The sequence below is a fragment of the Gobius niger genome (genome assembly GCF_951799975.1).
Source record: "Gobius niger genome assembly, chromosome: 3".
NCBI lineage: Eukaryota > Metazoa > Chordata > Actinopteri > Gobiiformes > Gobiidae > Gobius > Gobius niger.
Window position 1 is genome coordinate 8348873 of NC_136854.1, and position 70132 is coordinate 8419004.

Here is a 70132-nt window from a genome sequence, read left to right on the forward strand (position 1 = left end):
GGAGCTCTGTGGGGTCTGTGGAGTCTATGGAGTCTCAGAGGTATATGGGTCTGTGGAGCTCTGTTGGGTCTGTGGCATCAGTGGAGTCTCAGAGATATGTGGGGTCTGTGGAGCTCTGTTGGGTTTGTGGAGTCTGTGGGGTCTGTGTAGCTCTGTGGGGTCAGTGGGGTCTTTGGAGCTCTGTGGGGTCTGTGTAGTCAGTGAAGTCTATGGGGTCTGTGGGGTCGGTGGAGCTCATTGGTGTCTTTGGGGTCTGTGGATATCTTTGGGGTCTGTGTAGGTCTGTGGGGTCTGTGGGTCTGTGGAGTCTGTGGGGTCTGTGGAGTCTCCGGGGTCTGTGGGGTCTGCGGATATCTTTGGGTTCTGTGGAGTCTGTGGAGTCCATGGGGTCTGTGGGGTCTTTGGAGCTTTGTGAGGTGTATGGGGTCTGTGGGGTCTGTGGAGTCTGTGGGGTCTGTGGATTCTGTTGGGTTTGTGGAGTCTCTGGGGTCTGTGGGGTCTGTGGAGTCTGTGGAGCTCTGTGGGTTCTGTGGAGTCTGTGGGGTCCGTGGAGCTCTGTGGGGTCTATTGAGTCATTGGAGTCTGTGGAGGCTGTGGAGTCTGTGGAGTCTGTGGGGTATGTGGAGCTTTGTGAGGTCTGTGGGGTCAGTGGAGCTCTGTCGGATCTGTGGGGTCTGTTGAGTCAGTGGAGCTCTTTGGGATCTGTGGAGTCAATGGAGCTCTGTGGTGTCTGTGGAGCCTGTGGTGTCTGTGGAGTCTGTGGGGTCTCTGGCCTCTCTGGGCTCAGTGTGGTATGTGGAGCTCTTTGGGGTCTGTGGAGTCTGTGGAGTCCATGGGGTCTGTGGGGTCTTTGGAGCTGTGTGAGGTGTATGGGGTCTGTGAGTTCTGTGGAGTCTGTGGGATCTGTGGATTCTGTTGGGTTTGTGGAGTCTCTGGGGTCCGTGGGGTCTGTGGAGTCTGTGGAGCTCTGTGGGTTCTGTGGAATCCGTGGGGTCCGTGGAGCTCTCTGGGTTCTATTGAGTCTTTGGGGTCTGTGGAGGCTATGGGGTTCGTGGAGCTCTGTGGGGTCTGTGGAGCCTGTGTTGTCTCTGGAATCTGTGGGGTCTGTGGAACTCTGTTGGGTCTGTGGAGCTCTTTGGGGTCTGTAGAGCATGTGGTGTCAGTGGAGTCTGTGGGCTCTGTGGGCTCTGTGGGGTCTGTGGAGCTCTGTGGGATCTGTGGAGTCTGTGGAGTATGTGGGGTCTGTGGAGCTCTTTAGGGTCTTTTGAGTCTGTGGGGTCTTTGGAGTCTCTGGGGTCTGTGGGGTCTGTGGAGTTCTTTGGGGTCTGTGGAGCCTGTGGTGTCTGTGGAGTCTGAGGGGTCTGTGGTGCTCTGTGGGGTCTGTAGAGTCTGTGGACCTCTTTGGGGTCCGTGGAGTCTCTGGGGTCTGTGGAGCTCTGTGTGGTCTGTTGAGTCTGTGATGTCTGTGGAGTCTGTGGGGTCTGAGGAGTCTGAGGGGTCTGTGGAGCTCTGTGGGGTATGTGGAGTCCGTGGGGTCTCTGGAGTCTCAGAGGGCATGTGGATCTCTGTGGGGTCTGTGGAGTCTGTGGGTTTTAGTGGTCTGTGGAGTTTGTGGGGTCTATGGGGTCTGTGGAGCTCTGTGGAGTCTTTGGAGTCTATGGGGTCTGTGGGGTCAGTGGAGCTCTGTGGGCTCTGTGGAGTCTGTGGAGTCTATGGGGTCTGTGGGGTCTGTGGAGTCTTTGGAGTGTGTGGGGTGTGTGTAGTCTATGGAGCTCTGTGGGGTGTGTGGAGTCTGTGGGGTCTGTGGAGTCTGTGGAGCTCTGTGGGGTGTGTGGGGTCTGTGGGGTCTGTTGTGTCTGTTGAACTCTCTGGGGTTTGTGGAGCATGTGGTGTCCGAGGAGTCTGTGGGGTTTGTGGAGTCGGCGGGCACTTCGGGCTCTGTGGGGTCTGTGGATTCTGTGGGGTCTGTGGAGCTCTGTGTGGTCTGTGGGGTTTGTAAAGCTCTTTGGGGTCCTTGGAGTCTCAGAGGTATGTGAAGTCTGTGGGCTATGTGGGCTCTGTTGGTTCGGTGGACTATGTGGGGTCTGTGGAGTCTATGGGGTCTGTGGGGTCAGTGGAGCTCTGTTGGGTCTGTGGGCTCTGTGGGCTTAGTGGGGTCTGTGGAGTCTGTGGAGTCCGTGTGGTCTGTGGAGTCTGTGGAGCTCTGTGGGGTGTGTGGAGTCCGTGGGGTCTGTGGAGCTCTGTGGATTCCGTGGGGTCTGTGGAGTTTGTGGAGCTCTGTGGGGTGTGTGGAGTCCGTGGGGTCTGTGGAGCTCCGTGGGGTCTGTTGAGTCTGTTGAGTATGTGGAGTTTGTGGAATCTATGGGGTCTATGGGATCGGTGGAGCTCTGTGGGGTCTGTGGAGCCTGTGGTGTCCGTGGAGTCTGATGGGTCTGTGGTGCTCTGTGGGGACTGTGGAGTCTGTGGAGCTCTTGGGGTCTGTGGAGTGTGTGGGTCAGTTGAGCTCTTTGTGGTCTGTTGAGTCTGTGGGGTCTGTGGAGTCTATTGAGTCTGTGGTGTCTGTGGAGTCTGTGTGGTCTGTGGAGCTCTGTGTGGTCTGTGGGGTTTGTGGAGCTCTTTGGGGTCTGTGGAGTCTGTGGAGTCTCAGATGTATGTGGGGTCTGTGGAGCTCTGTGGGGTCTGTGGAGCTCTGTGGGGTCTGTGGAGTCTGTGGGGTCTGTGGAGCTCTGTTGGGTTTGTGGAGTCCGTGGGGTCAGTGTAGCTCTGTGGGGTCTGTGGGGTCTGTGGAGCTCTGTGGGGTCTGTGTAGCTTGTGGAGTCTATGGGGTCTGTGGGGTCGGTGGAGCTCTGTTGGGTCTGTGGGCTCTGTGGGGTCTGTGGAGTCTGTGGAGTCTGTGGAGTCTCCGGGGTCTGTGGAGTCTGTGGAGCTCTTTGGTGTCTGTAGGGTCTGTGGATATCTTTGGGGTCTGTGGAGTCTGTGGAGTCCGTGGGGTGTGTGGGGACTTTGGAGCTCTGTGAGGTGTATGGGGTCTGTGGGGTCAGTGGAGTCTGTGGAGCTCTGTGGGTTCTGTGGAGTCTGTGGGGTCTGTGGAGCTCTGTGGGGTCTATTGAGTCATTGGGGTCTGTGGAGGCTGTGGAGTCTGTGGAGTCTGTGGGGTATGTGGAGCTCTGTGGGGTCCATAGAGTCTGTGGGCTCCGTGGGCTCTGTGAGGTCTGTGGGGTCAGTGGAGCTCTGTCGGATCTGTGGGGTCTGTTGAGTCAGTGGAGCTCTTTGGGATCTGTGGAGTCAATGGAGCTCTGTGGTGTCTGTGGAGCCTGTGGTGTCTGTGGAGTCTGTGGGGTATCTGGCCTCTCTGGGCTCAGTGGGGTATGTGGAGCTCTTTGGGATCTGTGGAGTCGGTGGAGTCTATGGGGTCTGTGGAGTCTGTGGAGTCGTTGGGCTGTGTTAGGTCAGTGGGGTCTGTGGGGTCCGTGGAGCTCTGTGGGATCTGTGGAGTCGGTGGAGTCTATGGGGTCTCTGGAGTTTGTGGAGTCTGTGGAGTCTTTGGAGTCTGTGGGCTCAGTGGGCTCTGTTGGGTCGGTGGACTCTGTGTGGTCTGTGTAGTCTGTGGGGTTTGTGGAGCTCTGTGGGGTCTGTTGGGTCTGTGGGGTCTGTGAGGTCTGTCGTGTCTGTGGAACTCTTTGGGGTCTGTTGAACTCTCTGGGGTTTGTGGAGCATGCGGTGTCCGTGGAGTCTGTGGGGTTTGTGGAGTCGGCGGGCTCTTCGCGCTCTGCGGGGTCTGTGGAGTGTGAGGGGTATGTGGTTCTCCGTGGGGTCTGTTGAGTCTGTGGAGTCTTTGGAATCTATGGGGTCTATGGGATCTGTTTAGCTCTGTGGGGTCTGTGGAGTGTGAGGGTCTTTGGAGCTCTGTGGGGTCTGTGGAGTCTATGGAGTCTCAGAGGTATATGGGTCTGTGGAGCTCTGTTGGGTCTGTGGTATCAGTGGAGTCTCAGAGATATGTGGGGTCTGTGGAGCTCTGTTGGGTTTGTGGAGTCTGTGGGGTCTGTGTAGCTCTGTGGGGTCAGTGGGGTCTTTGGAGCTCTGTGGGGTCTGTGTAGTCAGTGAAGTCTATGGGGTCTGTGGGGTCGGTGGAGCTCATTGGTGTCTGTGGGGTCTGTGGATATCTTTGGGGTCTGTGTAGGTCTGTGGGGTCTGTGGGTCTGTGGAGTCTGTGGGGTCTGTGGAGTCTCCGGGGTCTGTGGGGTCTGCGGATATCTTTGGGTTCTGTGGAGTCTGTGGAGTCCATGGGGTCTGTGGGGTCTTTGGAGCTTTGTGAGGTGTATGGGGTCTGTGGGGTCTGTGGAGTCTGTGGGGTCTGTGGATTCTGTTGGGTTTGTGGAGTCTCTGGGGTCTGTGGGGTCTGTGGAGTCTGTGGAGCTCTGTGGGTTCTGTGGAGTCTGTGGGGTCCGTGGAGCTCTGTGGGGTCTATTGAGTCATTGGAGTCTGTGGAGGCTGTGGAGTCTGTGGAGTCTGTGGGGTATGTGGAGCTTTGTGAGGTCTGTGGGGTCAGTGGAGCTCTGTCGGATCTGTGGGGTCTGTTGAGTCAGTGGAGCTCTTTGGGATCTGTGGAGTCAATGGAGCTCTGTGGTGTCTGTGGAGCCTGTGGTGTCTGTGGAGTCTGTGGGGTCTCTGGCCTCTCTGGGCTCAGTGTGGTATGTGGAGCTCTTTGGGGTCTGTGGAGTCTGTGGAGTCCATGGGGTCTGTGGGGTCTTTGGAGCTGTGTGAGGTGTATGGGGTCTGTGAGTTCTGTGGAGTCTGTGGGATCTGTGGATTCTGTTGGGTTTGTGGAGTCTCTGGGGTCCGTGGGGTCTGTGGAGTCTGTGGAGCTCTGTGGGTTCTGTGGAATCCGTGGGGTCCGTGGAGCTCTCTGGGTTCTATTGAGTCTTTGGGGTCTGTGGAGGCTATGGGGTTCGTGGAGCTCTGTGGGGTCTGTGGAGCCTGTGTTGTCTCTGGAATCTGTGGGGTCTGTGGAACTCTGTTGGGTCTGTGGAGCTCTTTGGGGTCTGTAGAGCATGTGGTGTCAGTGGAGTCTGTGGGCTCTGTGGGCTCTGTGGGGTCTGTGGAGCTCTGTGGGATCTGTGGAGTCGGTGGAGTCTGTGGGGTCTGTGGAGTCTTTGGAGTCTGTGGGGTATGTGGAGCTCTGTGGGGTCCGTGGAGTCTGTGGGCTCTCTGGGCTCTGTGAGGTCTGTGTGGTCAGTGGAGCTCTGTCTGATCTGTGGGGTCTGTGGAGCCTGTGGAGCTCTTTGGGATCTGTAGGGTCAATGGAGCTCTATGGGGTCTCTCGAGCCTGTGGTGTCTGTGGAGCTCTTTGGGGTCTTTGCAGTCATAGGGGTCTGTGGAGCTCTGTGGGGTCTGTGGAGCCTGTGGTGTCTGTGGAGTCTGTGGGGTCTCTGGGCTGTGGGGTCTGTGGAGCTCTGTGGGATCTGTGGAGTCGGTGGAGTCTATGTGGTCTGTGGAGTTTGTGGAGTCTGTGGGCTCTGTTGGGTCGGTGGACTCTGTGGGGTCTGTGGAGCTCTGTGTGGTCTGTTGAGTGTGTGGGTTCTGTGGAGTCTTAGGGGTCTGTCGAGTGTCCGGGGTCTGTGGGGTCTGTGGAGTCTGTGTGGTCTGTGGAGTCTCTGTGGTCTGTGAGGTTTGTGGAGTCTGTGGAGCTCTGTGGGGTCTGTGGAGTCCGTAGGGTCCGTGGAGCTCTGTGGGGTCGTTTGAGTCTGTGGGGTCTGTGGAGCTCTTTGGGGTCTGTTGAGTCTGTAGGGTCTGTGGAGTCTGTGGGTTCTGTGGGGTCTGTTTGGTCTGTGGGGTCTGTGAGGTCTGTGGTGTCTGTGGAACTCTTTGGGGTCTGTGGAGTCTGTGGGGTCTGTGGAGCTATGTGGGGTCTGTGGGGTCTGTGGAGCTCTCTGGGATCTGTGGAGTCGGTGGAGTCTATGGGGTCTGTGGTGTCTGTGGAGTCTGCGGGGTCTGTATAGCTCTGTGGGGTATGTGGAGTCTGTGGAGTCTTTGGAGTCTGTGGGCTCTGTGGGCTCTGTTGGGTCGGTGGAACTCTTTGGGGTCTGTTGAACTCTCTGGGGTTTGTGGAGCATGCGGTGTCCGTGGAGTCTGTGGGGTTTGTGGAGTCGGCGGGCTCTTCGCGCTCTGTGGGGTCTGTGGAGTGTGTGGGGTATGTGGTTCTAAGTGGGGTCTGTTGAGTCTGTGGAGTCTGTGGAATCTATGGGGTCTATGGGATTTGTTTAGCTCTGTTGGGTTTGTGGAGTCTGTGGGGCCTGTGTAGCTCTGTGGGGTCAGTGGGGTCTTTGGGGCTCTGTGGGGTCTGTGTAGTCAGTGAAGTCTATGGGGTCTGTGGGATCGGTGGAGCTCATTGGTGTCTCTGGGGTCTGTGGATATCTTTGGGGTTCGTGGGGTCTGTGTAGGTCTGTGGGGTCTATGGGTCTGTGGAGTCTGTTGGGTCTGTGGAGTCTCCAGGGTTTGTGGGGTCTGTGGATATCTTTGGGGTCTGTGGAGTCTGTGGAGTCCATGGGGTCTGTGGGGTCTTTGGAGCTTTGTGAGGTGTATGGGGTCTGTGGGGTCTGTGGAGTCTCTGGGGTCTGTGGATTCTGTTGGGTTTGTGGAGTCTCTGGGGTCTGTGGGGTCTGTGGAGTCCGTGGGGTCCGTGGAGCTCTGTGGGGTCTATTGAGTCTTTGGGGTCTGTGGAGGCTATGGGGTCCATGGAGCTCTGTGGGGTCTGTGGAGCCTGTGGTGTCTGTGGAATCTGTGGGGTCTGTGGAACTCTGTTGGGTCTGTGGAGCTCTTTGGGGTCTGTAGAGCATGTGGTGTCAGTGGAGTCTGTGGGCTCTGTGGGCTCTGTGGGGTTTGAGGAGCTCTGTGGGATCTGTGGAGTCGGTGGAGTCTGTGGGGTCTGTTGAGTCTTTGGAGTCTGTGGGGTATGTGGAGCTCTGTGGGGTCCGTGGAGTCTGTGGGCTGTCTGGGCTCTGTGAGGTCTGGGTGGTCAGTGGAGCTCTGTCGGATCTGTGGGGTCTGTGGAGCCTCTGGAGCTTTTTGGGATCTGTAGGGTCAATGGAGTTCTATGGGGTCTTTCGAGCCTGTGGTGTCTGTGGAGCTCTTTGGGGTCTGTGCAGTCATAGGAGTCTGTGGAGCTCTGTGGGGTCTGTGGAGCCTGTGGTGTCTGTGGAGTCTGTGGGGTCTCTGGGCTGTGGGGTCTGTGGAGCTCTGTGGGATCTGTGGAGTCGGTGGAGTCTATGTGGTCTGTGGAGTTTGTGGAGTCTGTGGGCTCTGTTGGGTCGGTGGACTCTGTGGGGTCTGTGGAGCTCTGTGTGGTCTGTTGAGTCTTTGGAGTCTGTGGAATCTATGGGGTCTATGGGATCGGTGGAGCTCTGTGGGGTCTGTGGAGCCTGTGGTGTCCGTGGAGTCTGAGGGGTCTGTGGTGCTCTGTGGGGTCTATTGAGACTTTGGGGTCTGTGGAGGCTATGGGGTCAGTGGAGCTCTGTGGGGTCTGTGGAGCCTATGGTATCTGTGGAATCTATGGGGTCTGTGGAACTCTGTGGTGTCTGTGGAGCTCTCTGGGGTCTGTGAAGCATGTGGTGTCAGTGGAGTCTGTGGGCTCTTCGGGCTCTGTGGGATCTGTGGAGTCTGTGGAGTCTCTGGGGTCTGTGGGGTGTGTGGAGTCTGTGGGGTCTCAGGAGTCTCTGTGTTCTGTGGGGTCTGAGGAGTCTATGGGGTCTGTGGGGTCTCTGGAGTTAAATGGGGTCTGTGGAGCCTGTTGTGTCTGTGGAATCTGTTTGGTCCATGGAGCTCAGTGGTATCTGTGGAGTCTGTGGAGCTCTTTGGGGTCCTTGGAGTCTGTGGGGTCTGTGGAGCCTGTGATGTCTGTGGAATCTATGGGATCTGTGGAACTCTGTGGGGTCTGTGGAGCTCTCTGGGGTCCGTGGAGCATGTGGTGTCAGTGGAGTCTGTGGGCTCTTCGGGCTCTGTGGGATCTGTGGAGTCGGTTGAGTCTGTGGGGTGTGTGGAGTCTGTGGGGTCTCAGGAGTCTCTGTGTTCTGTGGGGTCTGAGGAGTCTATGGGGTCTGTGGGGTCTGTGGAGTCTTTGGAGTCTGTGGAGTCTGTGGGGTCTATGGGGTCTGTGGGGTCTGTGGAGTCTGTGGAGTCTTTGGAGCCTGTTGGGTCTGTGGAATCTGTTTGGTCCATGGAGCTCAGTGGTGTCTGTGGAGTCTGTGGGGTTTTAGTGGTCTGTGGAGTTTGTGGGGTCTATGGAGTCTGAGGAGCTCTGTGGGCTCTGTGGAGTCCGTGGAGTCTATGGGGTCTGTGGAGATCCGTGGGGTCTGTTGAGTCTGTTGAGTATGTGGAGTCTGTGGAATCTATGGGGTCTATGGGGTCAGTGGAGCTCTGTCGGGTCTGTGGGCTCTGTGGGCTCTGTGGGGTCTGTGGGGTCTGTGGAGTCTCTAGAGTCAGTGGGGTCTGTGGAGTCTGTGGAGCTCTGTGGGATGTGTGGAGTCTGTGGGGTCTGTGGAGTCTGTGGAGCTCTCTGGGGTTTGTGGAGCATGTGGTGTCCGTGGAGCCTGTGGGGTTATTGGAGTCGGCGGGCACTTCGGGCTCTGTGGGGTCTGTGGAGCCTGTGGAGCTCTTTGGGATCTGTAGGGTCAATGGAGCTCTATGGGGTCTCTCGAGCCTGTGGTGTCTGTGGAGCTCTTTGGGGTCTGTGCAGTCATAGGGGTCTGTGGAGCTCTGTGGCATCTGTGGAGTCTGTGGGGACCGTGAAGTTTGTGGAGCTCTGTGGGGTCTGTGGAGTCTCTGGGGTCTGTGGGGTCTGTGGGGTCTGTCGAGTCTGTGGGGTCTGTGGGGTCTGTGAAGTCTGTTGAGTCCATGGGGTCTGTGGGGTCTTTGGAGCTCTGTGAGGTGTATGGGGTCTGTGGGGTCTGTGGAGTCTGTGGGGTCTGTGGAGTCTCTGGGGTTTGTGGGGTCTGTGGAACTCTGTTGGGTCTGTGGAGTCTTTGGAGGTCTGTGGGGTCTGTGCAGTCTGTGGGGTTTGTGGAGTCCTTGGGGTCTTTGGAGCTCTCTGAGGTGTATGGGGTCTGTGGCGTCTGTGGAGTCTGTGCGGTCTGTGAAGTTTGTGGACCACTGTGGGGTCTGTGGGGTCTATGGAGTCTCTGGGGTGAGTGGAGCTCTGTGGGGTCTGTTTAGTCCGTGGGGTCTGTGGAACCTGTGTAGCTCTGTTGGGTCTGTGGAGTCTGTGGGGTCTGTGGAGCTCCGTGGGGTCTTTTGAGTCTGTGGGGTCTGGGGAGTCTCTGGGGTCTGTGGAGTTCTTTGGGGTCTGTGGAGCCTGTGGTGTCTGTGGAGTCTGAGCGGTCTGTGGAATCTGTTCGGTCCGTGGAGCTAAGTAGTGTCCGTGGAGTCTGTGGAGTCTTTGGAGTCTGTGGAGTCTGTGGAGTCTTTGGAGTCTGTGGAGTCTGTGGGGTCTGTGGAGCTCTGTGGGGTCTGTGGAGTCTGTGGGGTCTGTGGTGTCTGTGGGGTCTGTGGAGTCTCTGGGGACTGTGGGGTCTGTGGAGCTCTTTGGGGTCCGTGGAGTCTGTGGGGTCTGTGGAGCTCTCTGTGGTCTGTGGAGTCTTTGGAGGTCTGTGGGGTCTGTGGAGTCTGTGGGGTTTGTGGAGTCCTTGGGGTCTGTGAAGTCTGTGGAGCTCTGTGGGGTCTGTGGGGTGTGTGGAGCTCTGTAGTATATGTGGGCTTTGTGGGCTCTGTGGGGTCTGTGGAGTCTGTGGGGTCTCTGGAGGTTTTTGGAGCTCTGTGGGCTCTTTGGAGTCTTTGGAGTCTATGGGGTCTGTGGGGTGTGTGGAGTCTGTGGGGTCTCAGGAGTCTCTGTGGTCTGTGGAGTCTGTGGAGCTCTTGGGGTCCGTGGAGTCTGTGGAGTCCGTGGGGTCTGTGGGGTCTTTGGAGCTCTCCGAGGTGTATGGGGTCTGTGGCGTCTGTGGAGTCTGTGGGGTCTGTGAAATTTGTGGAGCTCTGTGGGGTCTGTGGGGTCTATGGAGTCTCTGGGGTCTGTGGGGTCTGAGTAGTCTGTTGAGTCTGTGGGGTGCGTGGAGTTTATGGGGTCTTTGGGGTCTGTGGGGTCTGTGGGGTCTGTGGAACTATATGGGGTCTGTGGAGTCCGTGGGGTCTTTGGAGCTCCGTGGGGTCTGTTGAGTCTGTGGGGTCTGTTGAGTTTGTGTAGCTCTGTGGGGTCTGTGGAGTATGTGGGGTCTGTGGAGCTCTTTAGGGTCTTTTGAGTCTGTGGGGTCTTTGGAGTCTCTGGGGTCTGTGGGGTCTGTGGAGTTCTTTGGGGTCTGTGGAGCCTGTGGTGTCTGTGGAGTCTGAGGGGTCTGTGGTGCTCTGTGGGGTCTGTAGAGTCTGTGGACCTTTTGGGGTCCGTGGAGTCTCTGGGGTCTGTGGAGCTCTGTGTGGTCTGTTGAGTCTGTGATGTCTGTGGAGTCTGTGGGGTCTGAGGAGTCTGAGGGGTCTGTGGAGCTCTGTGGGGTATGTGGAGTCCGTGGGGTCTCTGGAGTCTCAGAGGGCATGTGGATCTCTGTGGGGTCTGTGGAGTCTGTGGGTTTTAGTGGTCTGTGGAGTTTGTGGGGTCTATGGGGTCTGTGGAGCTCTGTGGAGTCTGTGGAGTCTATGGGGTCTGTGGGGTCAGTGGAGCTCTGTGGGCTCTGTGGAGTCTGTGGAGTCTATGGGGTCTGTGGGGTCTGTGGAGTCTTTGGAGTGTGTGGGGTGTGTGTAGTCTATGGAGCTCTGTGGGGTGTGTGGAGTCTGTGGGGTCTGTGGAGTCTGTGGAGCTCTGTGGGGTGTGTGGGGTCTGTGGGGTCTGTTGTGTCTGTTGAACTCTCTGGGGTTTGTGGAGCATGTGGTGTCCGAGGAGTCTGTGGGGTTTGTGGAGTCGGCGGGCACTTCGGGCTCTGTGGGGTCTGTGGATTCTGTGGGGTCTGTGGAGCTCTGTGTGGTCTGTGGGGTTTGTAAAGCTCTTTGGGGTCCTTGGAGTCTCAGAGGTATGTGGAGTCTGTGGGCTATGTAGGCTCTGTTGGTTCGGTGGACTATGTGGGGTCTGTGGAGTCTATGGGGTCTGTGGGGTCAGTGGAGCTCTGTTGGGTCTGTGGGCTCTGTGGGCTTAGTGGGGTCTGTGGAGTCTGTGGAGTCCGTGGGGTCTGTGGAGTCTGTGGAGCTCTGTGGGGTGTGTGGAGTCCGTGGGGTCTGTGGAGCTCTGTGGAGTCCGTGGGGTCTGTGGAGTCTGTGGAGCTCTGTGGGGTGTGTGGAGTCCGTGGGGTCTGTGGAGCTCCGTGGGGTCTGTTGAGTCTGTTGAGTATGTGGAGTTTGTGGAATCTATGGGGTCTATGGGATCAGTGGAGCTCTGTGGGGTCTGTGGAGCCTGTGGTGTCCGTGGAGTCTGATGGGTCTGTGGTGCTCTGTGGGGACTGTGGAGTCTGTGGAGCTCTTGGGGTCTGTGGAGTGTGTGGGTCAGTTGAGCTCTTTGTGGTCTGTTGAGTCTGTGGGGTCTGTGGAGTCTATTGAGTCTGTGGTGTCTGTGGAGTCTGTGTGGTCTGTGGAGCTCTGTGTGGTCTGTGGGGTTTGTGGAGTTCTTTGGGGTCTGTGGAGTCTGTGGAGTCTCAGATGTATGTGGGGTCTGTGGAGCTCTGTGGGGTCTGTGGAGCTCTGTGGGGTCTGTGGAGTCTGTGGGGTCTGTGGAGCTCTGTTGGGTTTGTGGAGTCCGTGGGGTCAGTGTAGCTCTGTGGGGTCTGTGGGGTCTGTGGAGCTCTGTGGGGTCTGTGTAGCTTGTGGAGTCTATGGGGTCTGTGGGGTCGGTGGAGCTCTGTTGGGTCTGTGGGCTCTGTGGGGTCTGTGGAGTCTGTGGAGTCTGTGGAGTCTCCGGGGTCTGTGGAGTCTGTGGAGCTCTTTGGTGTCTGTAGGGTCTGTGGATATCTTTGGGGTCTGTGGAGTCTGTGGAGTCCGTGGGGTGTGTGGGGACTTTGGAGCTCTGTGAGGTGTATGGGGTCTGTGGGGTCAGTGGAGTCTGTGGAGCTCTGTGGGTTCCGTGGAGTCTGTGGGGTCTGTGGAGCTCTGTGGGGTCTATTGAGTCATTGGGGTCTGTGGAGGCTGTGGAGTCTGTGGAGTCTGTGGGGTATGTGGAGCTCTGTGGGGTCCATAGAGTCTGTGGGCTCCGTGGGCTCTGTGAGGTCTGTGGGGTCAGTGGAGCTCTGTCGGATCTGTGGGGTCTGTTGAGTCAATGGAGCTCTTTGGGATCTGTGGAGTCAATGGAGCTCTGTGGTGTCTGTGGAGCCTGTGGTGTCTGTGGAGTCTGTGGGGTATCTGGCCTCTCTGGGCTCAGTGGGGTATGTGGAGCTCTTTGGGATCTGTGGAGTCGGTGGAGTCTATGGGGTCTGTGGAGTCTGTGGAGTCGTTGGGCTGTGTTAGGTCAGTGGGGTCTGTGGGGTCCGTGGAGCTCTGTGGGATCTGTGGAGTCGGTGGAGTCTATGGGGTCTCTGGAGTTTGTGGAGTCTGTGGAGTCTTTAGAGTCTGTGGGCTCAGTGGGCTCTGTTGGGTCGGTGGACTCTGTGTGGTCTGTGTAGTCTGTGGGGTTTGTGGAGCTCTGTGGGGTCTGTTGGGTCTGTGGGGTCTGTGAGGTCTGTCGTGTCTGTGGAACTCTTTGGGGTCTGTTGAACTCTCTGGGGTTTGTGGAGCATGCGGTGTCCGTGGAGTCTGTGGGGTTTGTGGAGTCGGCGGGCTCTTCGCGCTCTGCGGGGTCTGTGGAGTGTGAGGGGTATGTGGTTCTCCGTGGGGTCTGTTGAGTCTGTGGAGTCTTTGGAATCTATGGGGTCTATGGGATCTGTTTAGCTCTGTGGGGTCTGTGGAGTGTGAGGGTCTTTGGAGCTCTGTGGGGTCTGTGGAGTCTATGGAGTCTCAGAGGTATATGGGTCTGTGGAGCTCTGTTGGGTCTGTGGTATCAGTGGAGTCTCAGAGATATGTGGGGTCTGTGGAGCTCTGTTGGGTTTGTGGAGTCTGTGGGGTCTGTGTAGCTCTGTGGGGTCAGTGGGGTCTTTGGAGCTCTGTGGGGTCTGTGTAGTCAGTGAAGTCTATGGGGTCTGTGGGGTCGGTGGAGCTCATTGGTGTCTTTGGGGTCTGTGGATATCTTTGGGGTCTGTGTAGGTCTGTGGGGTCTGTGGGTCTGTGGAGTCTGTGGGGTCTGTGGAGTCTCCGGGGTCTGTGGGGTCTGCGGATATCTTTGGGTTCTGTGGAGTCTGTGGAGTCCATGGGGTCTGTGGGGTCTTTGGAGCTTTGTGAGGTGTATGGGGTCTGTGGGGTCTGTGGAGTCTGTGGGGTCTGTGGATTCTGTTGGGTTTGTGGAGTCTCTGGGGTCTGTGGGGTCTGTGGAGTCTGTGGAGCTCTGTGGGTTCTGTGGAGTCTGTGGGGTCCGTGGAGCTCTGTGGGGTCTATTGAGTCATTGGAGTCTGTGGAGGCTGTGGAGTCTGTGGAGTCTGTGGGGTATGTGGAGCTTTGTGAGGTCTGTGGGGTCAGTGGAGCTCTGTCGGATCTGTGGGGTCTGTTGAGTCAGTGGAGCTCTTTGGGATCTGTGGAGTCAATGGAGCTCTGTGGTGTCTGTGGAGCCTGTGGTGTCTGTGGAGTCTGTGGGGTCTCTGGCCTCTCTGGGCTCAGTGTGGTATGTGGAGCTCTTTGGGGTCTGTGGAGTCTGTGGAGTCCATGGGGTCTGTGGGGTCTTTGGAGCTGTGTGAGGTGTATGGGGTCTGTGAGTTCTGTGGAGTCTGTGGGATCTGTGGATTCTGTTGGGTTTGTGGAGTCTCTGGGGTCCGTGGGGTCTGTGGAGTCTGTGGAGCTCTGTGGGTTCTGTGGAATCCGTGGGGTCCGTGGAGCTCTCTGGGTTCTATTGAGTCTTTGGGGTCTGTGGAGGCTATGGGGTTCGTGGAGCTCTGTGGGGTCTGTGGAGCCTGTGTTGTCTCTGGAATCTGTGGGGTCTGTGGAACTCTGTTGGGTCTGTGGAGCTCTTTGGGGTCTGTAGAGCATGTGGTGTCAGTGGAGTCTGTGGGCTCTGTGGGCTCTGTGGGGTCTGTGGAGCTCTGTGGGATCTGTGGAGTCTGTGGAGTATGTGGGGTCTGTGGAGCTCTTTAGGGTCTTTTGAGTCTGTGGGGTCTTTGGAGTCTCTGGGGTCTGTGGGGTCTGTGGAGTTCTTTGGGGTCTGTGGAGCCTGTGGTGTCTGTGGAGTCTGAGGGGTCTGTGGTGCTCTGTGGGGTCTGTAGAGTCTGTGGACCTCTTTGGGGTCCGTGGAGTCTCTGGGGTCTGTGGAGCTCTGTGTGGTCTGTTGAGTCTGTGATGTCTGTGGAGTCTGTGGGGTCTGAGGAGTCTGAGGGGTCTGTGGAGCTCTGTGGGGTATGTGGAGTCCGTGGGGTCTCTGGAGTCTCAGAGGGCATGTGGATCTCTGTGGGGTCTGTGGAGTCTGTGGGTTTTAGTGGTCTGTGGAGTTTGTGGGGTCTATGGGGTCTGTGGAGCTCTGTGGAGTCTTTGGAGTCTATGGGGTCTGTGGGGTCAGTGGAGCTCTGTGGGCTCTGTGGAGTCTGTGGAGTCTATGGGGTCTGTGGGGTCTGTGGAGTCTTTGGAGTGTGTGGGGTGTGTGTAGTCTATGGAGCTCTGTGGGGTGTGTGGAGTCTGTGGGGTCTGTGGAGTCTGTGGAGCTCTGTGGGGTGTGTGGGGTCTGTGGGGTCTGTTGTGTCTGTTGAACTCTCTGGGGTTTGTGGAGCATGTGGTGTCCGAGGAGTCTGTGGGGTTTGTGGAGTCGGCGGGCACTTCGGGCTCTGTGGGGTCTGTGGATTCTGTGGGGTCTGTGGAGCTCTGTGTGGTCTGTGGGGTTTGTAAAGCTCTTTGGGGTCCTTGGAGTCTCAGAGGTATGTGAAGTCTGTGGGCTATGTGGGCTCTGTTGGTTCGGTGGACTATGTGGGGTCTGTGGAGTCTATGGGGTCTGTGGGGTCAGTGGAGCTCTGTTGGGTCTGTGGGCTCTGTGGGCTTAGTGGGGTCTGTGGAGTCTGTGGAGTCCGTGTGGTCTGTGGAGTCTGTGGAGCTCTGTGGGGTGTGTGGAGTCCGTGGGGTCTGTGGAGCTCTGTGGATTCCGTGGGGTCTGTGGAGTTTGTGGAGCTCTGTGGGGTGTGTGGAGTCCGTGGGGTCTGTGGAGCTCCGTGGGGTCTGTTGAGTCTGTTGAGTATGTGGAGTTTGTGGAATCTATGGGGTCTATGGGATCGGTGGAGCTCTGTGGGGTCTGTGGAGCCTGTGGTGTCCGTGGAGTCTGATGGGTCTGTGGTGCTCTGTGGGGACTGTGGAGTCTGTGGAGCTCTTGGGGTCTGTGGAGTGTGTGGGTCAGTTGAGCTCTTTGTGGTCTGTTGAGTCTGTGGGGTCTGTGGAGTCTATTGAGTCTGTGGTGTCTGTGGAGTCTGTGTGGTCTGTGGAGCTCTGTGTGGTCTGTGGGGTTTGTGGAGCTCTTTGGGGTCTGTGGAGTCTGTGGAGTCTCAGATGTATGTGGGGTCTGTGGAGCTCTGTGGGGTCTGTGGAGCTCTGTGGGGTCTGTGGAGTCTGTGGGGTCTGTGGAGCTCTGTTGGGTTTGTGGAGTCCGTGGGGTCAGTGTAGCTCTGTGGGGTCTGTGGGGTCTGTGGAGCTCTGTGGGGTCTGTGTAGCTTGTGGAGTCTATGGGGTCTGTGGGGTCGGTGGAGCTCTGTTGGGTCTGTGGGCTCTGTGGGGTCTGTGGAGTCTGTGGAGTCTGTGGAGTCTCCGGGGTCTGTGGAGTCTGTGGAGCTCTTTGGTGTCTGTAGGGTCTGTGGATATCTTTGGGGTCTGTGGAGTCTGTGGAGTCCGTGGGGTGTGTGGGGACTTTGGAGCTCTGTGAGGTGTATGGGGTCTGTGGGGTCAGTGGAGTCTGTGGAGCTCTGTGGGTTCTGTGGAGTCTGTGGGGTCTGTGGAGCTCTGTGGGGTCTATTGAGTCATTGGGGTCTGTGGAGGCTGTGGAGTCTGTGGAGTCTGTGGGGTATGTGGAGCTCTGTGGGGTCCATAGAGTCTGTGGGCTCCGTGGGCTCTGTGAGGTCTGTGGGGTCAGTGGAGCTCTGTCGGATCTGTGGGGTCTGTTGAGTCAGTGGAGCTCTTTGGGATCTGTGGAGTCAATGGAGCTCTGTGGTGTCTGTGGAGCCTGTGGTGTCTGTGGAGTCTGTGGGGTATCTGGCCTCTCTGGGCTCAGTGGGGTATGTGGAGCTCTTTGGGATCTGTGGAGTCGGTGGAGTCTATGGGGTCTGTGGAGTCTGTGGAGTCGTTGGGCTGTGTTAGGTCAGTGGGGTCTGTGGGGTCCGTGGAGCTCTGTGGGATCTGTGGAGTCGGTGGAGTCTATGGGGTCTCTGGAGTTTGTGGAGTCTGTGGAGTCTTTGGAGTCTGTGGGCTCAGTGGGCTCTTTTGGGTCGGTGGACTCTGTGTGGTCTGTGTAGTCTGTGGGGTTTGTGGAGCTCTGTGGGGTCTGTTGGGTCTGTGGGGTCTGTGAGGTCTGTCGTGTCTGTGGAACTCTTTGGGGTCTGTTGAACTCTCTGGGGTTTGTGGAGCATGCGGTGTCCGTGGAGTCTGTGGGGTTTGTGGAGTCGGCGGGCTCTTCGCGCTCTGCGGGGTCTGTGGAGTGTGAGGGGTATGTGGTTCTCCGTGGGGTCTGTTGAGTCTGTGGAGTCTTTGGAATCTATGGGGTCTATGGGATCTGTTTAGCTCTGTGGGGTCTGTGGAGTGTGAGGGTCTTTGGAGCTCTGTGGGGTCTGTGGAGTCTATGGAGTCTCAGAGGTATATGGGTCTGTGGAGCTCTGTTGGGTCTGTGGCATCAGTGGAGTCTCAGAGATATGTGGGGTCTGTGGAGCTCTGTTGGGTTTGTGGAGTCTGTGGGGTCTGTGTAGCTCTGTGGGGTCAGTGGGGTCTTTGGAGCTCTGTGGGGTCTGTGTAGTCAGTGAAGTCTATGGGGTCTGTGGGGTCGGTGGAGCTCATTGGTGTCTGTGGGGTCTGTGGATATCTTTGGGGTCTGTGTAGGTCTGTGGGGTCTGTGGGTCTGTGGAGTCTGTGGGGTCTGTGGAGTCTCCGGGGTCTGTGGGGTCTGCGGATATCTTTGGGTTCTGTGGAGTCTGTGGAGTCCATGGGGTCTGTGGGGTCTTTGGAGCTTTGTGAGGTGTATGGGGTCTGTGGGGTCTGTGGAGTCTGTGGGGTCTGTGGATTCTGTTGGGTTTGTGGAGTCTCTGGGGTCTGTGGGGTCTGTGGAGTCTGTGGAGCTCTGTGGGTTCTGTGGAGTCTGTGGGGTCCGTGGAGCTCTGTGGGGTCTATTGAGTCATTGGAGTCTGTGGAGGCTGTGGAGTCTGTGGAGTCTGTGGGGTATGTGGAGCTTTGTGAGGTCTGTGGGGTCAGTGGAGCTCTGTCGGATCTGTGGGGTCTGTTGAGTCAGTGGAGCTCTTTGGGATCTGTGGAGTCAATGGAGCTCTGTGGTGTCTGTGGAGCCTGTGGTGTCTGTGGAGTCTGTGGGGTCTCTGGCCTCTCTGGGCTCAGTGTGGTATGTGGAGCTCTTTGGGGTCTGTGGAGTCTGTGGAGTCCATGGGGTCTGTGGGGTCTTTGGAGCTGTGTGAGGTGTATGGGGTCTGTGAGTTCTGTGGAGTCTGTGGGATCTGTGGATTCTGTTGGGTTTGTGGAGTCTCTGGGGTCCGTGGGGTCTGTGGAGTCTGTGGAGCTCTGTGGGTTCTGTGGAATCCGTGGGGTCCGTGGAGCTCTCTGGGTTCTATTGAGTCTTTGGGGTCTGTGGAGGCTATGGGGTTCGTGGAGCTCTGTGGGGTCTGTGGAGCCTGTGTTGTCTCTGGAATCTGTGGGGTCTGTGGAACTCTGTTGGGTCTGTGGAGCTCTTTGGGGTCTGTAGAGCATGTGGTGTCAGTGGAGTCTGTGGGCTCTGTGGGCTCTGTGGGGTCTGTGGAGCTCTGTGGGATCTGTGGAGTCGGTGGAGTCTGTGGGGTCTGTGGAGTCTTTGGAGTCTGTGGGGTATGTGGAGCTCTGTGGGGTCCGTGGAGTCTGTGGGCTCTCTGGGCTCTGTGAGGTCTGTGTGGTCAGTGGAGCTCTGTCTGATCTGTGGGGTCTGTGGAGCCTGTGGAGCTCTTTGGGATCTGTAGGGTCAATGGAGCTCTATGGGGTCTCTCGAGCCTGTGGTGTCTGTGGAGCTCTTTGGGGTCTTTGCAGTCATAGGGGTCTGTGGAGCTCTGTGGGGTCTGTGGAGCCTGTGGTGTCTGTGGAGTCTGTGGGGTCTCTGGGCTGTGGGGTCTGTGGAGCTCTGTGGGATCTGTGGAGTCGGTGGAGTCTATGTGGTCTGTGGAGTTTGTGGAGTCTGTGGGCTCTGTTGGGTCGGTGGACTCTGTGGGGTCTGTGGAGCTCTGTGTGGTCTGTTGAGTGTGTGGGTTCTGTGGAGTCTTAGGGGTCTGTCGAGTGTCCGGGGTCTGTGGGGTCTGTGGAGTCTGTGTGGTCTGTGGAGTCTCTGTGGTCTGTGAGGTTTGTGGAGTCTGTGGAGCTCTGTGGGGTCTGTGGAGTCCGTAGGGTCCGTGGAGCTCTGTGGGGTCGTTTGAGTCTGTGGGGTCTGTGGAGCTCTTTGGGGTCTGTTGAGTCTGTATGGTCTGTGGAGTCTGTGGGTTCTGTGGGGTCTGTTTGGTCTGTGGGGTCTGTGAGGTCTGTGGTGTCTGTGGAACTCTTTGGGGTCTGTGGAGTCTGTGGGGTCTGTGGAGCTATGTGGGGTCTGTGGGGTCTGTGGAGCTCTCTGGGATCTGTGGAGTCGGTGGAGTCTATGGGGTCTGTGGTGTCTGTGGAGTCTGCGGGGTCTGTATAGCTCTGTGGGGTATGTGGAGTCTGTGGAGTCTTTGGAGTCTGTGGGCTCTGTGGGCTCTGTTGGGTCGGTGGAACTCTTTGGGGTCTGTTGAACTCTCTGGGGTTTGTGGAGCATGCGGTGTCCGTGGAGTCTGTGGGGTTTGTGGAGTCGGCGGGCTCTTCGCGCTCTGTGGGGTCTGTGGAGTGTGTGGGGTATGTGGTTCTAAGTGGGGTCTGTTGAGTCTGTGGAGTCTGTGGAATCTATGGGGTCTATGGGATTTGTTTAGCTCTGTTGGGTTTGTGGAGTCTGTGGGGCCTGTGTAGCTCTGTGGGGTCAGTGGGGTCTTTGGGGCTCTGTGGGGTCTGTGTAGTCAGTGAAGTCTATGGGGTCTGTGGGATCGGTGGAGCTCATTGGTGTCTCTGGGGTCTGTGGATATCTTTGGGGTTCGTGGGGTCTGTGTAGGTCTGTGGGGTCTATGGGTCTGTGGAGTCTGTTGGGTCTGTGGAGTCTCCAGGGTTTGTGGGGTCTGTGGATATCTTTGGGGTCTGTGGAGTCTGTGGAGTCCATGGGGTCTGTGGGGTCTTTGGAGCTTTGTGAGGTGTATGGGGTCTGTGGGGTCTGTGGAGTCTCTGGGGTCTGTGGATTCTGTTGGGTTTGTGGAGTCTCTGGGGTCTGTGGGGTCTGTGGAGTCCGTGGGGTCCGTGGAGCTCTGTGGGGTCTATTGAGTCTTTGGGGTCTGTGGAGGCTATGGGGTCCATGGAGCTCTGTGGGGTCTGTGGAGCCTGTGGTGTCTGTGGAATCTGTGGGGTCTGTGGAACTCTGTTGGGTCTGTGGAGCTCTTTGGGGTCTGTAGAGCATGTGGTGTCAGTGGAGTCTGTGGGCTCTGTGGGCTCTGTGGGGTTTGAGGAGCTCTGTGGGATCTGTGGAGTCGGTGGAGTCTGTGGGGTCTGTTGAGTCTTTGGAGTCTGTGGGGTATGTGGAGCTCTGTGGGGTCCGTGGAGTCTGTGGGCTGTCTGGGCTCTGTGAGGTCTGGGTGGTCAGTGGAGCTCTGTCGGATCTGTGGGGTCTGTGGAGCCTCTGGAGCTTTTTGGGATCTGTAGGGTCAATGGAGTTCTATGGGGTCTTTCGAGCCTGTGGTGTCTGTGGAGCTCTTTGGGGTCTGTGCAGTCATAGGAGTCTGTGGAGCTCTGTGGGGTCTGTGGAGCCTGTGGTGTCTGTGGAGTCTGTGGGGTCTCTGGGCTGTGGGGTCTGTGGAGCTCTGTGGGATCTTTGGAGTCGGTGGAGTCTATGGGGTCTGCGGAGTCTCTGCATTCTGTGGGGTCTGTGGAGCTCTGTGGGATCTGTGGAGTCGGTGGAGTCTATGTGGTCTGTGGAGTTTGTGGAGTCTGTGAGCTCTGTTGGGTCGGTGGACTCTGTGGGGTCTGTGGAGCTCTCTGTGGTCTGTTGAGTGTGTGGGGTCTGTGGAGTCTTAGGGGTCTGTTTGGTCTATGGAGCTCTGTTGGGTCTGTCGAGTGTCCGGGGTCTGTGGGGTCTGTGGAGTCTGTGTGGTCTGTGGAGTCTCTGTGGTCTGTGGGTTTTGTGGAGTCTGTGGAGCTCTGTGGGGTCTGTGGAGTCCGTGGGGTCCGTGGAGCTCTGTGGGGTCTGTTGAGTCTGTAGGGTCTGTGGAGTCTGTGGGTTCTGTGGGGTATGTTGGGTCTGTGGGGTCTGTGAGGTCTGTGGTGTCTGTGGAACTCTTTGGGGTCTGTGGAGTCTGTGGGGTCTGTGGAGCTATGTGGGGTCTGTGGGGTCTGTGGAGCTCTCTGGGATCTGTGGAGTCGGTGGAGTCTATGGGGTCTGTGGTGTCTGTGGTGTCTGTGGGGTCTGTGGAGCTCTGTGGGGTATGTGGAGTCTGTGGAGTCTTTGGAGTCTGTGGGCTCTGTGGGCTCTGTTGGGTCGGTGGACTCTGTGGGTTCTGTGAAGTCTGTGGGGTCTGTGGAGCTCTGTGGGGTCTGTTGGGTCTGTGGGGTCTGTGAGGTCTGTGGGGTCTGTTAAGTCTGTAGGGTCTGTGGAGTCTGTGGGTTCTGTGGGGTCTGTTGGGTCTGTGGGGTCTGTGAGGTCTGTGGTGTCTGTGGAACTCTTTGGGGTCTGTGGAGTCTGTGGGGTCTGTGGAGCTTTGTGGGGTTTGTGGAGTCTCTGGAGTCTGTGGGGTCTGTTGAACTCTCTGGGGTTTGTGGAGCATGTGGTGTTCGTGGAGTCTGTGGAGCTCTTTGGGGTCCTTGGAGTCTGTGGGGTCTGTGGAGCCTGTGGTGTCTGTTTAATCTATGGGATCTGTGGAACTCTGTGGGGTCTGTGGAGCTCTCTGGGGTCCGTTGAGCATGTGGTGTCAGTGGAGTCTGTGGGCTCTTCGGGCTCTGTGGGATACGTGGAGTCGGTTGAGTCTGTGGGGTGTGTGGAGTCTGTGGGGTCTCAGGAGTCTCTGTGTTCTGTGGGGTCTGAGGAGTCTATGGGGTCTGTGGGGTCTGTGGAGTTAAATGGGGTCTGTGGAGCCTGTTGTGTCTGTGGAATCTGTTTGGTCCATGGAGCTCAGTGGTGTCTGTGGAGTCTGTGGGGTTTTAGTGGTCTGTGGAGTTTGTGGGGTCTATGGAGTCTGAGGAGCTCTGTGGGCTCCGTGGAGTCCGTGGAGTCTATGGGGTCTGTGGAGATCCGTGGGGTCTGTTGAGTCTGTTGAGTATGTGGAGTCTGTGGAATCTATGGGGTCTATGGGGTCAGTGGAGCTCTGTCGGGTCTGTGGGCTCTGTGGGCTCTGTGGGGTCTGTGGGGTCTGTGGAGTCTCTAGAGTCAGTGGGGTCTGTGGAGTCTGTGGAGCTCTGTGGGATGTGTGGAGTCTGTGGGGTCTGTGGAGTCTGTGGAGCTCTGTGGGGTGTATGGGGTCTGTGGGGTCTGTGGTGTCTGTTGAACTCTCTGGGGTTTGTGGAGCATGTGGTGTCCGTGGAGCCTGTGGGGTTATTGGAGTCGGCGGGCACTTCGGGCTCTGTGGGGTCTGTGGAGCCTGTGGAGCTCTTTGGGATCTGTAGGGTCAATGGAGCTCTATGGGGTCTCTCGAGCCTGTGGTGTCTGTGGAGCTCTTTGGGGTCTGTGCAGTCATAGGGGTCTGTGGAGCTCTGTGGGGTCTGTGGAGCCTGTGGTGTCTGTGGAGTCTGTGGGGTCTCTGGGCTGTGGGGTCTGTGGAGCTCTGTGGGATATGTGGAGTCGGTGGAGTCTATGTAGTCTGTGGAGTTTGTGGAGTCTGTGGGCTCTGTTGGGTCGGTGGACTCTGTGGGGTCTGTGGAGCTCTGTGTGGTGTGTTGAGTGTGTGGGGTCTGTGGAGTCTTAGGGGTCTGTTTGGTCTATGGAGCTCTGTTGGGTCTGTCGAGTGTCCGGGGTCTGTGGGGTCTGTGGAGTCTGTGTGGTCTGTGGAGTCTCTGTGGTCTGTGGGGTTTGTGGAGTCTGTGGAGCTCTGTGGGGTCTGTGGAGTCTGTGGGGTCTGTGGGGTCTGTGGAGCTCTGTGGGGTCTGTGGAGTCTGTAGGGTCTGTGGAGTCAGTGGGTTCTGTGGGGTCTGTTGGGTCTGTGGGGTCTGTGAGGTCTGTGGTGTCTGTGGAACTCTTTGGGGTCTGTGGAGTCTGTGGGGTCTGTGGAGCTATGTGGGGTCTGTGGGGTCTGTGGAGCTCTCTGGGATCTGTGGAGTCGGTGGAGTCTATGGGGTCTGTGGTGTCTGTGGTGTCTGTGGGGTCTGTGGAGCTCTGTGGGGTATGTGGAGTCTGTGGAGTCTTTGGAGTCTGTGGGCTCTGTGGGCTCTGTTGGGTCGGTGGACTCTGTGGGTTCTGTGAAGTCTGTGGGGTCTGTGGTGCTCTGTGGGGTCTGTTGGGTCTGTGGGGTCTGTGAGGTCTGTGGGGTCTGTTAAGTCTGTAGGGTCTGTGGAGTCTGTGGGTTCTGTGGGGTCTGTTGGGTCTGTGGGGTCTGTGAGGTCTGTGGTGTCTGTGGAACTCTTTGGGGTCTGTGGAGTCTGTGGGGTCTGTGGAGCTTTGTGGGGTTTGTGGAGTCTCTGGAGTCTGTGGGGTCTGTTGAACTCTCTGGGGTTTGTGGAGCATGTGGTGTTCGTGGAGTCTGTGGAGCTCTTTGGGGTCCTTGGAGTCTGTGGGGTCTGTGGAGCCTGTGGTGTCTGTTTAATCTATGGGATCTGTGGAACTCTGTGGGGTCTGTGGAGCTCTCTGGGGTCCGTTGAGCATGTGGTGTCAGTGGAGTCTGTGGGCTCTTCGGGCTCTGTGGGATCTGTGGAGTCGGTTGAGTCTGTGGGGTGTGTGGAGTCTGTGGGGTCTCAGGAGTCTCTGTGTTCTGTGGGGTCTGAGGAGTCTATGGGGTCTGTGGGGTCTGTGGAGTTAAATGGGGTCTGTGGAGCCTGTTGTGTCTGTGGAATCTGTTTGGTCCATGGAGCTCAGTGGTGTCTGTGGAGTCTGTGGGGTTTTAGTGGTCTGTGGAGTTTGTGGGGTCTATGGAGTCTGAGGAGCTCTGTGGGCTCCGTGGAGTCCGTGGAGTCTATGGGGTCTGTGGAGATCCGTGGGGTCTGTTGAGTCTGTTGAGTATGTGGAGTCTGTGGAATCTATGGGGTCTATGGGGTCAGTGGAGCTCTGTCGGGTCTGTGGGCTCTGTGGGCTCTGTGGGGTCTGTGGGGTCTGTGGAGTCTCTAGAGTCAGTGGGGTCTGTGGAGTCTGTGGAGCTCTGTGGGATGTGTGGAGTCTGTGGGGTCTGTGGAGTCTGTGGAGCTCTGTGGGGTGTATGGGGTCTGTGAGGTCTGTGGTGTCTGTTGAACTCTCTGGGGTTTGTGGAGCATGTGGTGTCCGTGGAGCCTGTGGGGTTATTGGAGTCGGCGGGCACTTCGGGCTCTGTGGGGTCTGTGGAGCCTGTGGAGCTCTTTGGGATCTGTAGGGTCAATGGAGCTCTATGGGGTCTCTCGAGCCTGTGGTGTCTGTGGAGCTCTTTGGGGTCTGTGCAGTCATAGGGGTCTGTGGAGCTCTGTGGGGTCTGTGGAGCCTGTGGTGTCTGTGGAGTCTGTGGGGTCTCTGGGCTGTGGGGTCTGTGGAGCTCTGTGGGATATGTGGAGTCGGTGGAGTCTATGTAGTCTGTGGAGTTTGTGGAGTCTGTGGGCTCTGTTGGGTCGGTGGACTCTGTGGGGTCTGTGGAGCTCTGTGTGGTGTGTTGAGTGTGTGGGGTCTGTGGAGTCTTAGGGGTCTGTTTGGTCTATGGAGCTCTGTTGGGTCTGTCGAGTGTCCGGGGTCTGTGGGGTCTGTGGAGTCTGTGTGGTCTGTGGAGTCTCTGTGGTCTGTGGGGTTTGTGGAGTCTGTGGAGCTCTGTGGGGTCTGTGGAGTCCGTGGGGTCTGTGGGGTCTGTGGAGCTCTGTGGGGTCTGTTGAGTCTGTAGGGTCTGTGGAGTCAGTGGGTTCTGTGGGGTCTGTTGGGTCTGTGGGGTCTGTGAGGTCTGTGGTGTCTGTGGAACTCTTTGGGGTCTGTGGAGTCTGTGTGGTCTGTGGAGCTATGTGGGGTCTGTGGTGTCTGTGGTGTCTGTGGAGTCTGTGGGGTCTGTGGAGCTCTGTGGGGTATGTGGAGTCTGTGGAGTCTTTTGAGTCTGTGGGCTCTGTGGGCTCTGTTGGGTCGGTGGACTCTGTGGGTTCTGTGAAGTCTGTGGGGTCTGTGGAGCTCTGTGGGGTCTGTTGGGTCTGTGGGGTCTGTGAGGTCTGTGGTGTCTGTGGAACTCTTTGGGGTCTGTGGAGTCTGTGGGGTCTGTGGAGCTTTGTGGGGTCTCTGGAGTCTGGAGTCTGTGGGGTCTGTTGTACTCTCTGGGGTTTGTGGAGCATGTGGTGTTCGTGGAGTCTGTGGGGTTTGTGGAGTCGGCGGACTCTTCGGGCACTGTGGGGTCTGTGGAGTCTGTGGGGTGTGTGGAGCTCCGTGCGGTCTGTTGAGTCTTTGGAGTCTGTGGAATCTATGGGGTCTATGGGATCGGTGGAGCTCTGTGGGGTCTGTGGAGCCTGTGGTGTCCGTGGAGTCTGAGGGGTCTGTGGTGATCTGTGGGGTCTATTGAGACTTTGGGGTCGGTGGAGGCTATGGGGTCAGTGGAGCTCTGTGGGGTCTGTGGAGCCTGTGGTGTCTGTGGAATCTATGGTGTCTGTGGAACTCTATGGGGTCTGTGGAGCTCTCTGGGGTCTGTGGAGCATGTGGTGTCTGTGGAATCTATGGGGTCTGTGGACCTCTTTGGGGTCCTTGGAGTCTCTGGGGTCTGTGGAGCTCTGTGTGGTCTGTTGAGTGAGTGGTGTCTGTGGAGTCTATTGGGTCCGTGGGGTCTGTGGAGCTCTGTGGGATCTGTGGAGTCTGTGGTGTATCTGGACTCTGTGGGGTCTGAGGAGTGTGAGGGGTCTTTGGAGCTCTGTGGGGTATGTGGAGTCTGTGGGGTCTCTGGAGTCTCAGAGGGTATGTGGAGCTCTGTGGGGTCTGTGGAGTCTGTGGGGTTTTAGTGGTCTGTGGAGTTTGTGGGGTCGGGTGTGGAGCGGACCTCGTGGTTGTGTCCGTGTGCGTTAATATTAAAACCGTAAGTATTGGTGATAAAACAAGAGCACCCCCCCCCCCCCCCCCCCCCCCCCCCCCCGCAATTTAGTCACATACTTGTTTAATATTGTGTATACTTGTGCATGTTGGAGAATACATTGCTATGGGCCAATTTAGCCCCCTGATCACAATGCTAGGGCTATCAGCTAACCAGGCTAAGGCAAGTGCTAACAGCCTTGCGGCCCGTCTATAGCAGCCCGTCTATAGTCTATCTATATTAGCACATGATGAAGCTATTCTCGCTTGTTTGATTGTTATATTTGTGTTTATATTTTGACCTTAGAATGTATTCATATATTTATCTGTGTTACAGAACCACACATAAATAGGACACCCTTTTAAATATTTAATAAAGAAGACAAACTCTGAATCATCTCCACCTTGCATTCTTGCCGATGACCTCTGGCGGTCACAACATAATAAAACCAGTCAAATTAGCTCTCCCCAAAACAAGTGGTGCCAAAACCCGGGATAGTGTGACCATCGTGGATTAAGCAGAGATGTATTCAGAGCAGAGTCGCCCTCCACACGAAGCAGGTGCCCAGCCACACCGAGACCGATGCCCACCAGCATGGATGCAGGACTACGTTTCCTCCTTTCCTGCACAGCAGCGGGCAGATAATGCACACGAGCAGCAGCGCCCATATTCCCCCATGGGCAGACCAGTGGAGAGAATTGCCAGGATGACACCTCTCACACCACCATGGCCAGTTGAAGACTGGAGTTATATGCACCAAGCCAGAGGTATGAGCCCATATGAAGCTGATTATTCACGCCCACTACATACAAGTACACCAGTTCTTCCCAGACAGCGGCCAGCTGCAGAAGACCCATCTGAAACCCTGACATTATTACACAGAGTGCTTGACGACAATCAGAGGATGCACAGGCAGATGATGGAAATGCAAAGGTGGCTTGATACCAGTGCAACGCTCCCAGCTCCATTATCCATGCCCAGGCCAGATGCCCTTCCTCAAGCCTCTACATATCAGGGCAATGATCAGTTACTACCCCCCACTCCTGCTGCACAGGTAGGTGCCTACATGTTACCGCTGGATGCTGATGACAATTGGGCGGCACGGTGGTGCAGCGGTTAGCGCTCACGCCTCACAGCAAGAAGGTCCCGGGTTCGATTCCCACCTGGACGGGGCCTTTCTGTGTGGAGTTTGCATGTTCTCCCCGTGTCTGCGTAGGTTTCCTCCGAGTACTCCGGTTTCCCCTACCACAAAAAACATGTGCAATATTCCCCTCTGGGGCCAGGACTCCCCTGAAAAAGAGATTATTAATCTCAGTGGGTTAAATAAAGGTCAATAAATAAAAAATTGGCCGCTGCCTCCTCCTCCTGTAGCAGATGAGTTCATTGCTAGGCCTCTGCCACCGCCGCCTCAACCATAAAACTTTATGTCTGAACTCACAGAGAGGCTAAAGAATTTGAAAACTACTGTGCAACCACCCCCAGGTACACGCCACTCCTCTTTCGATGTGCCAACGCTAGAGTATAGCTGTCCATATACCCCACCACTGAGTGAGTCAGTGCATAGGGATGTGCCTCCTCCCACCCAGCATGAGAGGGTATACCGTGGTCCTACAATCCCTGCATTCACTAAGGGTGATCCCAGGGAGTTTGCCAGACTTAAAGTGGCTTTGGACAATCTACTCCCAGAAGACACCACCGAGCGCTTTAAATATCAGATTCTGTTGGATCATTTAAAGCATGAAGATGCCGTCCTCATTGCAGATTCATACATGAACTCTCCACAGCTCTACACTGACACCATGGCCAGCTTAACTGAAAGGTATCGTCAGCCTCATCAGTTAGCTCTCAGGAAGATAGCCGACTTGATGGAGTCCTCTAATATTGGTCGTGGTGACACAAGTGGCTTCAAGCGTTTTTCCCTTAGAGTGAGAGCGCTGGTGGGTTTATTGGAGCAGCTAGGGAGAGTGGGAAGACAGAGCTCAGTTGCGGATCACATGTGACACGGTTACTGTCGAAACTGCCACAAGATATGAGAGCAGAATTTAAGAGGTTCCTCTACCCTACGCGTGTTGCCATCCCCAGCCTCCTGCACCTATCTGATTGGCTTAATTATGAGCTGCAGATACAAGAGACAGTGTATGAGTCATTACACAGTGAGGTAAAGAGCAGCAATGAGCCTAAACCACCACGACGTCAGGAGAGCAAGGGCAACAGAAACACCAGCGTCTTTCACACCACCAATAAGACCAGTGATGTCCCCTCTGCAGAGCAATCACAGGCCATCTCCAAGAAGTTAGAGAAGACTGCCTACTGCTCTTATTGTGCAAATACACTGCATTACCTCAAGCAATGTGTCACCTTCGCCCTGCTGACAGGAGAACAGAAATCAGCTTGGATTAAGTCTAACAGAAAATGCTGGCGCTGTGGTCGCTCACACCAGGCTGCGCAATGTCGAATGAAGGTCACATGTGAAAAGTGTAAAGGCCGACACGTAACGGCTCTACATGAGGTAAATCTAAAGCCCACAACAGAGAGCTCCACTGGCCTTGACAGTTCAACCAATTAAGTGCTTTACCTGGACAGCTCTGGCTGCAATCAAGTTCTGCTGAAGATCAGCAGGGTACTTCTGCGCAATGGTGAGCACTCTTTAGAGACCTATGCGGTGCTTGACGATGGGTCAGAGCGGACCATTCTCCTCCATGCAGCAGCCCAGAGCCTCAAACTAAGTGGTAAGCCAGAAGAACTCACCCTTAGAAACGTAAGGCAAGATGTGAGAGTTCTGCATGTGCTGCAGTGTCATTCACTATCTCCCCAGCCGACCAGCCCCAGAAGACATTTAACATAAAGGGTGCATTCACTGCAGAGCCGCTGAGCCTAGCTGAACACACATACTCTGTCCAGAGAAATTATAGGCACCTGAGAGGTCCCCCACTCCCAGCCATGAACCGAGTGCGCCCCCTGCTGTTAATAGGCTCAGACTACCCACACCTCATCACTCCGGTGGCTCCCGTGCACTTGGGTCGGCCTGGGGGGCCTGCGGCTGTAGAACAAAATTAGGCAGGACACTTCAAGGACCAATTAAGAATGGTAACCAACGGCCTGCCGCTCAGCAGTGCCTACACATCTCCACCATGTCACCCTCAGCTGAAATCTTACAGAATGTAGAAAAGCTGTGGCAATTAGACGTCCTTTCCTATTGCAGTGAAAAGCTGGTAGTGCGCTCCAAACAGGACCGGGATGCAATACAGCTGTTGGAGACTAAAACCACCCGGGTGGATGTCCAGGGAGTTCAGCGCTATGCTACTCCGTTCCTCAGAGTAAAGAACATGCTGCAGCTCCATGCACCCAAAGAGGCTGTGCTAGCCAATCTCTGCAGCACAGAAAAGAGATTATTACGCGACACGGAGAAAGCTGAGGCCGTGCTGAGATCGACAAACTGGAAAAGGCTGGCTATGTGTTGAAGGTCCCAGAAGAAGAGCTGTAAAGTGCAAAGGAGACATGGTTCATCCCGCACCACATGGTGAGCCACAATGAAAAGAACAGGATTGTTTTCAATTGCTCCTTCTGCTACAAAGGGGACAACCTTAATGAGTTGCTGCTACCAGGCCCTACCCTCACATCCAGCCTGAGAGCATCCTATTGCTATAAGCAGTGATATAAAAGGCATGTTCCATCAGGTCAGGCTGCTCTCTGAGGACAAGACCCTTCTCTGCTTCCTGTGGCAGGACCTGAAGACGGAGACACCACCCAGCATCTACATGTGGAAGGTCCTACCATTTGGAACAACCTGCAGCCCCTGTTGTGCTACTTTTCCACTGCAGAAGCACGTGCTTGACCACAGCCAACCAGGTGAGGATGTTCGAGTGACATTGAAAAGTCATTCTATGTAGATAATTGTCTACAGAGCCTCCCCATGGTTGAAGAAGCCAGACATCAACAAACTAAAAGTGCTGTTAGCTGTAGGTGGTTTCGACCTGAGGCAATGGGCCAGTAATGCTCCAGAGACCATCAAACACCTACCCCGAGAGGCCCGGTCAGACAGCAGTGAGCTGTGGCTACAGGTGTCGAGTGCCGATCCTCAAGAGCTTGCCCTGGGTCTGCGATGGCTCTGTAAGTCGGACACTTTAAGGTACAAAAAAAGCTGCAGGACAGCCCCACCCCCACCATACGCAACAAATACAGAGTTTTGGCACGTCTGTGTGATCCCTTGGGGTTCATTGTCCCCTTTACAACGAGGGCCAACGTTTTAGTGCAGCGCTTGTGGGATAAACAACAAGAGTGGGACGACCCATCCCTGCCAGAGGAGGTGCTACAGCCCTGGTTGGAGTGGGAAGAGGAGTTACAGCATTTGTCCTAAGTTACATTGCCACACTGTTACATCAGTCCTGTTATACACACTCCCAACTGTCAGAGGGACATTCATGTGTTTGCTGACGCATCAGAGAAAGCTTACGGCTCAGTGGCCTACATGCGCACAGAGGACTCTAAAGGTCAGGTGGAGGTGTCCTTCCTCACAGCTCGATCAAGAGTGGCCCCGAAAAAGCAACAGTCTATACCCAGGCTGGAGCTCTGTGCGGCGCTCACAGCTGCCCAACTGGCTGCCCTCCTACAACGAGAGCTGACTGTGAGTATAAACACCATTACCCTCTGGACAGACTCCACAACTGTCCTTACCTGGTTGCAGTCAGACTCCTGTCGATTTAAGGTGTTTGTAGGAACCAGAGTGGCTGAGATCCAGGAGCTGACTGACCCTCACTCCTGGAGATATGTGTCTTCACCACTAAACCGTGCTGATGACATCACTCGAGGTAAAACATTGCAGGAGCTGTCTGACAACGGTCGGTGGAGACACGGTCCAGCTGCAGAAAACTCCACAGTTCTGGCCCACCCAGCCAGTTACAGAAGAGCCTGAGACTGATCCTGAGCTACGCAAGCCTGCCGCCTCCTGTCTCACTACTACAACTGCCAGAACCACTTTACAGCTACAGACCGACCACTGCTCCTCATTTGCTGAACTGTTAAAGGCTGTAGCCCAGTCTTGTTACGGGGCGGCTGGTCAGAGCACACTTTCTGCTGCAGACTATCAAGAAGCAGAAAGAGAAATATTGCAGCGGTCCCAGCGAGACAGCTTTCCGGAGGAGTGTAACCTGCTAAGTGCTAACAAATCAGTTCCCACCACCAGTCGATTATTAACCCTTGCCCCTGAGTATGATCACACTTCAGGGCTCATCAGAGTTGGAGGAAGGCTCCATAGGCTTATGTATCCTAATTGATACACTTTTAGGCTATACGGTTCAGTCTCATTGGCGTGCAGCTTTAAGAGAGGAAATATGACAATCAAGTAATTTCAAAATTATGTTCATATAGCCTGTATGACATGAGTGTGCACAGCAATCAATGTAAAAATTGGCCTACAGTATGCTATTTTAATGTGTAGGCGACATAGGTGGGATTCCTCTTGTGATGTAGGCTAGATTAATCATCATTGCACCACTATAACTTAATATTTAAGTAAGAAATAATGCAAAATATTAGTATTGTTGTATCTTTGTTTGTAATGAGAACAAGCATGATAATTAAATACACCATAATGCAAGGCTCAACAATGGCTCATTGCGGTAGCCTAATTGAAGCAGTGCGTAATTGTTGGCACTAATTACACATCACCGCATACCCACCCATAAAAGGCACATGTGCCTAGTGGTTTATTCTGTGAGAGGAAACACCTGAGACCATCGCCATGAACAATGCACTAGCTATTGCGGCCGTTTTTTTGTTCATGGAGGCCGAGGAGAAGGCAGCTAAACTGAGGAGAAGAATTGCGGCCTTGAGAACCATACGCAAAAAGTAAAGACGCAGGAGGTGGCTCGCTCTGGCAATTGCAGTAGGCTTGGTAAGTACCTGCCCACTACCTCTACTTAATTCACAAATGCTACTCAAACATTACTGCTCAAAATCTGCTCACTGCAGTTTACAACAAAGATAATCAAACTTTTGGCACATATCCTACTTTACTGTGCACCTATGCAACTAACCCAAAAAAACATATAAAAAATTACAATGCAATGTAACAATTCCGATTTGTAAACAATGTGTAATTTTATTTCGCAGGAACAACAGGCTACTGCAAGATACTGTATGTGTAGCCAAACTACACTGTCCCCATGCTGGACATGTACTTTAATAATGGAGACCCTAAACCTGCCATGTGCCTGTCAAGAACAAGCATCACTCGAGTGCTCCAGCTGCTTCCCAGGAAGAAGCACCATGGATGGAGCCATGAGATGGAGGTGACCATTTACTGGCTGGCCTGTGGTGCCTCATACCGCCAAACAGGGGATGTCAGTGCTATTCCCCTCTCCACTGTGTGCAGGTGTGTACACAGTACTGTGGAAAAAATGATGACCATCCTCCACAGTGTCATCCATTTTCCCAAAGAGGATGCAATGGAGGCCGTCGGTGCGGGATTTGCACGCATGGCTGGCCATGATGCCTTCAAATATGCAGCTGGAGCAATAGACGGATACCATATACGAATAGTGCCCCCAGCTGAGCCACAGAGGGCACCCTATATCAATAGGAAACTTTTTCCTTCAATTATAATGCAGGCCATCTGTGACGCACAAGGGGCTTTCTTAGATGTCTTTGTGGGGAATCCAGGATCGGTCCATGACGCACTTGTGCAGAGGAGATGTCCAATGTATAAGGAGAGTCTGTACCCCCCTGCTGGTTATTTTTTGTTGGGAGACGGAGGATACCCGTGCCTGCAGCGTCCTGTCTGCCTCATGACGCCCAACCGACAGCCTTTGGCCGGCCAAGTGGAAGCCCGGTACAACAGGCATCACGCCAGAGGCCGCAATGTCATCGAGCGCGCCTTTGGAATGCTGAAGACGCGCTGGAGATCCATATTTTTACGCGCAGTAATTTTGTGGCCAAAATTTGCCCCTCTTGTGGTCGGGGCCTGTTGCATTCTCCACAACATATGCTTGGCCTCGGAGGTTGTGCTGGAGGAACTGGAGGAAGGTGATGATGGAGAAGATGAGGAGCAGCCATCGAAACCTCAGGCAACAGAATGCGCGCCCGGCTTGCTGCTGAGATGTCTGCCCCAGCTCAGTTGCACAATTGTTTAAGAGAGCACGATTATATGTAATGTCTTAGTTCGTATGTTTTTGTCTGTACCTATTATTTACTAACATGCATACAACTTTTGTTATTTGCTTATCTTGTACACTTGTTTGATGCACCTCACACCCAAAACTCACAAGAATAAATTCAAACTATGCATGCTACATCCTGCCTCTTCTTGATTATATGCGTTGGTTGTTTGGAGAAATATAGGCAATAAATACAGGCCACAAAATGTTTGTATAGAAAGAGGGCAAACAAACTTTCCTCCCTCGCGAGTGCCTCACGCATGGCTTCATGCCCCTTCTCCGCCTGCTCCTTGAAGAAGTCGAGATGCTCAGTGGCTGCTGGACGCTTTCTTCCACGAGACGGCCCAGGCTCTGGAGCAGTGTCAGGGGCAGCGTCTGACACAATCACCCCACCGGCTGTTGCCGATACATTTGCTGCCACGACTACAGGCGAGCTGATGGAGTGCTGGCCGCGGAACAGTGTTAACCGTTCCTGCTTTTGTCCCCTAACCTTGGTTGGGAGACACAGGGGAGATCCGTTTTCTCCAGGGCCGGGTAGTTCTCCTCCCGGGGTTACCTCCCTGTACTTCACGCTGGTAAATTTGATGGGGCAACTGAGTATTCAAAGACACAGAGGCCGTCTTGCCGAAGAGTTTGGGTGCTTTTATTGTGCTGCCTGGCTACAATACACTGTACCATCATGTCTAGCTACCTGCACCGGTTGCCGTCCCTGTCCGCACATGGACCATGGCCACGTATGGGCAGTTAACGTCCCTGTTTCATTTCCCTTGCCTGTTGAAGGGTCACGGAGCTCCTGAAGTGTGACAGTAAAGAACAATGAGCCTACAATGATAATACAGTGCCCCATGTCAATGACCATGACAATTGGTATTTGGAGACCCACCTTGTATCTGTCTTTTAAATTGTTCCACTTTTTCTTTGCCTGTTTGGCTGAAATGGACAGGCCAGAGGTGGACACAAAACTCCTGCAAAATAAGTGTGACAAATGTTTTACACAAGTGAGTCAAAGACAGAGAGAAACGTGGCAGACAAGAGCACGCCTGGCTCTTGCTCGTCTTTTTGCTAAGAAAAATAAGTTTGAAGTTGTTGAGTTTGTTCAAACTCCAGTCCACATCAGTAAGTGAGACAGAGAGGATTAATATCTGCAGTTGAGAAATCCTGCACATATTCTGGTGAGTGAATTTGAGTACATTGAGCAAGCTAATGTTGTTAAGCTAATAGTAGTGCTCATGCTATATCAATATTTTATTTTTTGTTATAACTCCAGTTCCTGCTGGTAATCGAGACAAGATTATTTTTATATCTGCATTTTGTCATCAATGCAGATATTATTTGGTGAGTTCATTTGTATGTAATGAGAATGCTATTTTTGTTCAGCCAAAGCAAGCACACATGCTGATTACATTTTATTTTTCTTAAGACTAGTATGCTGATACACACGAAAGGTCATCTGCAGAAAGGTAGTTCTGCTGATCTTCTCCGGTGAGTGAAATGTATTTTATGTACTCCTAAAAAACAATCGGAGACTATTCTAAAGTTGTATTTGAATAGGTACCTTTTATTGAAACTGTTATTATGTTGTAATAACTGTTGTTTACTGTGTGAAATATGGTATCAGGTCTGCCATTTATTTTCTTTTATTGTAAACAGTAACAATTGTTGATTTACAAGTAAAGCGACTTCCCTTTGGTGTTTATTCTGCGCCGGAAGTGTTTCAAAAATACATTGCGCAGCGGCTAGAGGACATAGAAGGAGTTGTGAATGTTATGGATGGTATCCTAGTATGGGGAAAAGACAAAGAACAGCATGATAAAAGACTGAAACAACTTCTTGACAGAGTCAGAAGCATCAACCTAAAACTGAACAAGGACAAATGTAAAATCGGACTGACAGAAATACAGTATATTGGACACATATTGACAGCAGAAGGTCTAAAGCCAGATCCGAGCAAAATAAGAGCCATCGCAGAAATGTCTTAGCCAGAGGATAAAGCAGCGCTGATGAGATTTCTAGGCATGGTGCAGTACTTGGCAAAGTTCATTCCCAACATGTCAGAAGTGTGTGCTCCTCTCAGAAAACTCCTGGAAGAGGATGTTGCGTGGCATTGGGAAATACAACAAGTTCAAAGTTTTGAGAAGCTAAAGAATCTTGTAAGCAATACACCAGTGCTCAAGTACTACGACATAAACAAAGAAGTGACCTTGTCAGTAGATGCCAGCTCAGAGGGTTTGGGAGCTACACTGATGCAAGACGGACAGCCAGTGGCTTACGATTCGAGAGCACTGACAGATACACAGAAGCGATACGCTCAAATAAAAAAGGAGCTTCTAGCAATTGTTTATGGGTGTGAAAAATTCAAGCAATATGTATATGGAAAACATGTCAACGTAGAGTCGGATCATAAGCCGTTGGAGGCCGTGTTCAAAAAAGGACTACACAAAGCTCCACCAAGACTGCAAAGGATGCTGATGCGACTGCAGGCCTTTAACCTGCAGGTGTCCTACAAGCCAGGAAAATACTGGTACATTGCCGACACGCTCAATAGAGCATTTCTAAAAGAGCAAACCGAAGTGTTGGAGGAGGAACTACAAATTAACCTTCTCTCATCTAAGCAACAGCAGACGATAATGAACTACAGCAAGTCAGAAATGCAGTCATGTCAGGATGGCCTGAAAACATGAAACAGGTTCCCGCCGAAATAAGAAAATACAGGACATTTAAAGAAGAAATTACTTGTTTAGAAGGACTGTTGTTCAAAAATGCAAAACTGATTGTTCCTTACAGCATGAGAGCTGAAATGCTGCAAAACATACATGGAGCCCATCTAGGTATAATTAAATGCAAAGAGAGAGCAAGAGACATCCTATTTTGACCTGGTATGTCAAAGCAAATAGAGGACACTGTCATGAAATGTTCTATTTGCAACAAATACAAACGCAACAACATCAAAGAACCACTTATGTGTCATGAAATACCAGACAGAGCTTGGGCAAAAGTTGCATTTTGATCAGGATGAATATCTGCTATGTGTGGATTACTACTCAAAATATCCCGAGATAGCATGACTTCCACAGACAACCAGTAAACAGGTGATTATTGCCATCAAATCAATGTTTGCTCGACATGGAATCCCTGATATTGTCATGTCTGACAATGGACCCCAGTTTGCAAGTGAAGAGTTTGCCCAGTTTGCAAAGACTTGGGAAATTAAGCATGTCACTTCAAGCCCTGGATTTCCACAATCAAATGGACAAAGTGAAAGAGCTATTCAGTCAGTGAAAAATCTACTCAAAAAGGCAAGAGAAAGCCAAGGTGACCCATATCTTTCACTTCTTGAGTATAGGAATGCACCAATAGATGGAGTGAAACTGTCACCTGCCCAAATGTTAATGAGTAGACGGCTGAAAACCAGACTACCAACAAGTGCTACTCTACTAAAACCAGAGCTACACGAAGACGCTCACAGGAAGCTCAAGAAAAGACAACTAAAGCAAAAACACTACTACGACCGTGGAGCAACAGATCTTCCTGTTTTAGAAGAAGGAGAGTCTGTTCGAATCAGAGTTGGCAATACGTGGCAACCTGCAGTTGTTCAAAATGACTATAGCCTACCATGTTCCTACATTGTTCGCACACCTCAAGGTAATGTCTTCAGACGAAACAGGAGGCATCTGCTCAAGTGCAAGGAGGATGTTCGTGAAAATGAAAGTATGGACAATGACATTGATACACCATCTCAGGAGGACAACCCTGCAGTTCCACTTTCACCATCACAATCTGAATGCACAGTTAATGAGACTCTAATACCAGCTCAAAATGGTCAAGCAGTCAAAACATCTCGCTACGGCAGAGTGATAAGAACCCCAAACTGTTATTCACGTAACTAAGAAATAAGTCATGCTTAAAACATTACTTTGTTGCTGTTGTTTAGCACCTCATTGTTACAGAAAATGCTTTGTTCCATAGCAATCTTATCTATAATATAAAACGCAATTGCGAGTAGGGCGGGGCTTAAGCTCCATAAGGGCGGCGCCATGTTAATTTCCCAGAAATCCGCGGGCGGCCCCCACGTGTCGGTCCCTCCGCTCGCGGGCATTGGCCAGGGGCCACCACGTGCTGTCCCACCGGCCGCAGGCATTGGCCACGGGTCCATATGGACCGCGGTGCTTCTGTCCGAGGACAACCCGGCGTCACAACAACGCGAGTGCACGAGATCTGACTGCCGTGCCTGTGTGCGCATCCAAACAGTGTGATGTGTGTCATCGTCACTCACCGCTAAACTGAAGCTGTAGACGCTCCGCACAGGTACAGTTACATCCTCCAAACACATGACATCTGCGTGTCTAAGTTTCTCTCCAGGTGAACGTGGCTGTGGTTCATTATAGATCCAGTGCTGCGTGATGTCAGAGGCGCAGACAAATGCGTAAGATCCAATCCTATTCCGTTTCCAAAGCTTTGTCTCCGAAAAAAAAGTACACGCAGATAGTTGCCCAACAACTAGCCAAACACGAGCTTCAAATCAAACGCGCTGCTCCGAGTGCTTCAGCCTCCGTGTGCGGTAAGCGAAAATGAAACTACCACTTGCCTTGCCGGCCTGCACTGCGTTGCTTTTTTTTTATTTATTTTTTTTACTTTGCTGCGGTACCAGTGCACATAATACTGTTACATGTTCAGATAGGCCCGCCTGTGGACTCACCACCCGCAGAGGGATCCGTAGGGGTCGGGTACAGAGAGGACTGGGTGGCAGTCGAGGCCGGGTGCCTTGACGACCTGGTCCGCATGCACAGCTTCTGGCGTTCGGGACATGGAACGTCACCTCGCTGGGGGGGAAGGAGCCTGAGCTTGTGCGGGAGGTTGAGAGATACCGGCTAGATATAGTCGGGCTCACCTCCACGCACAGCTTGGGTTCCGGATCCCAACTCCTGGAGAGAGGCTGGACTCTCCATTTTTCTGGAGTTGCCCGCGGGGAGAGGCGGCGGGCTGGGGTGGGTTTGCTCATATCCCCCCAGCTCAGCCGTCACGTGTTGGAGTTCACCCCGGTGGACGAGAGGGTCGCGTCCCTACGCCTTCGGGTCGGGGACAGGTCTCTCACCGTTGTCTCGGCCTACGGGCCCAACATCGGTGCAGAGTACCCGGCCTTCTTGGAGTCCCTGGGAGGGGTACTTGATGGTGCTCCGACTGGGGAGTCGTTTGTTCTACTGGGGGACTTCAACGCCCACGTGGGTAACGACAGTGAGACCTGGGAGGGAGTGATTGGGAGGAACGGCCTCCCCGATCTGAACCCGAGTGGTGTTCTGTTATTGGACTTCTGTGCTTGTCACGGTTTGTCCATAACGAACACCATGTTCGAGCACAAGGGTGTCCATAAGTGCACGTGGCACCAGGACACCCTAGGCAGGAGGTCGATGATCGACTTTGTAGTTGTGTCATCTGATCTCCGGCCGCGTGTCTCGGACACTCGGGTAAAGAGAGGGGCTGAGCTGTCAACTGATCACCACCTGGTGGTGAGCTGGATCCGCTGGCAGGGGAGGAAGCCGGTCAGACCTGGCAGGCCCAAGCGTGTTGTGAGGGTCTGCTGGGAACGTCTGGCGGATCCCTCTGTCAGTGGGGTCTTCAACTCCCACCTCCGGAAGAGCTTCACCCAGATTCCGAGGGAGGTTGGAGACATGGAGTCCGAGTGGACCATGTTCTCCTCCTCCATTGTCGATGCGGCTGCTCGTAGTTGTGGCCATAAGGTCTCTGGTGCCTGTCGCGGCGGCAATCCCCGAACCCGGTGGTGGCGCCCGGAAGTAAGGGATGCCGTCAAGCTGAAGAAGGAGTCCTACCTGGCCTTGTTGGCTTGTGGGACTCCTGAGGCAGCTGAGAGGTACCGGCAGGCCAAGCGTGCTGCGGCTCGGGCGGTCGCAGAGGCAAAAACTCGGGTCTGGGAGGAGTTCGGAGAAGCCATGGAGGAAGACTATCGGTCGGCCTCGAAGAGATTCTGGCAAACCATCCGGCGCCTCAGGAGGGGGAAGCGGTGCTTCACCAACACTGTGTACAGTGCGGGTGGGGGGCTGCTGACCTCGACTGGGGATGTCGTCGGACGGTGGAAGGAGTACTTCGAGGACCTCCTCAATCCCGTCGTCACGTCTTCCAATGAGGAAGCAGAGGCTGGGGACTCGGAGGTGGGCTCGCCCATCACCGGGGCTGAAGTCACCGAGGTGGTGAGAAAGCTCCTCGGTGGCAAGGCTCCGGGGGTGGATGAGATTCGCCCTGAGTACCTTAAGTCTCTGGATGTTGTAGGACTGTCTTGGCTGACACGTCTCTGCAACATCGCGTGGCGGTCGGGGACAGTGCCTCTGGATTGGCAGACCGGGGTGGTGGTCCCTCTCTTTAAGAAGGGGGATCGGAGGGTGTGTTCCAATTACAGAGGAATCACCCTCCTTAGCCTCCCCGGTAAGGTCTACTCCAGGGTGCTGGAGAGGAGGATCCGGCCGATAGTTGAACCTTGGATCCAGGAGGAACAATGCGGTTTTCGTCCTGGTCGTGGCACACTGGACCAGCTCTATACCCTCCGTCGGGTGCTTGAGGGTTCATGGGAGTTCGCCCAACCAGTCCACATGTGTTTTGTGGACCTGGAGAAGGCGTTCGACCGTGTCCCTCGTGGTGCCCTGTGGGGGGTGCTCCGGGAGTATGGGGTCCGGGGCCCTCTGCTAAGGGCTGTCCGTTCCCTGTATGACCGCAGCAGGAGCTTGGTTCGCATTGCCGGCAGTAAGTCAGACCTGTTCCCGGTGCGTGTTGGTCTCCGCCAGGGCTGCCCTTTGTCACCGGTTCTGTTCATTACTTTTATGGACAGAATTTCTAGGCGCAGCCAGGGGCCGGAGGGTGTCCGGTTTGGGAGCCTCAGAGTCTCATCTCTGCTGTTTGCGGATGATGTTGTTCTGATGGCTTCAACGAACCAGGACCTCCAGCACGCTCTGGGGCGGTTTGCAGCCGAGTGTGTAGCGGCCGGGATGAGAATCAGCACCTCCAAATCTGAGGCCATGGTTCTCCACCGGAAAAAGGTGGCTTCCCCTCTTCAGGTCGGTGGGGAGTCCTTACCTCAAGTGGAGGAGTTCAAGTATCTCGGGGTCTTGTTCACGAGTGAGGGACGGATGGAGCGTGAGATCGACAGACGGATCGGTGCAGCGTCAGCAGTGATGCGGTCGCTGTATCGGTCTGTCGTGGTGAAGAGGGAGCTGAGTCGGAGGGCAAAGCTCTCGATTTACCGATCGATCTACGTTCCCACCCTCACCTATGGTCATGAGATTTGGGTAATGACCGAAAGGACAAGATCGCGAATACAAGCGGCCGAAATGAGTTTCCTTCGCAGGGTGGCTGGGCGCACCCTCCGAGATCGGGTGAGGAGCTCAGTTACCCGGGAGGAGCTCGGAGTAGAGTCGCTGCTCCTTCACGTCGAAAGGAGCCAGCTGAGGTGGCTAGGGCATCTGTTCCGGATGCCTCCTGGTCGCCTCCCGCGGGAGGTGTTCCAGGCATGTCCTAGTGGGAAGAGGCCTCGTGGAAGACCCAGGACACGGTGGTGGGACTATGTCTCCGAGCTGGCCTGGTGTCGCCTCGGGGCCCCCCCAGAACAGCTGGAGGAGGTTTGTGTGGATCGGGAAGTTTGGGCGTCTCTGCTGAGACTGCTGCCCCCGCGACCCGGCCCCGGATAAAGCGGAAGAAAATGGATGGATGGATGGATGTTCAGATATTAAAAAAAAAAGAAAAAAAAAAGGGAGATGTAATGTGTAATACTAAGTGACTCCACTAGGGGCACTGTCCCATCTGTTACTACACATTTATAAGCATGTAATGGTTCGAGTGTGCAGGACGTGTCTGTCCTTTTTTCTAATCTTTATCCATCCTGACTATAAAACATAGACATATATGACAGTTTTTTGAGAGACCCATTCAAGTGGAGGACCACATCCAGCTGCCGTTGCCTCACCTGGACAGCCGTACCCTGGGACTGGCACAGGATCCGGAGTGCTGGAACCTTCATCACGATCTATTCTTCAATTAACGATACAGAGGGAAATTTATGGCCATTGACTAAAAATTTACTTGACTGACTGACTTAACTACAAAGAACTGAAAGAACAATAAAAAGGTTATTACTACCCGTTTTAATAACAAGGTGGACACTTTCTGTTATATGAGAGAACTGGTGAAACATATTCTTTTTATTTTATTGGATTAAATGAATCCTTTCTCTTGGTAAACCCTTAGTGTTTGTGCTTATTATTCTCCTGATCGAATTTACACAAGAAATAACAGTGGTAATACCATTTGGCCTTCTATTCAACATAAAGCCTTAACTCTGAGTTACAACCACGTGTTAAATGCGTCATCCCCGGGGGCTTGTTGCTGATCCACACTCAATAGTTGTGTGGCATTCTCCAGGCCGTGACGAAGGGGGCGCCGCAGTCCGCCAAGAGACGCTCGTTATCTGGACAATAATAGAGGGGAAACACAAGATTTAATCACGAGAAATAATTCGATCAAAGCTATATTTACTCACAGAGTGAGAGTCAGACAAAGGGAATGGACACACCTTAAAGGAGGATTAAAGAGGACTCGAAACTTTCTAGTGGGGTTCTCTTTCTCAGTTTGGGTGTTTTAAAAAGGCAGAAAGGTACGATGCGTTTCCTTTAAACACATGCTCTAATATTTGTTTGGACGCCTTTAGCTTTGCTTTTGCTGTGGAGTTGTTTCAATAAACGTCTGCAATGTCAACAGATCCATCAGAGAAGAAGAAATCCGTTGATGGAATAACCCAGTAATTCATAATTCAGGAGGTTGTTTCAGCTCAAATAAATGATACAAATTTAAAAGGAATCGTCATTTAAGGATTGAATTTATATGTTTTCTGGTTCTAGGCATCAAATACTTTAGGTATTAGGGCTGGGATCGCAATACTTTGTGCTGCAATACTTTAAATACTTGTATTTGAGGCATTTTTATCCTGCTCTCCTTTGTTTTCAGCACCTTGCTACATTTTGTGTTAACCCTTGTGTCATCCTTTAATTTTCTTACATTTGCCACCCTAGTGTACAAAAATGTACACGCTTTTCAAACTGCCATAAAAACCACATACTTTCATCTTTTTTCAATGTTTTTGCATAAATCTCTTGAATTACTTGATGCCTTTCCAAAACTACCAAACATTCAATAATTTTATGAATTTTAACCCTTTAAATGCCAGATTTATTTTGTAAACTTTGAAAAACTTGTCAAAATGTTCTTGGGACTTTTCTCACATAAAACTTCAGATTTAAAAATCTCACTGCAATACAGGGACAAAAGTCACATATCTGCGATGTCAGCGTTTCATTTTGAAGAAAAGGAGTTCAATTTGATATTTTCACTGCATTTTAGAATTTTCCACTTTTCTAACATTAGACACAGATGCATGCAGCTTATACTGAAGCTGTGACCCAGGGGAAACAACAAGATTTGTTTGCCTTTGTGTTTTCTATAAAATATATGAATATTTCTCAAATAAATAAAGTGATTTATCAACCACAATGTTTAGTGTGAAGATTTTTACAGTTTAGAAATCTTAGACACCAAAACAGCTCAGTGGGAGCGTCACAATCAGTGGTTAGTTTTGAAGCAGAAAAGTCTCTGTTTTGAAAACGAGGTCCAGGTTTGTAAACCTGAGGGAAACACGAGAATAAATCCAGACTGCAGGTCTTTGTCCAGGTTTATTTGTGTGTTGAGGTCACTTTCAGAAATACAGTAAAAATGTCAAATTTCACTAATTTTCTTCAAAATGCCCTGATGTCACAGATTAAGTGATTTTATGTCCTATTTCAGTGAGATTTCAAAATGGAACTTTTTAGGGTCAAATCTATTGGAAATGCCTCATTTCCATTATATTCAATAGGAGAAAACACCGTTATTTTTATTAATGTGCCAACAATGGGAATGAGGTCCAATCTGATGAAACTCAGTAAAAATATTCAATTTCACTCCTTCTCTTCCAAATGAAATGCTGGTGTGACGCCCACTATGTGTGGTCACATAGTTTATTTTATTATAGTAATTTTATAAATTAGAGTAAGGTTTGGATATTTGATAAGTAAGGTAGCATCGACGCCTACCGCTAGAGGGCAGCGCTGGTTGGGAGACGGGTTTAGAGCGTTCACTGCTGCTTCCCGCCAGTCTCTTTATTTATTTATTTCAGGTTTGTACTGTCGCATAAACACATCTTTTGGCTCAGATGAAGCCTGTTTAAAATAGCTCATGCTGTATTTTACGTAGGAGTCAAAGTTAGATTGGCTCGCCGTCATTTTGTTTTCCTCATTGTGAGTTTCTTGGTTAAAAATTGAAATTGGTTATTTTGTTTAAGAAATAGTTAGTAAGTAAAAAGTAAGGCCTCGAAATTACGACAATGTCGATTTGACATGCGCGTGTACAAGTAGATTAGTAGAAACTATTGTATAAGAGAATTTCTGTTCAACTATTTCTGTGCCTACCCACATAGCAAATTTTGTGTGGCCCGGATCTGGGCCACACATTCAACTTTTTTCTGGCCCAGATACCGCGATGAATTACGGTCCTACACTGGGCCACCTCCGGTAGCCAGAGTCACGCCAGAGCCGAGCCAGTGTCAAACCAGATCTCAGACAGAACTCAACCTTATGTGCCGGTGTTGAGCCATATCTCAGACAGAACTCAGACAGATGTGCCGGTGTTGAGCCAGATCTCAGACAGAACTCAGACAGATGTGCCGGTGTTGAGCTAGATCTCAGACAGAATTCAGCCTTATGTGCCAGTGCTGAGCCAGATCTCAGACAGAACTCAGACAGATGTGCCGGTGTTGAGCCAGATCTCAGACAGAACTCAGACTTATGTGCCGGTGTTGAGCCAGATCTCAGACAGAACTCAGACTTATATGCCGGTGTTGAGCCAGATCTCAGACAGAACTCAGACAGATGTGCCGGTGTTGAGCCAGATCTCAGACAGAACTCAGACAGATGTGCCGGTGTTGAGCTAGATCTCAGACAGAATTCAGCCTTATGTGCCAGTGCTGAGCCAGATCTCAGACAGAACTCAGACAGATGTGCCGGTGTTGAGCCAGATCTCAGACAGAACTCAGACTTATGTGCCGGTGTTGAGCCAGATCTCAGACAGAACTCAGACTTATATGCCGGTGTTGAGCCAGATCTCAGACAGAACTCAGACAAATGTGCCGGTGTTGAGCCAGATCTCCGACAGAACTCAGACTTATGTGCCGGTGTTGAGCCAGATCTCAGACAGAACTCAGACTTATGTGCCGGTGTTGAGCCAGATCTCAGACAGAACTCAGACAGATGTGCCGGTGTTGAGCCAGATCTCAGACAGAACTCAGACTTATGTGCCGGTGTTGAGCCAGATCTCAGACAGAACTCAGACAGATGTGCCGGCGTTGAGCCAGATCTCAGACAGAACTCAGACAGATGTGCCGGTGTTGAGCCAGATCTCAGACAGAACTCAGACTTATATGCCGGTGTTGAGCCAGATCTCAGACAGAACTCAGACAGATGTGCCGGTGTTGAGCCAGATCTCAGACAGATGTGCCGGTGTTGAGAACTACCTGCCAGTGTTGAGCCAGAGGTCGGCCAGAGCTCAGCCTTATTTCCCAGAGGTGGCAGATAAGGCTGGAATAAAAGACAACAAAGTGTGTAACTGATGATTGAGATAAATATATTTCTAAATTAAATAATCTTTTTGGATAAAAGTAACACAACATATACACAATATAACTACACATTCAAAAGAATAACAACTACAATCTACATTAATACATATAAAAATATTTGTAGAAGGTACAAGTACACAAATAAAGGTACAAGTAAACAGATATAAATTGCAATGAATATATTTAGAAATTAAAAAAGATGAGAACACCTGAAGCCTAATTATCAGCTGAAAAATCAATCATCGGCTTATTGGTGGTAAAGTAATAATGGCAGATATTTGCCGATAATATCGGCAGCTGATAATTATTGTGCATCCTTAAGCTTAACAGCTACTCATGGATGACCTCATTCGGGCCTTTCGTCCTCCAGCCCTATCAGGGGCCAGATGGAGCCATCTTTTGATGGTTCCTTCAATTTCCTGATCTGTTGCTCCAGAGCTTAATCTGTTCCGCCTCACCGCAGCTACAAAAATACAAATATATATACAGTATATATATCATGCTAATTACCCTCTAACTGTAAATGCATCCAGGTCAACTTACCAATTACCACCTCCCTTAACTTCAGCCTTTGGAAACCAATTTTTCCATTTATGCCCCTGATATTCACTCGTTTGGCAAGGGACGTGCATTATTCGCCAGACACTGTCCCGAACATCCGTTCCACCTTTAAGAGCTAGTGTGTTTGCCTGAAATAATAGTTTGTATTAGATTCATTGAAGGGGCACCACAAACAGATTATATCTGACATCACAAAAACAGAGCTCACTGAACTGACTTAGATTTAAAACAAATACTGTTTTCTATGAAGCAAACACTGTTGGGGAGAATACTTTGAAATCATATTTAGTTATTGAATACTGAAAATCTTTCCTTAAAATGTATTTTGTAACACATTCCTTTAGTTTGTAAAATTGTATCCATTGTTTTCTGAAGACATAGAATTCCTTCATGTTGATTCGTATTCGTTGATTTTTGTATGAATAAGGTATGATTAAAAACATATAGCTACTCTTTTTAGAACACCTTTTGTGAACTTATTTACCGTTAACAATAACATGAAATTGCTCTTAACAAATGCACCGGGAGCTCAGCAAATGATCATACATCACATGATGCGCATGTACATTGTTTGCACAAATGGACGGCACAGTGGCGCAGCGGTTAGCGTTTGAGCTTCACAGCTAGAAGGTCCCAGGTGTAACGCCCTACCACTAAAAATATGTACAATAGGTCTACAGCCAGGTTTTTCTGACAATCAGCTTGGCTCCACATCTGGAGATGGGTCGAGTGCCGGCCTACGCTGGCTGCTCATTGCTCCTACAGGTTTCCCCAGCGGCATTGAGGATGGGTCAAATGCGCAGAATGAATTTCCCAATGGGGATTTATAAAGTATACCTTACCTTATATCGTGGTGTAAGTAAGAATTAAACCAGTGGTTCCCAACTTTTTTCCCAACCTGAACCCTATGACAATAGCTCAGTTTCTTATTGGTACTATAACCGCTGTAGTGAATATGATATAATAACTGCAGCCGGACTAATGCTGGTTACAGGGAAATAACGTACGCAAATTTGCATTAGAATTCCCACTGGCCATGCAACATGTGTGTAATATGCACTGACAAAATAAACCACATAGGTTGCATGCATATTAACATGCAACACCAAATTGTAGCCACAAGCTAATTTCCAAGTTCCAGGAGGAAACCTAGACACAGGGAGAACATGCAAACCACACTGTGACGTTCTAGCTGTGAAGCACGAGCGCTAACCGGTGGGCCACCATGCCACCATAATTAAAAGTTCTTTCTTAATAATTCTGTGCAATATGAAGCTAGAAATGCAATGATTGAGTACAGTGATGTATTCCACAATTGTATTCTAAATACTCTAAATAACTATTAAAATACATAGTATTCTGTTACTCTCCAACACATGTATGCAGATAGACTAAGTGAAAATGGTGGATATGTGTTGGGAAACCTACCAACTGAGTTTGGAGGTCTGCACTTTGCAGCTGTTCCTCTAACTTTCCAATATCCTCAACAGTGTTCAGAGGAAACATCTCCAGATTAAAACTGCTCTCCATCTCATTCGTAGTTCCAATTCCCTGCACTGTTTTGTAGATGATGCGGAGTTGTTCTAAAATAACTTCATGCCCAATTAGAACATTTTGAAGGAGACCTGGAATGAAAGAAATATTAAATGAATAAATATATTACAATAAATATATAATGATAAAATTTGCAGATTGGAAATTAACAGATTGATTACTTACTTGTCTCAGTTGTATGATGCAAGGGATGGATCCGGGCCGGGTGTCTGACAGGGGAGTGGTTCCGGTCGTCTCCCCTGGTCGGAGGGGACAGCGTCGGCCGTCTGATGGTGGACTGGCTGCGGTGGTCTCCCCTGGTCGGAGGGGACAGCGTCGGCCGTCTGATGGTGGACTGGCTGCGGTGGTCTCCCCTGGTCGGAGGGGACAGCGTCGGCCGTCTGATGGTGGACGGGTTGCGGTGGTCTACCCTGGTTGGAGGGGACAGCGTCGGCCGTCTGATGGAAGAAGAGGAACCAGAACAAATTTTGATTGAATCGGTAAGCGAACATACTTCTGCAGCTTCTCGACTTTGTAGCACTTGATGTTTGTTGACAGGTTGGAAACCATATAAATACCCAACTCTGTGGAGTCCATGGGATATTTAAAGAAGCACTCCACATGTTTGTATTCACTGGCCAGAATGAAAATGCATCCCTGGTCTAGAACAATGTTTTGTACTGACAGCAACTTATTTTCTATTTTTACACAGCCATCTCTCAGATTTATCTTAATGGCACTGTCATAAAAAGTGACTTCCTGAAACTGACGTGCTTTCTCTGAGAAGCATTCCAGCAGTGGACCATTCACATGCTCCTTTCCAAGTTTTTGTTCAACCTCTTTCACAACATTGCAGCTACCACTATCTCTTTCTGATTGCCTCCGTATCACCTGAGACAGAGCACTGCATGGCTTCCTGACCAGTTTTTTAAGTTTTCCTAAGAAGTTTTCATAAGGGAAAGCTGAAATGGCATCCAAATTCCCATGTATTCTGGCATCTTCACTGAGACCAAGCCATGGACATTGTAGACCAAAAACTCCTCTCCGTACATCTGGCCAAAGTGCTCAACAAATGAAACCAATATGGTGCCAGCAAGGTCGTTCATTTTTTTGCAAAGCTTTGGTGACAACAAGATGTGCACACCCACTGACAACAGCATGAAGTTGTCGTAAATCTGAGGCTTTATGATGTCCTTCAGCACAACTGGACCAGTGTATAACAAGAACTGCCGTAATTCGGTGGCTTTCCATCTCGATCGTTCAGTCAGCGCCCGTGGTCTTCTTGAAAAATCACTTGTGACAAAATCTCTGAGTGCAAGAAGTCTTTCTGACACCACAGTCACCTGGCCAGGTGACATGCGACAACGCAAAGGGCCGGTGGTGCCAATCCACAAATCCAACAGGCGTCTCATTACACCAAGGCACACCATATGCATATAGTCAAATGGGAAACACGTGATCATGTCAATGCCCAGATCTGCCAGAGGGGAATGTTGGATGTGATGTTAGTCGTCTGTTACCTGTCTAAAACTGTAATTTGTTCTGCGCCTGGCATTGACCTCAGGAAAGGTCATGCGGTTTGATTTTCGCACACCTTTTTGATGACACTTGTCACATCCACTATAACCAGTGTGTGATTTCACACCTCTAATAAATGCTCGGGCAGGAGAATCACACACCACAGAATCTAGAATCATAATAAAGGTTTTCTGTTTGCAGACAAAGCCAGTTTTTAATATTTTCAATTCCTCAACCAGACTATGAAGATACTCCGACAACGAATTTGGCTTTGAAGTACCACTGAAAAGTCCTATCAAGACTGGTGTCTTTGTAACACCATGTATCATTCCAAGAATTGGCCAAAACTGAGCGTTGGTACTCTTGAAAAGAGAGAGGCCATCAAAATTTAATTGAAGTTTAAAGACATGATTATCTGGGAGAACTTGACACACCTTGACAAGGGTTTTCTCAAAGGCTTTCATGATTCCGAAATAATAAAACTCTCCACCAGCCAAATTGCTAATAATGTACTGTGTCTTAGTCTTCAGGAGTGTCCTGCTATCTTTAGGTAATGGGTGGTGAAACATTTTCACAATGCCAAGCAGTGCTGACACAGCTGCATGAGAAATATTATATTGCCCACTTATATTGCCAAATATTATATTGCCCACTCAGCTAGAGATTTCCACAGATCGTCATTCTCATTGTATTCTGCACCACAGTCAGACACAACACCAACTTGTTCCTCCTCCACTTCATCAGCTTCGCTCAGTTCTACATATTCATCTTCATCACTAATTAGCATTTCAGATTCCTCTAATTCACTTGGTCCAGAATTCTCATATGTCAACTCTGTTCTGCAATGCTCCCTTTCACTCAGTTTCTGTACTTTCTTTCTCGCTCTTCTCCTTGCATTCCCTCTTACATTATACTTCCACATTTTATCCATACCTCAGATTTTCCTGCCTTCTTTTATAATAATCTGAAAAAAGAGAGGGAAAAACATGTTAAAAGACTATAAATACATAAATACTGTGAGTTTTATTTATTTTTATCTTGGGAAAATTAGCAGTAAGCAGTGTAATAAATTCTCAAATTATACAACATAATCATCAAAAGCCAACTTAGTTTGGTCTGCAACTTAACATGTGTTACAGACCAGAAATAATGAATTACAAGTGTCTTTTTTGACCCTAGGTAAACGAGTTGGCATTAAACATCACAGAGACTAAAATAGCATTGTAAATGTGTTTCATGTTGAATGGGTTTCGTGTTAATTTACTTACTAACGTGATTACTTCCCAAAACAGGCTTTTGTACAGTTATATTTTAGCTAATTATTTGAAAAGAATAGGCCAATTGGTTACAAGCAGGCTGGGCCCATTATTTCTCCCCCCTCCTTTTTTTTTAAACAGGTTTCAGAGGTTTGAGAAATTTCAGCTCGAAGACAAGCGCGCGCCCGTTGTCATGGCAACAATCACGTTAAGAATTTGGAAAGCGTTGGTTACAGTTGGACTAACTTTCCAAGTTCGTTGTGAGTGTCGTTAACATTGAAATAGTCAAATATAATAAAACAAAAAATAAGTAAAGCGAAAACTTTGTTGAAGACTTTATTTTACCCATGTTTGATACATATCTAGGCTGATTAGGCCCTACACCTCTAAAAAGTAGTGTAGCGACCCTGCATTGTGTGTCCAATGTTTATGGTCCCTAAATATTGACAGGCTTATAAGTTTGGGGGCGGAAGAAGGGCGGGGGCTTGCGTTGGGGTTGACGTTGACGCTTGGGGCGAGTGCATGGCGTGGTTACGGCCGACAGTAACCCCTTTACAGTTTCTGCAATAAAGCAACTATTTGGTACAACCGGATCTCTCTTCTATCGTCTACTACGACGCTACACTGGTGTCAAAAGTAAAAGTGGAGTTTCTCATGCTGCTTCTCCGTTAGCCGCAGCTAGCTTGGACCGCTCGTCATGACATCGGAGCGCCGCAAGTCCGGCACTCGCTCGGGAGTCAAGGAGGAGGTGATGGACAATGAATACAAGAGGGCATGGGGGCACGAGATGGACTTTAGCCGTACTTCGGAGCAGGCTGCCCGCGTAAGACAGACGGCTATGGAGTTAGCGGCGGAGGCGGGCTTCGGTGCGGGGACGGGACGCTCTGGCGCGAAACCGCCTGCTATGAAGGACATGATGCCGGGTGTAAACAAATATGGCTGCGCTCGCGGTGAACAGCTCCAAGTGAAAACCCCAAAATATTCTGGGAAAGCGGACTGGGATGCCTTCCATGCCCAATTTGAACTGTTAGCTGGAGCGGCTGGTTGGTCAGAGGAGGTCAAAGTACTTCAACTAGCTCTGTGCCTTACTGATGACGCCCTGACATGCCTGCTGCTGTTGAGCCCAGCTGAGAGAAATGATTACGGTGCTTTGATTGGAGCTCTTCGGAGGCGTTTTGGGCAGTGTAACCAACCTGATGTTTTGCGATCTGAGCTGGCGAGCAGGCAGAGAGTGGCAGGTGAGCCACTCAGAGGGCAGGCTAATGACATTGAGACCCTGACAAGAAGAGCGTATGCCCATATGCCCACTGGAGTGCAGAGTGAGCTGGCCAGAGACCAGTTCATCCGTGCTATAACACCCAGTGAGCTGCGCATACAGACACAGCTGGCACATCCCCGTACCCTACAGCACGCGCTGGAGCTTGCCATGGAGAGAGAGGCCGTAGGAGCTGCAGCGGAGAGCAGCCCTGTTGTGAGGTCCGCGGTTCAGGAAGTCCCAGGTCAAGAAAAGCCTGCCTGGGTTACGGAGCTTACTGAACTAATAGGTCTGTTTCACTGCAACCGCAACGCAGCGGCAACCGTCCTCGTCGTGGTCCCCCGGTGTGCTGGACGTGTGGTCAGGCTGGCCATATCAGTGTGCGGTGCCCCAACAATGCTAGTGGTCAGGGAAACGCCTCAGGGTCTGTGTAGATGGGACCACACAGGCCCTCGCCACAGAGTCCCACCCGACCATGCCGCCATCGGACGGAGCCCAACAGAGCAGTCGGGGGAGCGGGGCTCCACTCCCCCCAGAAGCAGATGACAACGCCGAATCTTCTAGGGTGGTGGGCTGGACTCATAAAGGAAATTTTTGCCATGTCCCTGTAACACTGGCAGGGGCATCCTGCTTAGCCCTTGTCGACAACGGCTCCACTGCCACACTGATGAGGCCTGATGTGGTGCCACCTGGGACATTGCTGAAATCTACTGAGGTGAAGCTGCGGACCGTGACCGGGGAGCTAGCCCCCATGCTTGGGAGAGGGTTAGTAACCATACGGGTTGGGGAACTGTCAGTGGACTTTGAAGTGTGGGTTGCTGCGGTCCAAGACCCCTGCATACTAGGTCTGGACTTTTTGCGGGCCGCTTGCTGTGTGTTAGATCTTGGCAAGAACACAGTGACTTTTCCTGGGGGCCCCGTGATTGACATGGTGCGTCCCACAAATGTTCATGGCCAGTGCCAAGCAACCTCCAGAGCCGCAGAGCCACAGCAAGATTTCGACCCCCCACTTCAGTCCTCTCCCACAATTCCCACCACCCTCCACCACTGTGTGGATGAGCTGCCCCCTGACCCGAACCAGCATGTTGCAGCTGAGAAAGGTGTCGACAGAGTGGCAGCTGTAAGGGAGATATGGAAACGCAGCTGTGATAATTTGGAAGTTGACCAGCAGGAGTCGTTATGGCAAGTTTTGCTGGAGTACAAAGACATTTTTGCCCTTTCAGAAGAGGAAGTGGGCCTGACACACCTGGTACCACATGAAATCGACACGGGGGATGCCCGGCCAGTCAAAATGTGCCCCCGCCGCCTTCCCCTGGCACACCAAAAAGCTGCTGATAGTGCAATAGAGGAAATGCTGAAAGCAGGCATTATTGAGCCGTCAGACAGCCCTTGGGCTTCCGGGGTTGTGATGGTCAATAAGAAGAACAATCCCAAAATGAGATTTTGTGTGGATTACAGACCATTGAACAATGTGACAAAGAAGGACTCATACCCACTGCCTCGTATTGATGAGTCTCTGGACTTGGTGTCTGGCTCGTCCTGGTTTTCTTCATTGGATTTGCGCAGTGGGTACTGGCAGGTGCCCCTGAGTCCTGACGCCAGGCCAAAGACCGCTTTCTGCACTGGCAGGGGTTTGTGGCAGTTTCGGGTCCTCTGCTTTGGCCTCTGTAATGCCCCGGCCACTTTTGAAAGGCTGATGGAAAAAGTGCTGGCTGCTGTCCCTCGACAGGAATGTTTAGTCTACTTGGACGACCTCCTGGTTCACGGGAGCTCCTTCGAAACAGCTTTGGAATCTCTCCGGATGGTCCTTCAGAGAATCTCAGCTGCAGGCCTGAAACGCCACCCTGACAAGTGCTGCTTTTTGAGAAAAGAGTTGGAGTTTCTGGGACACAGGATTGGGGGGGAGGGCATCGGTACGCTGAAAGAGAAGGTGCAGGCGGTAAGAGACTGGCCGACTCCATCTAACCTCAGAGAGCTTAAGAGCTTCATCGGACTTGCTTCCTACTACAGGCGGTTAGTGTGCGGCTTTTCTTGTATTGCAGCCCCACTGTTTTGCGTGCAGCGGAAGGACTGTGACTTTGTGTGGACTTTTGAGTGTGAGAACGCGTTCAACACTTTAAAAAAGGCCCTAACTGAGTCTCCCATCCTAACGCCTCCAGATCCCAACCTGCCATTTGTCATGGACACAGACGCCAGTGATGTGGGGATGGGGGCGGTGCTGAGCCAGGTGGGACCTGAAAGGGAAAAAGTTGTGGCGTACTTTAGCAAAACATTCAACAAAGCTGAGCGGCGCTATTGTGTAACACGCCGAGACACCTCTGCGGCCTTCCCTTTACTGTTAGAACAGATCATGCAGCACTCCAGTGGTTAATGTCATTCAAGGAACCTGAAGGCCAGATTGCTCGCTGGTTGGAGGAGCTGGCACCGTATGACTTCAAGGTAGAGTACCGAGCGGGAGGTCGCCATGGTAACGCTGACGCTATGTCCCTGCGTCCCTGAGTCAGGACAGAAGCCGCCCTGGGACGGGATTGCTGGTTGCTCACTGGCCACAAAAGGACTTTGGGAAAAGTTTTCAGCTCTCCGGGTGAAGGAAGGAGTGCTGCAGAGAGCCTGGAAAGATCCAGCTAGGGGAGAAGAGAGGTGGCAGGTCGTTGTCCCTCAGACACTCCGAGACTCTGTCCTTAAGGTGTGTCACGGAGCTACAGGAGCAGGCCACTTTGGAGTTTCGAAAACACTTCGTAGGCTCCGGCAAGGGTTTTATTGGGGCCGGCTCAGGAGAGATGTAGAGGACTTTTGCCGCCGCTGTGACCTCTGCACGGCATACAAGGGTCCCCCAGATCGGTCCCGTGCTGAGTTTCAGCAGTTGGCAGTAGGAGCCCCAATGGAGAGGGTGGCAATAGACATAATGGGCCCATTTCCCTGCACTGAAGGGGGAAATCGTTATGTTCTTGCTGCCATGGACTACTTCACAAAATGGCCGGAGGCCTTTCGCCATTCCAGACCAAGAAGCAGTGACTGTGGCAGACACCCTGATGGAGGGCATGTTCTCCCGCTTTGGGGCAGCGGAGGTCATCCACAGTGACCAAGGGAGAAACTTTGAGTCGGCTGTGTTCTCTGCTATGTGTGAGCGTATGGGGATGCAAAAAACGCGCACTACTCCATTGCATCCTCAGAGTGATGGATTAGTTGAGCGTTTTAACAGAACTCTTGCAAAGCAACTCGCCATTCTCACTGCAGAACACCAGCGTGATTGGGACATGCATCTCCCACTTGTCCTGCTGGCATACAGATCTGCAGTACAAGACTCCACATCGTGTACACCTGCTTTACTCATGCTGGGCCGAGAGCTACGGACACCAGCAGAAATGTTTTTTGGCAGACCTCCGGACACTCCAGCAGTTCCACCAGGCCCAGAATATGCGAGGAGGCTCCAGGACCGGATTGAGACAGCTCACGCTTTTGCGCGTGACCAACTACAAAAAGCAGGGATACGGCAGAAACGGAACTACGACATTCGAGCCAAAGGAAAGGACTTCCTCGCTGGGGATCGGGTGTGGGTGTATAGCCCGAAAAGGAAAAAGGTACGTTGCCCAAAACTGGACTGTCACTGGGTGGGGCCGTGCAAGGTAATTGAGAGGCTAGGAGAAGTGGTTCATAGGGTTCTACTGCCACCTAGAGGAAGACGGGTGGCTCTTCATAGGGACAGGTTAGCCCCACATAGGGGGTGATGCATGCCCCCAGCAGCGTCTTAAACCCTCCACACCTCCTAGGAGAAACAAAACCACACCCCAGACATTGTTGACTGTTTCCCCCACCATTTCACCACCATCGGCCTCACCTGTTGACTCTCCCCCTGCCCTGCAGCAGCATGTTCCTCCCATGCTGCAGGCTGAGTTGCATGCAGCCACACCAAGAAGGCCACAGAGGGAGAGGAGGCCCCCACCCCACCTCAAGGACTTTCTATGTGATCCCTAGGGGCGAGAGACTAAATAAGGGGGGGGCAGTGTAGCGACCCTGCATTGTGTGTCCAATGTTTATGGTCCCTAAATGTTGACAGGCTTATAAGTTTGGGGGCGGAAGAAGGGCGGGGGCTTGTGTTGGGGTTGACGTTGAGCGCGGGGTATGTTCGGCTAGTTCTCATGTTGTTGTTCTTGTTGTGACGCTTGGGGCGAGTGCATGGCGTGGTTACGGCCGACAGTAACCCCTTTACAGTTTCTGCAATAAAGCAACTATTTGGTACAACCGGATCTCATCGTCTACCACGACGCTACAGTAGTGTTGGGTACAAACGTTAACCCCCGCAGCTACAACACAAACGCGCAGATAATTCGCCACATATCCCTGAATAACTAAAAAGTGACCAAAACATGAAATCTCCTCAAGAAGTTAAATTAAATGGGACAATTTATTCAACTTACCATTTGTGGACGCGTTTAGGCGAGTGCATGTGCCTCAAGGCTCTGGCAGCAGCTCCAAACGTTCAGTCCGCGGTTGACGGTTTACGTTCGCTGCAGGTTAACGTTACATTTGTCTCGAGGATGAGTGCGTCCCGTGCGTCCCTATCCTATGTACGGCTGTACCAAACACTAGCGACGTATCGCACAACGTTTGACGCACGCGTGGTGAGAGCAGACGGTGTTAATTTCATTAAGCAGCGCTAAGACCCTGCTGGAAGCCCCTTCAGCGCGGTTGTCCACTTAGAGGAGGTGAGCCATAACGCGGACTCGGATGCTCATGTAGCCTGTGCGCACACGCACGGATACAAGCAGCTTTATGAGCGGCTCCATATTTGTCACGGTAAAACAGTGAGAAAGGGCTGTATTTATACAGTCAGTTATAGTGTCAGTGCCCCTGATGAACAAACAGAGCAGCAGCAGCTCGTCTCCCCGGTCCCCTCCCGGGCAGCTCCCCGGTCCCCAGGCCGCGTACCGCTGGTCTCACCGCCCGCTCACTCCCGACCTCCCGATAAAGTCAGTCAGGATACATAACACAGTCCCCTGTGCATAAGATTCATTCATCAGAAATGACACATAGCCGCACTTACGAAGTCCACGAAACAGCGAAAGGTGAAAGTGTTTGAGTCTCCAGACCAGTGGTGTAGTCTACGTGATACGCAGGTATACGCCGTATAACCACTAGAAGGCCTGCAGAATTACCGTATAAGAAAGATACGTAGGCTATCACTCATTTGCACAGTGTTATTTTTGCGTTTTCTGTCCGTTTGGAGACCAGCACAAACTCCACCACAAACTATTTCCTCCCCTGAAAACGAGAGATCACAGGCTCATCCCTCTCTCTCTTTTTCTCTGTCTCCACAGACAGACCGACTGTTCCCTCTCAGCTGTGCTCGTGCACAATTGCTCACAGCTCCGGTGTACATGAGCACAAAATAAAACCCAGCCTGAGAATAGCTCATAATGATAGTGGCTTATTAACCGTCCTCACGGCGCCGGAGGAGTCGCGTACGTCTCCCTGTCATAGACACTTTCCCTGTTCATCCCCGCTCTGGGAGTCCACAATGCCGAACCCTTAACTGCATTTCTCCCTCCCCTGCAGCAGCGCGTGAGAGCGGTTTTGGGCAAAGGCAGTGACAGGTGCAGGCGGGAAACAATCTGTATTACAAAGTGCTGAAGTCCACGGGAAAGACCGCGTAGACTGTTCCAAGTGTGCGTTTTACTCTCAGACACTGAAGCTGCCCCTTGACAGAGACTGAAAAGTGGATGTGCCCCGCCCACAGCGCTGACCGAGCCACGCACGCTCCTGTTCATAAAAAAAAAAAAATGTCCTTGAAGAGTGGTTCTCCAGAAGCAGCGCGCATGGTTTTGTGTGTGGGGGAGTTTGCAGCGCGAGAGCCCGGTGGCTGACTGGTGGAGGGGTTGGTAAAAGCAGACTGGGCTTTATTCATTGAAGTTTTCATTTTGGCTTCAGTCCCACAGCCGTATAGCCTAACAGCCTTTGAATTTCTCGAACATTCCTATAGGTCTATTGCTTGTTATTTCAATCACATTTATATTCACAGTTTGGTTTATAATCTATTAAATTCTCTGATACATTTGATATTTGTAATAGTATGTGACGGGCTATTTTTTTCAGCGCATATAATTGACTACCCCCCACGCCTGCTAAAAAATACAGTATACCCACTAGAAAAGTGAAGACTACACCACTGGTTCAGTTCAACAAAGAAACAGGTGGAGTTAACAGCGTGGCGCTTCTCAGCGCTCGCCTACAGTGTACATGTACGCGCTCTGCGCGAGAGAGCTCGGCCACTCAGGGCGCTCGGCTCTCGTGCAGTGTATCACTAGCATAAGTCAGGGCTGAGCGTAGACCAGGGTCAGAGCAGTGTGAGGTGAGCTAAGGAGACAGAAGGGAGAGGAGGAGGGCCCAAAAAAAGAGGTCTCAGAGCAAGCCAGCAGGCATTGTGCGTTAATGGTGTAGATAAAACGGTGCCCGCCTGGCTCATTACAATAAAATAAACAAATTAGATCCACTAATTAGACGTGCTACGACCATTCGACCAGCACGTAACACATGGGCCTATATGTTCCTTTATCCAGATCAGGCAAATGCCAATTTTGCCAAATCTGGCCCACCTCTGGCATGCCGCATCTGTGCCACATCACCAATGCGAGAGCTGGCCCACCTCTGGCATGACGCATCTGTGCCAGATCATCGATGCCAGATCCGGCCCACCTCTGGCTCACATTCCACTTGCCGTACCAGAAGTGAGCCAGCCGTGCCGGTCTGAAACCGGATCTGGGCCACATTGGTCTGCTATGTGGGTATGGTCAAATCTGCATGTGAAAATGAAAAAGATGAATATTGTGCATTACATTGTTTAAAATGACAATTAAAAGAGTCGGCAGGAAGAGAGCCTGGACGCTACATCGTGTTTTGACTCCCGTCTCTTTATTTATTTATTTCAGCTACCCAATCCTTCCCTATGTACAAAAAAATAAACTGTTTGTGGTGATCGCACCGGCCAATACCTGCAACACTTACACTATTAAAAGTGTAAGAAAATTTAAACTGCATTATAAACATGTGTTTATAATGGAAGTCAATGGGTCTGTTTCAGCCGCTGCCATTTTCACATAAAGAATCGTCCATTACAGAAAAACTATAAATGCAATTAAATGCATTTCACTTCTCATCTGTGACACAAACACGGCTCTGGAAACAGACAAAGCCTCAGCTCTCTACATTTTATTATTACAAATATAATCCCACTTTTGTGTTTTTGTGTAACTTTTTTTTTTCAGTTGTAAGTTTTGAAACTGGGATTTTAAGGGTTAAAATCCAGAAAATGATGACATGTTTGGTAGTTTTGGAAAAGTTTCAAGTAGTTCATGTGATTTATACAAAAAGAAGTGGAAAAAAATGGTAGCGCTTTAAAATACGGCCCGGTAATTATTAGGTAATTATGGTGGTACATCTCTGGTACTTACAGAGGTTATTACTTGGTAGTTACGGTGGTACATCCCTGGTACTTACCGAGGTGTGTTTAGGTAACTTAAGTGGTAGTTACTTTTAGTGGTAATACCTGAGTATCAGGACAGTAGTTTAGAGAGTAGACGAGTAAAGCCGTTCTACATGGCCTCTTTGTGTAAAAGTTGAATCCACATGGTTCTCATGATCACAGTAACATACAGTAACTCTGGTTCTCTGAATGTGCACAGTTTATTACGAGTTGGGTTACTCACAGACTAATTCTCAGTGGTCAGACAGAAATAACCGTCAGGAGCAGGTTTCAGTTAGTTTTAAATCAGCGGTTCCCAAATTGTGGGTCAGGGACCAGAGGTGAGAGAATGAGACCATTTGCTATTTACCATTTTAAAAAGTGGGGGAAATAGACTAGTAGTCGTCCTAAATACCAGTCTCACAGTGGTTTAGTGGTTAGTGGTTCTCACACATGGGGGCAGGGCCTGAATTGAGGTCTGTATGTTCCCCTTCTGCCCTGCTGGAACTGTTTTTGACCATAAATGGATATGCTCTTCGTCCAATAGCCATGGGATGCGCACTGTAGGGCCCCCGTGTGGATTTTTGCTTAGGGCCCCAGAAGGGCCAGCACCGCGGCTGTGGTTTTAGATTTGAGCAATCTAAAACACACACTCACACACGCACGCTAGAGTACGGATCGGCCATTTTTTTATGTCCGAGCCTGGCCCTCGTCCGACAGAGCCCGTTTAGATATTTGTGTCCGAGCCTAACCGAGCCCGACACAATTAAAATCACAATATTTTAATAAGCCTGTGGGCCTGTGCCCTCCCACTTTTATCCGTGGCTCACGAGACGCGTCTTTCCCCGATCTCTCTCTCTGCGCCTTCCTCTCTCTCCGCTCTCCGCTCCAAAGACATGGCTCGCTGTAAACTTTCTGTTCTGTTCTGAACATATATTAGGTGATGATTGTTCTACATTTTGCCAGACGAATGAACAGGGACTTCATGCAGGATGCCTGGGCGTAAAGTCTCCCCTTGATCTCGGAGCGTTTGAGCCAAAACAAGTGTGTAACGCGTAAAGCAGGCAGCGGCAAGCGGAAAGGAGAGAAGAGTGAGGACGCAAAATATACCCGTTAGCGGGTCCCTTTTATCGCCCTGATGTGTCCCAGTCTGACCCGAGCCCGAACATAAGTTCTGAATATTTGTCAGAGTCCGACCGAGCCCGTCGGGTTTGGGTCCTGTTGGACTTCGGTCGGGTTGCAGCACTCACACACACACACACGCACGAAATACCACGGGCTCAGAGAAGAGCTGGAGGGTGAAGGCATCAGTGGAGCACTCGGGGCAGTGACCCCCAAACTGGAGGAGTGACTCCAGCAGATCCCAGGAAATACATCAGACAGCTCAGTCTAGAAAAGTGCAGTTCTAGGAACAGTAAAGATAATGCGCAGAACCCTCAAGCTCCCAGGCCGACGGTAGAGGACTCGAGCGTGGAGGAAAAAGAGACCGCCTGCGGAGGGTGAGGAAGAGTTTTTTTATAATAAACACACAAGTGCAGGGACAAGTTTTTGTGCATCTAATTCAAAGAACCAAGTCAGTCTTTATTGGTGGGGACACTTTACTTTACATTGATTTATTTTCACTAGCTGCTGTGGGGAAGTTCCCTCCTGAAGACTTAAACGCCGCTTTAGCTTAATGGCGTGACCATGCAGGGAGGTACTCTTTGATGTCAGGGCTCCTGGGAATGTTGTGAGGCTAATCTGTTCCAGTCAGGTCACTTCTGGACGGCCCACCGCAGTGATAGTGCTCTGCTATTTATATAGATCAACCCCGCCTCACCACAAACACAGCCGCTTCAGGAGGAATATACTCCTCATTCAGTGGCGGCTGGAGGTCTTTCAAACAGGGGAAGCTCAGGATATTTTCTGTTCATGACCACAGACCTGTGTAGTAGAGTGGAGGTTACTATAAAATAAATAAATATCTTGCCAACAACGCCACCCAGTATAACCCGCAGACCCCGGATCACGTCCAGCTATACGGGACCACTCGGACCGGCATCAGCGCATCGAGGCATGGAAGTTGCATACAAAGTTGACGGCCTTAAGCCCATGTCGCCGGCTTGACGCTCCCAACACGACGCACAACCAGACCCCAGAACCCAGACTAGCCACTAGCCAAGCCCCACAGTAGGTGTGATGTCAGAGAGGTGAGAGGGCAGGTGATGTGGAAAAGGGCCCTTTTATAGTGCGCCCACATTCTATTGGCTTAACGCAGGGACACCTACCCCACCTCACTACACCTGCATAAACCTGGGCAACTCAGAGCTGTTGTGTTTAAGATAAAATAAGATTAGCCTTTATTGATCTCACAAAGGAGAAATTTACTTGTTACATTTAGCTCTTAGAAACACTGTGCAAATAGGCAGAAAATGTGAGGAAAAAACAATAGATAACAATAAATAGTAAAATAGTGGTATCTTATATAGAATGACCAAGGATTTTGTGGGGACAAAAAGTATAAACAGTAAATAATTAAGTCAACAGACTATAACAAAAATGTTACAGTCAGTGTTAGAAGTGCAGGTTTACATCATAGTGCATGTGGTTGATAAAGTAACGCAGGTAAGTGATTTAAATACAGGGATTACTGCTGTACTGCATACAGGTCTGACAGCAGTGGGGATGAAGGACCTGCTCCTTCTTGCACTGAGGGTGTCTCAGTCTGCCACTGAAAGAGCTGCTCAGCTCCTCTACAGTCCCGTGCAATGCGTGAGAGGTGTTGTCCATGATGGAGGTGAGCTTGGCTAACACCCTCCTGTCCCTCACCTCCTCCACAGAGTCCAGGGGGCAGCCCAGGACGGAGCAGGCCCTCCTGACCAGCTTGTTGTGTTTGTGCCATGATGGAGCTATGTGGTAACAGCAGCTAAAGCAGGAGGAGCTAACGGAAGAAAACACGTTTTACTCTCCCCAGAAGTCTCTCATCCACTAAAGTACACTGTTTCACCACTTCACTGCCACCTTAGGGTCAGGGTTAAGAAGAAGCTAACGGCTAACTGCAGGCTAGCTCCACTTAAACAGTATTAATGGAATAGGCCACAGTTTTTACATACTGAGATATGTTCTTACCTTAGCTTTGACGAGTTCTTTAGGACCTGTCTGATCTTCACCCGTGCCTTCAATCACGTAAACACAGCGCAGACGGCTTTAGCATTTAGCCTCTCCCCCTCTCCTCTATAGCTCCAAAACAGGTCAAGATAGAAGCTACCAAGCTCTTCCACGTTTAAATATGTTTTCGTGAAGTGTTCCACTACAAAGTATAATTACACAAAATTAAACAATGTGGATTTTCTAAGCGGACAAAAGGGGGACTATATTGTAAGGCGTAATAATACCAGGAGTAATTTGGCATCCGCACAGTAAAGTGAAGATTACTGCGCGGATTTCGAACTGTGTGTTTACGTGACTGAAGGCACGGGTGAAGATCAGACAGGTCCTAAAGAACTCGTCAAAGCTAAGGTAAGAACATATCTCAGTATGTAAAAACGGTGGCCTATTCCTTTAATAGCCAAGTTTGAGTGAAAAAAATGATCTCCACTGGAGCTCACGTAAACACACTCGCTGACTGCTGTGATACTACTACTGCTAAGTAAACATCCCCAAAACAGGGAAGCTGTCACAGTGCAGTGAGCGTGTGGCGGGACTTCCCTCAACCCCAGCGGATGGACAGGAAACAGGAAGTCAGTCATTACCTAACCCTGGCTCCACCGGTGGCTCTCCCCCTGGCTCTGTGTGGTCAGGCACACGCCACACACACCACAACACTTGCCTGGCCTCCCAAACTACATGCTTTCTCATAGTGTGGGAAATTGATGATTTTTAGTTAATGTTATATTTTATAATGCTATTGAACGTTCTTGATTAATTTAATCTATGTGCTTTAAGTTTCAGTTGAAAACTAATCTTTTCACACGCACATTGCTGAAACAATCCCCCATTTCTTGCTCTTGCATTCTTTTGCTCAAACCTGTGGACGTCCGGTAAAGCTGTGACAAAATAACTCCAAATAACACTTGTAGTGGAAAACTACTGTGAGAAAGGCTTCATGACCTTGGCCCAAGCTCCACTCATCTCCTATCTCTTCGTGAACGTCACATTTTTTCTGATATATATTTGTAAGAGCGCAGTTAGACGTTGCCGTTTCCTGGGACTGCCCCGTTCGAGCACCGTGTATATTGTTAGGGACTTTAGCATTCAGATAACATGTATTTAGACATTGTAATTGTTATAGGGAACAAATCTTCTCTGACTAAAGCTACTGAATTCTGGTGGTTTCTCCTTGGACCTTGGGATCAACGAACACGCTTGGCGAGACCTTTTTGATACTTTAATATTTTAAACTTAACTGTTTGAATGTGTTTAAAATGATCTTATGGAGTCAGACCTTATGTAAATTTAGAGTTTTAATATTTCCTGTGAAATCGCCCACAATAGATATTTCAAAGACATATACTGTAGTCTGGGAGCAAGTATGGTCTCAACGATTTCCCAGTGGGCGTGATTGACAGACGGCATCAACCAATCAGAGCAACCCTACATACGTTGCAGCAACAAGCGGCAGGAAGCCTTTCCAAAAACGTCCTTATTTACGAGGAACGCTTTGAACGCTGTTTTCTTGCTCCAGTTTTAGGGATTACATTTTTTTTTCAAATGATTTAAAAGACGAAATAGCAGAAGAAAACATCGTATCACTCGCCGCGCACGCCATCTCTATTGTTTCGGTGCGTGATTGGACCGATGTGGGTAAAATCGTGAAATGATAGGCTGCGAGGAGCTGTCCAGACGGTTCTTCCTTTGAACAGAATGGAGGAGTGTCTGGCAGGCCAGGCAACCATCACTCTGATCTGATCTGATACTACGGCCAACAACTACACACGTCATGTTTACTCACACGTTTGAACACCTCTGACTACACACTCGTATCTCAGAAAGACAAAAAGAAATATCAGACATATAAGAAATTTCACTAACAATGTCATAATACAAACAAATAACTTTATTTCGGGTAGATCACAAATAGCCCGATATATTCTTGGTTCAGTCCCTAAGCCCCTCCTCCATCCCCTTCACAACAAACCTTTTTGCCCGTCACTGCTCTGGGATGGAGGGATAAGCACTTCCTGGTTACATAGCGGTGTGGAAGGACAAAGCTCTTTAATAACACTCTAGATATAACAGATAGGGTATTGGAATGAATAGCAATGCTGGCAGGCATACTGTGATTGTCCTTTCAAGCCTAGTGCTCATTCCATGACTTTTTTCTGAACACTGACTGAGCTCATGTCTACTGTAGAACAAAAAAAAAGGTTTTGCTTTTTTTTTTTTTTATTAAACAGTAGCACAGACAGTCATTATTTTACATATATTTTCGTCTTGCAAACAAACGGTATTTACTTTAGTTTCAGACTATTTAACACTATTACAGGACTGTGCAAACCTTCGAAACTATTGATCCTGGAGTGTTGTAGAGCCAACCGCGATGGAAAGTAAACGTGCCCTGCTGACCACTCACACAGCCGCTCGGTCATTAAAGGTGAGATGAGCACAAACTACACAATTTTTTCAGTTTTAAAAGATTTAGTGAAGAATGGGGAGTCCATACATAAGAAACTACACCAGTCTGTTCCAGCTGATGCTGATGTTTAATAACAGTCTCTCCGGCTTCATTTCTCTCTTTGGAGAAAAATGGACTCCAGATCAGCAAAGATAGGCTTCTGTTTGTGAGTGTGGGAAACACATGCTTGTCCTGATTCGTCAACAGTGTCATGTGATCACTGTCGGCACAAACACAGTTCAGCGCTGCAGGTTCTAGTCCTGAACGTGTCTATAGTTCTGTCAAATGCAAATAAAAGTTGGCGACAGTGGATTTAATAAGAAAAGGAGGTGGACATCAGCCCTGAGAGGAGGGAGACGGAGGAGACAGAGGAGAAGCAGCTCCAAACTCAGTCAGAGCCGCTAAACCCTGTGTAGCTGCAAAAGGAGGTCAGCCCTGTGTTCTTGTGACCCTTTGGTGATATCATGTTGTGCTGTTTGGTGTGGTCTGTGTGGGGTTGTTTCAGTCATGACAGAGAAATTAAAAGGGAGTCACTTTTGGGAGGCTAAAATCCCCCACGATTTTCCTGTGAATCCAAAATCGTGCTTAACCCATGTCGTTAAGAAACACTACTCTCATCTCATTTATTGGATTTCTGGGACATTTTTTGATGGCTTTCTCCACATAATTATGTTAATTCACTTTTGTTCTACACAAAACTACCAAAGTTGGAAAAAATCTCAAAATATTTTACTATTTCATAGCCAATTAAAAAAATCTAAATGTTCTGCCCCATTGACTCCCATTATAAACTCACTTTTTATTGGCTCTGCCGTCACTTTAAAATCATATTTATTTGGTTATTTGTGTTTTTTTCTGATCAGAGGAAACATTTGTGATTTTTATAGCTAAAACTGAATTTCGAGTATTTAGCCTGAATACAAACAAAAATAGTTCCCGCACACTGCCAACCTCGCAAAAACAGTTTATTAGGATTTGGTCAATGTTTCGGTCCTGAGACCTTCATCAGGCAAAATGCTGAAGAGCTCCAGCTGACCAGTCTTAAGTGTAAGGGTGTGACTGGCACCCAAAGGTGCCCCTCTAAAAGGGACACAAAAATGATTTAAAACACATCAAATAGGCCATCAAATAGAATAAAATATATACATTATATAAACATTGTAAACAGCAGTGCATCTGATTACATAAATCAATGGATGTAGACTACAGGTGGAACAAGAAAACCTGGTGGAGCTGCATCCATTCTAACATGTGAACAACATGGTCACAGTGCACAGTAAAAGATCAGTATAGGCGCATTGAGTTGCCTTGTGTATGAAATGTGCGGTATAAATAAACTTGCCTTGCCTTGCCTTAGTCCCTTGCTTATAGGATCCGATAAGACTCTCTGTGCTTGAGGAGTTTATCATGATCTCCTCTGAGTGGAGCAAAATGTATAGCAACTGGATAATGCTCGCTAATGTGTTGTTTAAGTTTTCTCATAGTTTTACCTACCTATATATATATATATATATAAATTTCTGGGATATCAGACTGTCCAGTTAGGAAGCCACGCTTATTGTGAATCAATTTCACTTGGTGTTGTGGAAATTAAACAGACAACAGGTGGAAATGAGAGGCAACTAGCAAGATCACTCCAAAAGAGGAATGGTTTTGCAGGTGGTGACCACAGACCATTTCCCTGTCTTCATCCTTTGTACCGTATTTTTGGAACACTTTTGCATTTGTCCAGTGTTCTCACCACTAGAGGTATCATGAGGAGGCATCTACAACCCACAGAAGTTACTCAGGGAGTGATGCTCATCCAAAATGGCACGTCCATTCGTGCTGTGGCAAGAAGGTTTGCTGTGTCTCCCAGCACAGTGTCCAGAGCATGGAGGAGATACCAGGAGACAGGCCAATACACCAGGAGACCTGGGGGGGGGGCAACCGAGGTCAATAACCCAGCAGCAGGACCGCTATCTGCTCATTTGTGCACCAGGAGAAGCACTGCCCGAGCCCTACAAAATGACCTCCAGAGGGCCACAAATGTGCATGTTGGTACTCAACCGGTCAGAAACCGACTCCATGAGGGTGGTATGAGGGCCCGACGTCCACAAGTTGGGCCAGTGCTTACTGCCCAACACCGTGCAGCCCGATTGGCATTTGCCCGAGAACACAGCAATTGGCAGGTTGGCCAATGGTGCCCTGTGCTCTTCACGGATGAGAGCAGGATCACCCTGAGCACATGTGACAGACGTGACAGAGTCTGGAGACGCCCTGGAGAACGTTCTGCTGCTGCAACATCATCCAGCATGACCGGTTTGGTGGTGGGTCAGTGATGGTCTGGGGAGGCATTTCACTGGAGGGCCACACAGCCCTCCATGTGCGAGCCAGAGGTTCCCTGACTGGCATTGGGTACCGGGATGAGATCCTCAGACCTATTGTAAGACCATATGCTGGTGCTGTGGGCCCTGGGTTCCTTCTGATACATGATAATGCCAGGCCACATGTGGCAAGAGTGTGTCAGCAGTTCCTGCATGATGAAGGTATTGATGTTCTGGACTGGCCTGCCCGTTCCCCAGACTTAAATCCAATAGAGCACATCTGGGACATCATGTCTCGGTCCATCCATCAACGCCACGTCGCACCACAGACTGTCCAGGAGCTGACTGATGCTCTAATCCAGGTCTGGGTGGAGATCCCTCAGGAGGACATCCGTGGTCTCATCAGGAGTATGCCCAGGCGATGTAGGGAGTGCATTCAGGCACGTGGAGGCCACACACACTACTGAGGAAGATACAGACTTGTTTTGAGGAATTTCTACAGAATTTGGATCAACCAGTGACCTGATTTGTCACTTTAATTTTGACTATAATTTTGGATCCAGACCTCCAGGGGCTGAGAATTTGATTTCCATGTATCATTCTTATGTTATTTTGTTCTCAACACATTGCCCTACACTATGAATAAAGATTTTCATCCGCAAAATCGAATTGATTGACATCTAGGATGTGTTTTTTGAGTGTGCCCTACGTTTTTGTGAGCAGTGTACTTGCCTGGGGTGTAGGGGTGATGGGGGATGTGGCAGTGTTGTGTGACGGGCAAACAATAAGAATAAAGAGTTTTGAAATGTTTTAATTTCATTCTCAAAAAGGAAGTTCCCCAAGCCCCACCCTGTACAAGCTGCCAGCAACATTTTAACATGGTAGAAAGCTCTGAATAATAATAATAATAATAATAATAATAATAATAATAATACAAATAATAATAATACAAATGATAATAATAATCAGTTTAAAATAACAGCTTTAGAATTTTGATGCATAACATTACTCTTATTTGAATACATACAGTGGTATGCAAAAGAATGGGCATCCCTTTAACTTTTCCACATTTTGCCACATTTATTTAATTGAAATTTGATGTGAAAGGCACACACTAAGTGACAATCAATCATGAAGTGAAATGAAATTTATACATGATTTAGGGTTTGTTTTTTTTTAGAAATAAAAACACTGAAAAGTGTGATGTGCAAAAGTATAGGCCCCTTTTCTTTTAGTGCAAACAATTGCCTTCAGAAGTTTCCTGATGATTTATGAATGATCACATGTTGACCCAATGACTAAATAGAGTCTACCTGTGTTTAATCTAATGTCAGTTCAAATACAGCTGCTCTGTGATGGTCTCAGAGGTCTGTTCAGAGACTATTGTGGAGCAGAAGCATCATGAAGTCCAAGAACACATCAGACAGACCCGGGATAAAGTTATTGAGATGTATAAAGCTGGGTTAGGTTATAAAAAGATTTTCAAACCTTGAACCTGAACATCTCTCAAAGTACAGTTAAATACACCATCCAGGAATGGAAAGAGTATGACATCACTGCAAACCTACCAAGATCCGGCCGTCCTCCTAAACTTGCTGACCGAACAAGGACAGCACTGACCACAGCTGTTGGTACTGTTTTACTGTTACTGTAGCTGAGAGCTACAGCTCAGGTGGGGGAAACTGTACACAAAATAACTATTAGTCGTACACTGCACAAATCTGGTCTTATGGCAGAGTGGCATTTTTAAAGGAAGACCATAAGTCCCGTTTTCTGTTTGCCAAAAGCCTCCATGTGGCCTCGATGTGGCTTCTGGCAAACAGAAAACGGGACTTCTTCTGGTTTTCTTTCAGTACAGCATCTTCTGACAACATCTCACATCTGTGTCTCGCCTCCGTAATCCTCATAGCAACTCATATTATTACAAATTACTGTACATTTTCACAGTGAGCGTATAGTTTTACATTTTCTTTTAGTTCATAAATTTCTCGCCCAACTGCAATTTTTATATTCAACTACTGATTTGTAAAAATGAACACATTCAATATAAAACAAAAACAGTGCCACATACCTGTGTGAAACGCAAATAAAATACTTTCAGTACAGCAGCTTTTGACAATGTCTCACATCTGTGTCTGGCAGAGAAAACAGCATCGAACACACTGGAGAGACTATCCATGTTAGCCCAAGTTCAATTGTTACTACGGACGTTTTTTGTACCTGTACCAAACATGAAAAACACTACTTCACAGATCAACTGGCAGAAAAAAACGTGCCAAAAAAGTTTGCAAATCCAACGTAAATATGATTTTTAGCGTTAATATTTATGATAACTGGTGATGAGAGAACTCTGCGGCTTATCTCCCCTCCATAATTCTCATAGCAACTGAGGTGAACGGCACGAAGGGGCAGGAAGTACCACATACTGCCACTATCAAAAAAAAAAGTCTCAATCGGATTCAACTCTATGCATTTTTCAAAATAAAACCACAGAGGAAACAGAAATAACGGACCGGGAGTTTTATGAAATTGAAAGACACTAAGACCACACGGGCTACATGTTCACAGTAACTTTGGGTCAAGCCGCATCAAACTAGTGTGTGTTCAGTCATCGGCAGGAAACGAAAGGGTCATTATCACCTTAGTGAGTCCATATCTCAAGGCCATGTCTTGGCTGTCAGAAAGTCCAATCCAATTAGAAGCCAGTGCCTTTTAGAAAAGTCAAGGAATGTCCCTCGAAATGTGGACTGGACGGCTCTCTCTGCCTGCAGCTGGAGTTTTCTTGAATTCGGTCACTCACTCGGCTGTGGGCACTGCGGTGTGGCGGTGGAAGCGCAACACCTCCCGGAGGTTGTACTGGCCAGTGCGTCTGTGCCTGTAGAACTGTAGGTACACGAAAAGGGCTCCAATCGCGACCAGGAAAAGGCCAACTGACACCACAGCTATGACGAACGGGACATAGTTCACTGGAAGGAAACCACAGCCAGGTTAGGGAACTGAGAGTAAACTAAACTAACACAAGGATCACAGGTATTTCAGAACATGTTAGACTATGGGGTTAGCAACTGATAGACGCACAGAGATCCCTTAGAGCCTGGATTGTAAGGAAGAAAGATGTGTAGAGTGACTGACCGCGGAGCGTCAGCGTGAAGTTCTTCTGCAGTGAGCCCACTGAGTTGGAGGCATTGCAGGTGTAGTGGCCCTCATGTTGGGAGGAGGCAGACTGGATGGTGAAGACACTGTCACTGAACAGAGTGTGTGAGTCTAAGGGAACGCTCCAGCTGTAGTGAGGCCTGGGGTTTCCCTCACTGCTACAGTCCAGCTCAGCAGACTGGCCCTGGACCACGGTCAGGAGCTGTGACTCTGCAGAGACTTCACTGTACGGGGCGTCTGGGAAACACACACAAACTCTAGAGTCAGTAATATTTTGTATCACACAGACGCCGGGTCACGTCCTGTGGCCGAGACCCTGTGACTGTTTCCTAAAAGAGTTGTGAACACACTTGGCGTAAGACTCACAGAGCACGTTGGCAGAGACGTTCTGTGATCTGACCACTGGAGGGGGCTGTGGTCCTTCGGGCCCCAGCTCCAGTCGGGCTTCACACCAGAAGTGGGCCCCGTGGTCCTCTCTGCTCACGGTATAGTTCAGACTGAAGCTTTCGTTCACTGGAGTCTTCTGTGAAGTCCTGCTGCTCTGTGCCCCCAGCTCCCTGTGGCCCCTGTAAAAGGCCACAGTCATTTTCTGAGCAGGAGCCACGGCCCCTACCTCACACTGCAGAGAGTACAGCCCGCCCTCCACTAGGGGCCCCGAGGGCCCCTCCCAGCTCAGGGACACAGTCTCTGGAGGCTCTGTGGAACACAAGGCTTTAGTCTGTGAAACATGAAGGTCATGATGGAACAAGTCAAGGTCCTTACGGTAAACGGTCACATTCAGATACTCCCGGCAGTCACTGTCAAAGATGAAACAGATGGGCCGGATATTCCACTCTTCAAGACGAGTGACGTTCCATATGACCTGTCTCCCTCTCCTGAAGCTGGCGGAGAGAGGCTCCTCCACTCGCAGGTCATACTCACAGGAATCATTACAGACGGAGCATGTGGCCAAGGCTGGGTCTCCAAACTTCACCACCAGGAGAGACGGAGAGAACTCCGGGAGGTCCGGGCAGTCTGGAAATTACAAACATAAATAAATCTGCAATATACAATACACAAACATCTATAACAGTCTGCAATGTACCAAATACAAACATAAATTACAGTCTGCAACATAACCGCCCTGGCGCCTTTACTTTCTATCATCTCTTATGCC

General features: G+C 50.7%; 1 protein-coding gene and 1 long non-coding RNA gene across 2 annotated transcripts in view; one reads left to right on the plus strand and one right to left on the minus strand.

Annotated features, from left to right (window-relative positions):
- The first annotated feature begins 33626 nt into the window (after positions 1-33626).
- On the plus strand, positions 33627-34201 carry LOC306961310. The gene is made up of 3 exons (XR_013792750.1): positions 33627-33810; positions 33906-33973; positions 34059-34201. It is a non-coding gene; the product is annotated as an uncharacterized lncRNA (long non-coding RNA).
- Positions 34202-68619: 34418 nt separating this feature from the next.
- LOC306960271 (vascular cell adhesion protein 1-like) overlaps positions 68620-70132 on the minus strand; it is a gene marked incomplete at its 3' end in the record, with an annotated part of 15605 nt that continues 14092 nt past the window's right edge. Inside the window, exons 2-5 of the mRNA XM_079552649.1 lie at positions 69739-69990; positions 69343-69672; positions 68956-69213; positions 68620-68789 (exon numbers count right to left, since the gene is read on the minus strand). Of these exons, the coding sequence (XP_079408775.1) occupies positions 68620-68789; positions 68956-69213; positions 69343-69672; positions 69739-69990 (1010 nt within the window). The remainder of the gene's footprint in view (positions 68790-68955; positions 69214-69342; positions 69673-69738; positions 69991-70132) is intronic.